The sequence below is a fragment of the Dipodomys merriami genome, unplaced genomic scaffold (genome assembly GCF_024711535.1).
Source record: "Dipodomys merriami isolate MVZ:Mamm:240054 unplaced genomic scaffold, mDipMer1.0.p SCAF_432, whole genome shotgun sequence".
In the NCBI taxonomy this organism is placed as follows: domain Eukaryota; kingdom Metazoa; phylum Chordata; class Mammalia; order Rodentia; family Heteromyidae; genus Dipodomys; species Dipodomys merriami.
In genome coordinates, this window is record NW_027205960.1 from 79859 (window position 1) to 151947 (window position 72089).

Genomic DNA, 72089 nt, shown 5'->3' on the forward strand with positions numbered 1-72089 from the left:
TTTCTTTCTTTTTTTATTGTGAAAATACTGTACAGAGGGGTTACAATTACATGGGCAAGATAAGGAGTACATATCTTATCAAGCATTGTAGCCTCCTCCTTTGTTTCCCCTTCCATCCCTTCCCAGCTTTCCCCTATCCCTTAACCAACCCTTCCCCCCCCCACGAAAATTGTAAATTTCTTTTTTGATATGACAACTTGTACTTATCATTGATGCAAGGGTCAGCCTGTATCCTCACTTAAATGACTTGTTTTTTCCCCTTCCCCTCCACAAATTATACCACAATTAAATACAGTGAAAGCAGGGGTTGTACTGTGGGCAAGGGACATACAAAGCAACAAAGAAATAATCTTATAAATGCATTAGAAACAAATGCTTGAAAGAAAAAAAAACATTTAAATAAAAACCTTAGGGTTCATTTTCCTAACATCACCTTATCTAACCTTTTCTGCTTGACTCATATATATATACTAAATATTGCAAATAAGGGAAACCATGGGACCTAAGTTTCTTTGGGCTTGGCTTACTTCACTTAATATGATTTTTTCCAAGTCTTTCCATTTCCTAACAAATGAGGCAATGTCATTCTTTCTGATGGAGGCGTAGAATTCCATGGTGTATATATACAATATTTTCTTGAACCATTCATCTACTGAGGGGCATCTGGGTTGGTTCCATATCTTAGCTATGGTAAATAATGCTGTAATAAACATAGTTGTGCTGGTAGCTTTAGTGTGGTCTTGTTTGTAAACATTTGGGTAAATGCCCAAAAGTGGGATTCGTGGGTCATAGGGGTGATCTATGTGGAGTCTTTTGAAGAACCTCCATACTACTTTCCAAAGTGGTTGAACAAGTTTACACTCCCACCAACAATGAAGTAAGGTTCCCTTCTGTCCACATCCCCTCCAGCATCTGTTGTTATTAGAGTTCTTGATTTTTGCCATTCTAACGGGTGAGGTAGTATCTTAATGTTGTTTTGATTTGCAACCCTACTACTATCTCTTGCAAGCAAGGAAGGGGTATCTTTCTTTCATGTTTGTTTTTTGTTTTTTATTTTGGTTGAGGGGCTTGAACTCAGGGCTTGGTTACTGTCCCTGATGTCTAATTTTCCTCAAGGCCAGTGCTCTACCATTTGAGCCATAGTGCCACTTCCAGTTAGAGATTGGAGATGAGTTTCTGGAGGGACTTTCCTGCCTGGCTGGGAAATGAGATTCTCTGGATCTCAGCCTCCTGAGTGGCCAGGATGACATGTGTGAGATGACAGGTGTGAGCCACCGGCTCATGGTTTAAGGTGTCTGAAGGACTAGACACCTTAAGCCAAAAATGGCAAAAACTCCTATTCTCTTGGATTGGAAAGATTAACATTGTGAAAATGGCAATACTTCCCAAGGCTATCTACAAATTCAATGTGATACCTATCAAAATTCCAACCTCATTCTTCAAGGAAATAGAAGAGGCAATCCAAAATTTCATATGGAACAATAAAAGACCCCGAATAGCAAAAACGCTCCTCAACGGAAAGAACCCTGCTGGAAGAATATCAATACCAAATTTCAACCTCTACTATTAGGCAATAGTAATCAAAAGAGCATGGTACTGGCACAAGAACAGACCTCAGGACCAATGGAATAGAATTGAAAACCCAGAAATGAACCTAAAGAAGTATAGCTATCTAATCTTTGATAAGGGAGCTAAAAAAATAGAATGGAAGAAAGACAGCCTCTTCAGTAAATGGTGCTGGCAAAATTGGTTAACTACTTGTAGAAAACTAAAGCTAGATCCTTATATATCACCCTGCACCAGAATCAACTCCAAATGGATCAAAGACCTCGGAGTCAAAGCAGACTCTCGGAAAACATTAGAGGATGGAATAGGAGAAACCCTAGGTCTCCTTGGCGCAGGCCAAAATGTTCTTAATAGAGACTCAGAAACACAACAAATCAAAGAAAGGTTGGAGAAATGGGATTGCATGAAGTTGCAGAGCTTTTGCACGGCAAAGGACATAGCTAGCAAGACCAATAGAAAGCCTACGGATTGGGAGAAGATCTTCACTTAGCCATACAATGGACAAGTGTCTCATATCTAAAATATACTTGGAACTCAAAAAATTAGATCCCCCAACAACAAATCCTCAAAGAAACAACTGTCCAATAAATAAGTGGGATAAAGACTTAAAGAGAAACTTTTCTGAAGCAGAAAGAAGTATGGCCAATAGACACATGAAGAAATGCTCAACCTCCCTAACCATAAAAGGAGTACATTTCTTATCAAGCATTGTAGCCTCCTCTGCAGCCAACTTCTTATACCAAGGGAAAACCCAACTCATCAAGACACAAACCAAATGTAACCCTACACTTCAGACTTTGTCACCAGCATCCAAAACCATTCTTCCATGGGTGGAGAGCATATAATTGACACTACCATTCCACCCCAGATCCCATTCACCACTCCCTGCCTGCCATAGCCAAAACCTCTGGAGTTCTTGGTAAGGCACCACCCACCCTGCTTTGGCTTCACACTGGGGTAAATCTGGGGACTTATTAGAAATGTTTGTACTGTGAGGTCAACATCTGGTTCTCACAACCAGAGAAACCCTACTACTTCACCCTCTCTTGCAAGCAAGGAAGGGGTGTCTTTCTTTCTTGTTCGGTTTCTGCATTTTTTGTTTTTTGGTTGAGGGGCTTGAACTCAGGGCTTGGGTACTGTCCCTGATGTCTAATTTTCCTCAAGGCCAGTGCTGTAACACTTGAGCCACAGTGCCACTTCGGGTTGGAGATTGGAGATGAGGCTCTGGAGGGACTTTCCTGCCTGGCTGAGAAATGAGATCCTCTGGATCTCAGCCTCCCGAGTGGGCAGGATGACAGGTGTGAGATGACAGGTATGAGATGACAAGTGTGAGCCACTGGCTCATGGTTTAAGGTGTCTAGTCCTTCAGAATTTCCACCTAGTCCTTCTCTAGACACTACCACCTAGACAGCTCTCTACCTCCTTCAGGGAAAGCAAAGGGAGGCTAGAATCTGGGTGGGGTCATGGGGATTAAAGGGCCCACTCCACATCACTAACCCCCTCGAAGCTCCCATCTGCCTCCTCTGGATCCACCCTCTTCCAGGGTGGATCAGACCCACAAGGAGTTCTGGGGCCTACCCTATGTCCCCCTGCCCCACCCAACCGATACCTGAAGACTTCTTGGGCCAGCTGCTCCATGTCACGGTGGAAGACGTTGGGAGGGTTGCTGATAACCGGGCCCAGGGGTGCGCAGGGCAGAAGGAGTGTCCAGCTCCCCTCTGTCAAAGGAGACACAAAGCACGGATGGATCTACTAAGAGATTCAGTGCATCTACCTCTCACAAAGGTCCCTGGGAAAAGTGTTTTATGTTGACAGCCCTGGGGCCTGACCTCAGGGCCCGGAACTGTCCCTGACTTTCTGTGTCTACAGGGGAGTGCCCTTTCACCTGAGCCATGGTGCCACTTCCAGCTTTTACTGTGTATGCAGGACCTAGGAATCGAACCCATGCTTTCCTGTGTGCTAGGCAGCTCTACCTCTAGGATGCAATCCCAGCCCTGGATAGCTGTTCTTTTGTGATCCCTCGGGCCTGTCTTGGGACAGTCTCGCACATCTATACCAAGTCTCTCACCAGCAGCCCTGGCTGGAAATGAACACGCTCTGCTATGTTGCCCATCATCTGTAGCACCTTTGTACTCTGTGCTTCCTACAGATCCTCCTTGTTAAGCAAGACCCCTTTTCAAGTGCTGGCTCCAAGAAGCCCTTTCTGATCACCTTGGAAAAGCTGGAGCCTCTCCGCTGTGCAGGCTGCCAGCCTTGTCAGACTCTGCCCTCCAGCCAGTGTGGGTTGAGAATGCATGAAGGGGAAGGACTGGATTCCACCACCGGATTTGTGAAGACCCTGATACACCACCCAGGGGCAGGTGTTGTATCACACTCCGTGAGAGGGGCCTCGAGGACTGGGCAATCTGTGGGCAACATGACAGGTCCATTTCTTTTTGTGGGCTTGAACTGAGGATCTGGGAGCTGTTTCTCTGAGTTTTATTGCTCAGGGCTGGTGCTCTACCACTTGAGCCACAGCTCCACTTCTGGCTTTTTGTTGGTTCCATGGAGAGAAGTGTCTCTCTGGCTTTCCAGCTTATGGCTGGCTTTGATCCTTGATCCTCAGATCTCTGCATCCCACGTCGCCAGGATGTCAGGCTTGACCCTGAGCCAGAGGTGACGGGCACCAAAGGCTTTTTGTTTTTTGTTTGCTTCCATTTATCTCCTGTGAACTAGCAAAACCAAGTTAAAATAATCAGTTACAGGGGATCAAATTCCTTCCCAAGTCGGTCAATCCACGGAGATAAAATGTCTTTGGAAAAGGCTAGTCTGAGTTGGCTTAGGGATGTTTGTGTGTGTATGTGTATGGGTGTTGGGGATACCTACCCTCATCTACGTGGTGCCTCCTCCTCCCAGCAGGGAGTGCATCCAGGATCCTGACCCCAAGGGAGGTGGATGAGGGAGGGTACCTAAGGTCACATCCAGGGGGATGATCCGAATTCTGTCCTGCACTGATAAAGCCTGGACAGATAAAGGAGAGAAGGAGAGGGTTATTGGAACATGAAAGTGAGCCCCTACCTTTGGCTACATGTACCAGCAAGAAAACTGAATACATCTTTCTTGGTAGTCAGAAAAAAGATGTACACTATTCATTTATTTTATGTTTGTGTTAGTCCTAGGGCTTGGATTCAGGGCCTGGGTGTTATCCCTTAGCTTCTTTTGTTCAAGGTTGAGGCTCTACCACTTGAGCTACAGCACCACATCTGGCTTTTTTGTGTGTGGGTTTGGGGAGGGAGGTGGTTAATAAGAGATAAGAATCTCCTGGACTTTCCTGCCCGGGCTGCTCTGAGTCACATCCATCAGATCTCAGCCTCCCAAAGAGCCAGGATGATGGGTGGGAGCCATGAGCTCCTGACTGCCACCATCCAATTATAATCCCTTAGGCCCAGGGGCAGGCCACCCACACTATACCTCCTTGCTGGGATTAGGAAGCAGATATGAGTGGGTTTGATACTTCAATAGCCTACCTATCTTTGGGTATTGTTCTGGGTCAGTCTGATGGAGGCTTCGTCCTTATCAACAGCAATGACTTGGCTCTGTCACGAGAACAAATGTCCCCCCGGGAGGAATCAGGTCTGGGGTCTTTCCTCTGTACTCCGCCCGCTAACCGAAACAACACTCCCGAGCAAAGGGTAGTACACTTGGAGTGTTTTTATTGTCTTATAGCCAGGGTCTTGTCAGATAGGTGGGGGTATAGGTCAGAGGCCCGGAATTGTGCTGGCAGGGGGACAAGGCAACACCTTCTCATCCACTTTCCTTCAACAATGTAGCAGAGGGATGTGGGGAAGGACTTATGGGATAGACAATGAATAACCATCACCGTCTAGCCAGGGCACAGAGGGGCTTACCTCAAGGGGCTGGTTCAACAGGCTGGGCAAAACAGCTCCTGACCCACAGCCCACCTCCAGAATGAGAGGGCCACCTTGGGTTCCAGCCACATGGGAATGCTGGGCCACCTCCTCCAGCATTCTACCAATTCCTGCGAGAGAGAAAGAAAGAGGGAGAGAAAAGAGACAGAGAGGGAGAGAGAGAGAGACAGAGGTCCAGAACTACACTTAATTAAGGTGCTGGTGGCTCAGACCTATAATCCTACCTACACAAGAGGCTGAGATGTGAAGATGGTGGTTCATAGCTGGCTCCAGAGGAATGTCTGTGAGACTCTTATCCTCAAAGAACCAACAGAAAACCGGATGTGATGCTGTGGCTCGGGGTAGAGGACTAGCCTTGTTCTGAGGAGCTCAGGGATAGCATCCAGGCCCAGAATTCAATCCCCACAAATGACAAGAAGTGGACTTCCCACCACAAGAAGGGACTGAATAACACACAGGGTCCTATAAGCATGGCAGAGAAATCAGGCCAAGATTCCTGTCAGCTGGGGTCATGAGTAGGTCACCTGGCTTCTCCATGATTCATTTTCCCCAGCTGGAAAAATGAATAGAGTGAAAAATCCCTTCCTCATGGGGACAGGGTAATGATGAAAGCAGCCATGTTTTGTTTCATAATCCCACACCTGTTGCTTGATTAATAACAGACCCCATCTGAGCCCTTTCCCGGCAACTTCCTGTCATATGCTCACAGAATTGTTGAGAACTATATCTGACACCTGCTCCCTCTGTGCCTGGCCCTGCTCCAGAGATCCCTCTGCATTAGTCCCTTATTTACTCACAACTGTCCCATGAGGAGACTGAGGTCCGGTGGTCGACATCCAACCCAGAGCTTCACCTGTGAAGTAAGAGTTTGGGACAATCCGTCTAAAATGATGACTGAGCAGGGCACAAAATGTCTACCGCCACCACTACCTCCCCCCCCCCCACACATACACACAAACACACCTCCACCATCCTTTGCAGGCAAAGATGTTTTACTTTCTTTCTTTTTGTTGTTTCTGGGGCTTGAACTCTGGGCCTGGGTTCTATCCCTGAGCTCTTCAGCTCAAGTCCAGCACTCTACTACTTGAGCCACAGCACCACTTCCGGTTTTCTGGTGCTTTATTGGAGAGAAGAGGCTGAGGGTCTTTCCTGCCCAAGCTGGCTTTTACCCATGATGCTAAGATTCAGCTCGTGAGTACTTAGGATGAGAGCCATGAGCCACTGGCACCCAGCCAAACAGGCTTTTCTATGCGTATCATCCTATCCCCTCAGGAGACTGAGATCTGAGGACTGCACTTGGATGCAACCCTTGGCAGCAAAGTCATTGAAAACTCTTATCTCCAATTAACCACCAAAAAACGTTGCAAGTGGAGCTGTGGCTCAAATGGTAGAGTGCTAGCTTTGAGCATGAAACCAGGGATGGGACCCAGGCCCTAGTTTTAAGCTTTTTCTAGCATAGACCCACCCAAGAAAAGGAAGCAGGTGAGCACACGGGAGCTCAAAGCTCACACATAATACTCAAGACTCACAGAATAGACCCCATCCTGCTCTGAGTCTCTAGATTCTATGTACTAGATCATGGCAGGCTGAGATGGGACTGACCATGCACCAAGTCAGGACATTCAAGTACAATCTCATACTGAGGATCCCGTGACCTCATCAAGGACTCAAGATCTCTCACTGTCCTGCCTTGACATTGGGCAGTCAGGTGAGATCTAGTTATCCAAACAAAGGATATGGGAATGAATGAATTTCTCAGCCAAGGGATGCAGACTGGAGGGCTCTAGGTCCCTCTCTCTCAGGGAGGAGAAAGGGGCTCATCCATCTCAGGAATGTTCCTGGGTTGTGAGTATCCTCAAAGAAACAACCTTGCTCCCACCCCAGTGCCTCCTGATTTCCCACTAGCCTCAACCATCAGTCGGCCCCTCCCTCATCTGCCATCTAGACTAAAGGGTGAGCCAGCAAAGAGACCCACCTCTACCTCTGAGAATGGCAGTCAGGGGGCCCTAGAATCCCCTAGAGGAAGTCTGGGGGCAACACGGGTTTGACTCTCGCCCTCATTCCCTGGGTGTCCTGTTCCAGTGGCATGCTTACCTCTGTCTCTGGTCGAGGAATGAACACTGGGGGTGTCATCTTCAGATTGAGCCAGCAAAAGTGCCAGTGCCCATGGATGTACTGCACAGGCATCCTGCAGTAGACGACAGCCAGGTTTTCAATGGTGAACCCAGAGTGCCAGGACTTTTAATAGCCATGTGGCTGGGTCGAAGATTCTATCACTGATGGTCTAGGTTGTCAGTTGAGGTCATGGCTCCAATGGCCTGATCTGGATCTGGGATTGTCCTCCCTCTTCATCTTCCTGCTAATCACTTGCCACCCCCCTCTGGACACTCCCTCAGCCTATACCTCCCTAGCCCTTGGACAGTTTCTTCTTATCTGACCAGAAAATAAACTCCGTGAGCCAGGGGAAATTGAAACTCTGTGACCCACCCTGAGCCCTAGGGTCTACCCTAGGCTGTTTACCTCTGCAGTCAGCGACCACTCAGATTTGTATGTCATGAAGTTGCTGATGTCATGAATGGGTCAGTGGCTTGGTCCTACACACTAGCTTTAGGCACTGGAACTTTCCCCACAGAGATTGTGAATGGTTGGCTCCCTTGATCTAGGGACTCCATACCAAGGCTTGCATGCTCCCTTCTTCCTTCCTTTCCTCCTTTTCTCCCTCCATCCTTCCCTCCTCTCTTTCTCTTTCCTTTCTTTGTGTCACTCCTGGGCATGAACTCAGAGCCTGGGTGCTGTCCCTGAGCCTTTTTACTCAAGGCCAACAGTCTACAGCTTGAGCTGCTAATCCACTTCTGGCATTTTCTTTTTGGTAGTCAGTTGGAGATAAAGAGTCTCAAGCCTCCTAAGTAGCTAGGATGACAGGTGTGAGGCACCAGCATCCAGCTCAAACCAAGATTTCTTCATGTGCTGTTGAACCAGCACTGGAACCTTTCATCTTGTATGACTCCAACTCTCTCCCCCCCAGGAAATGGCACACACTGTAACGTTTTGTTAGATAAATAGATGAGCATCTGTCTATGACAATACTACAGAAAAGTCCCATCCAACTCAGGTAAGCATCCTGGGTGGGGGTAAAGCCTGATGTAGCCCTCCCACTGTTCTCCCTCCTCCCTCTTCCCACCCTCCTGGTGCCACCGCACTTAACTCTTTTGGTTCCAAGGACGTGAGCCATGTACTCACTGTATTCTGGGGCCTCTAGGATGCCTATCTTCTCAAAGATCTCTGTCCAGCCACTGACCAGCTGTATTGCACTCTATTCCCCACTCAGCTGTGAACAAGGTTGTCCTGAGTTGAAAGCTTGGCTCAAGGGGCCTCCTCTTCACTCCCTAGTGCCAGACTGGATGGTCCACCATATCCGGCCCCCAATTTTCATGGTGCAGAAAAGGATCCCTGAGGCATCCTGGGTCTCTAAGTCTCCCAGAGTCCAGTACAGGTCCTGGGAATTGTCTCTGCTCACAGCAATCAGGCTTCAGATGGCAAGGTCACAATCTCTGCTCCCCACAACATTCTCGAATGTAGTGATCACCCTAGAGAGAGCCGGAGGAGAATCGGCAGCTGCCAGAGAAAGCCAGTCAAGGCACGGCGTTCATATCAGGAGACCATTTGGCTCCGCAACTCTGCTTGTACTGCTTGAATATCATTGTTTGGTGGCTGAAATGGTCTTTCTCATTTGACCCATTATCCCAAGCATTAGTAGAAATTGCCAGCTTCAAGGAAAAAACCCTGGAAAAGCTGGCATTTCAACTTGTCCCAATCAAACTTAAAGGGTTCCAAAGTCAGTGGTCCTCTTTTCCTTCCAGACAGCATACAACAGGTTACAGAAAATGGCAATCAGAGAGCCCTAGCTAACTGCCATGTTCTGATACCAAGCAGGCTCCAGCAGGGGCAAACACTTGCCTACCATTGTCCAGCTGGAAACAGCCCAGGAGGGACACAGATTGGAGTCTGCAGGACTCCAGGGAGGACTACCCACCAGTGCACTGCCCCTAGAGTGAATCCACGCCACCACTGGGGGCCCGGATCCCCCTCCCCAGATGCCCACTTACATGGTCAATACCCTGGGTAAGATTTTCCTCTCATCCTCAGTCGTGGTGAACCATCTGCTATGTCACACCGTTCATCACTTCCCAGACCCTCCTAGATTCAAAGCCCCTGCCCTACTATCTCCCATCTCATTCCCTATTTATGTTTGGCAGACTCATTCCCAACCTTGAATTAGCTCCAACTATACACACCAGAGCAGACTGTCTGGCTGGAAGAGTGCAGCTGTGATCACAGTAGCCTCATGATCCTTCTGGCTAAAGACAGAAGGGCAGGTGTCCACTCTGGTCTGCGGTTCACACAGGCCTCCTAGAAGAGACCCACGCAGGTCCAGCAGCTACTGTGGGCTGCAGAAAAGGGGAAGAAAGAGGTGGAAAGGAACATCTACTGAGACCTTCTCTAAAGGAGCCATGAAACGGTGAAAGAGAAAACAAAAATTATGGCTGGGCTCATACTGGACATTAATTGAAAAAGAATAACAAATACACACATACACACAAATAAAATGCTTTTGCTCTTTTTAGACAAGGTGACTGTACAATGAGAAAGATGATATCTCTCTCTCTCTCTCTCTCTCGCACACACACACACACACACACACACACACACACACACACACACACACACACACATATACACAGATTCAGAGCAGTGTCTCTCCTGAGTTTGTTGGTTTCTCACCTGGGCAATGTACTAGCTGGAGCACAGGGGTTCCCTTGTCAGAACCAAGGGATCTCACCCAAGGGGAACAATGCTCTCATAATGCAGACGGGCCAGACCCTTCCCATTGGTAACAACAAGCCTTGACTCACCATTCACCAAAACCCTGGACCAGGATGCTGGGTGAAGGAGTTCCGAGACATGTGGCTTCTCAGAGCCTGGACAGAAAACAAAGCAGGTGCCTCCAGAAAGGTGTCTGACCTGGGGTGGGGGCGTTGTTGGGGACTTTGATGGGGTCCTAAAGGCTATATACATGGATGGACTCCCTACTTCCCTCCTACATACTTCTGGGCAACTTGGCAAATTCTTGGTGAGGACTACGAGACTAGATGGACTGGTAGCACTAGCAGAAGCTGGCAGAACTGGGAAATGTGATCACCCAGTCAGAACTGTTGACAGCTGGGGTTGGGGGTACAGGCCGTTTATATGTGTGTCAGAGGGGGTGTGTTTTTCTCCCAAATACCCACCTTCTATCTGACCCCAGTGCCCTCATCTCTGTAGTGGGCTCTTCTGGGAATGACCTCAGGTGAAAGGGTGACTGAGCGCAGAAGACAAGGGCTCACACAACAACGGGTTCTATCTTCTGCATCCAACAACTCCTGCCCAGCAAAAGGGAAAAGAACCGAGAAGGTAGGTGTGGAGGTGCAGCTCCCCACTTCTGACTAAAGCCACCAGGTTCCCACCAGGGAGAGGAAGGGTGCAGATGCACAGCTGTGTGGTTCCCACTGCTCCAGGCCAGGGGTTCTGTGGTGCCCCCTCCTCCCCATCCCTGCAGCTCCCCTTTTCCTGGAACACTGTCCACTAGGGATGAGGGTGGGATCTCCAGGTGGACACCCACCTCCACCCCCCACCTCTGGGATGCATTTGTGGCAGAGCCAGGACAGACTGTGGGGCACGGGGGAGGCGCAGGCAGGGCAGGATGGGGAGGCAAGAGGCAAGGGTCCGGGTCCTCGAGGGTGGGGAGGAAGGGTAGAGTGGGGGACGGGGTTTACAGGGGGTTTGTGGAGTGCGGGAGCTCAGGTCGGCCACTCACGTGTGCTGCTGGAAGAAGCTGTAGGCTGCGACTCCGCGTGGCGCCAGGAGTCTGAGAACCGAGGGCTGGAACCACGTCAGGGCCACCAGCAGGCCAGGGGCGCAACATCTCCGCCAGGTGACTGCTAGAGGCTCCACGGGTCCCAGCCAGCAGCGCCATGTTTGAAACCCAGCGCGGGCGCGTGGTGTAGCTGTGCGCAGCCTCTGCTCCTCCTCAGCCACCACCGCAGCCTCAGCGGCCTCCTAATCTGTGGCGGCCGCCGCCTCAGCAGCCACTGCCTCTGCCGTGCTCCCCACACTGGGACCTCAGACTCTGGGCCACCATGGCTGGGCGCCTCCGAGGGGCTGGGTGTGGCGATGTGCCTGCCATGCAGCTCCACATGCTCTGCACTCCCGGCCAGGACCCACACTATGAGCGGAGCAACCGCCAGCCACTGAAGCCGTTTCCACGCGTGCTAGTGCTCATGCTCGCTCTTCTCCCAGCTCTCTCTCTGCCCCACACTCCTTTCCTTGGCCACCCACCCCTGCTGCACACACACCGCTGCCCCTGGAGCTCCTGGCCATTGCTGCCACCAAAGTGTGCTCCTGGGCCCCGCCCCCTCCTCCCCTGGGCTCCACCCCCCACCCCTGGCCACAATTGCAGCCCTGACTGGGCCCTGAGGCTTCTAGACCATGGCAATTGCAGCCTTACCTCAGCTCAAAACTACCCCCACCCCCAGTACCGGCCCAGGGGATCGAATCTCCCCTCAGCCCCACCGCCGGAGGAGACTCTCCTCCATCCCCCTCCACTCCACACACCAAGCAGTTGCATGGTGACACTCCTGTGTGTATGTGTGTTTGTGTTTGTGTCTGTGTGATTGTTGGGGATAACCACCTCTCAAGGCCTCAGAACATAGCACCCTTTGGGATGACTCAGCACACAGCACACTTCCAAAATCAGCACAAACCACCCTGTGTAAATGACTCAGCACACAGCTCCCCTTGAAGGACTCAGCATGTAGTATGCTGAGTACTCTACCCAGCACCCTTTGAAGGAGGGAGTCTATAGCCCACAGTGTAAAGGACTCAGTGAATGGCATGCTTTGAAACACTCAGCACATAGCACTCTTTACCAGGGACTCATCACAATCTGTGTTGAAGCACGCTGTGTAAAACACGCAGTGCACAGCTTCCTTAGGTAAACTCAGCACACAGAACAATTTTGAAGGACTCAGCACATACCACACTGTGGAAGCTCTCAGCACACAGCACCATTTGAAGGACAGTACAGAGCACCCTATGGAAAGGACTTGGCACACAGCACTCAAAATAAACTTCATCCCTCTCTTCTCAAAGGCTCACACATAGCAGGACTCTTTAGGATGCATTAGCACACCACAACTTTTGAAGGACTCAGAGTACAATACTTTTTGTAATGGACTCAGCAAAAAGCCCCCTTTAAAAAAAACCAGGATGGCCCACTCTTCTCAGGGATTCAGCACATAGCACCCTTTGGTATGACTCAGCAAACAGCATCTTTTTAAGGACTCAGCATATAATTCTCATGAGGGAAGGACCCAGTAAATAACGCCCTGTGAAGGACTCAGCACATAGCTGTATGTCACAAGTTCAGCTGTCATTAGAATTAGGGTGCTTTCTTCAGTATCACCATTCTTCAGAAACATTTCACAAATCCTACCAGTTCACATTTAGACAAGCTGTGTTTTATGAGGGAAGTCAACTGGGGGTCTTGAACTCAAAGCTTGGGGGCCCTGTCCCTGAGCTCTTTGATTCAATGCTAGAGCTCTACCACTTTGAGGCACAGATCCAATTTTGTTTTTTGGGGTTGTTCTTTGACAGGTCTTATGGTGATAAGTAAGGCCAAGTTAGGGTATCTGTGGGCAAAGGCTCTTAGCTCAGCCTGGAGCTGACCTCTCCCTTCCCTGTGTCCCTGGAAAGCTGGGCCTCCTGTAGCTCTCTTGGCCTAGGGTGGAACAGACCTGCTCTGGCATCAGCAATCTGGGTAAGCAAAAGTCAGCTTGGCCCTAGTAACTTGCCCAAATTGAACTCTAGAGGATAATGGCATGAGACCGCATGTTCCATGTGTGGCCACTAGGGGGCAGGAGTGGCCCACAATAGGGATTGTACTTGCGACTTGTGTTTACTCTTGCTTCCCTGGGGCCCCCAATCATGATTCAAAGCCACCCTGGACAGAAAAGTCCTTGAGACTCTTACCTACAATTAACCATCGAAAAGGAAGTGGGGCTGCATACACACACACACACACACACACACACACACACACACACACACACCACATGAATGCAAAATCAGAGATTTCTACACTGCAGTCTTTGGGTATTCTCTACTTTTTCCCCCACTAAGCCTGGTGGCTGCTGGGCCAGGTGTTTGGTGCATACAACATCACCTGGCATCTTCAATTTTGGAGGAACAGAATGGCTAGAAGGTCAACCTTCCCCCATCCCGGCTCCTTGGTTGGGTCATCGTCTATCCAGGCCCTTTGGGGCTCCTTTACAGACTCGCCAAGATGCCTTCAAAAGGCATCACATACTGGGCACTGGTGGCTCATGCCTGTCATTCTAGCTACGCAGGAAGCTGAGATCTGGAGGATCATGGTGCCAAGCCAGTCTGGGCAGGACAGTGTATGAGACTCTTATCGATGAACCATCAGAAAACAAAAATGGCATTGTGGCTCAAGTGGTAGAGTGCCAGCCTTGAGAAAAAGAGCTCAGGGACAGCCTTCACGACCAACAACACGGAGAGGCATTGCATGATGTCTTTGGGATTGGCATGGGCCAAATATAATTGGAATTAATTATAATTGGAATTAATCAAGTCCTCCAAGACAAAGCAGTACCTCCTTTAGTCCTGTGCTCCTCCATCTCGTCTCACCCCCTGGCCTTGTCCGTGCTTTGGGTCAGCATGGGTCTGGCTGGATGGGAGGGCTCCAAGGAAGATCCCAGAGCAATCACCCCACCTCCTTCTGCCCTGCTCACCCTGATGCTTCTGCTCTTTGCCATAGACCTTCTTCCTGGAATCTATCCATGAGGTTATCACCACCATCATAGTGGTGAGTGGTGGGTGTGGCCTAACTAGGGGCAGTCAGAGGTGGAAGTAGGTCTGGGACTAGGAGCTTCCACTTTGCCTGTGGGCTGAGGCCTGGGCTGACTTTTATTTCATCCTGAGCCTTGCAGTGGTAGGGAGACAGTTTAGACTTTACATTGAGTCAGGTAAGATCAGAATCTGGAGGACCACTTGTGTGGGGAAGGATGTGGGACTCAGGGGGCCACTGTTGTTGGTATTTTCTTGGGACTCCCCTCTCCCTCTCTCATCCCTCAATGTTAGAAGAGAAGCTTCAACTCAGGGTGTGGGAAGAGGAGGCATGGGAATATTTTGGGGTGAACCAGACTTGTGCTTCATATTCATCCTAGCCCCTACTTCCTATTTATCTGAGGAATGGCCATATGGGTTTGGGAGGGGGAAAAATCATCCTAGCTGAGAATGTGGCTCAGTGGTAGAGTGTTTGCCTAGCATGCCAGAAGTCACCAATGGGCCACCAATAGGCAATTAGATGTCCCTTCAGTTTGGGCCCACTCCCTTCAGCCTCTGCCCTACCCTACCCCCAGTTTAACCTTCCCGTTGCCCGGCAGATGGAGGCCTGAGAGAAAGCCATTTAGTCACCTACTTCTGGTGGCTGCCAACGCTTTTGAGAGTCAGTATGTCACATAGAGAGTCATCATCCGCATCAGCCTACCGGAGAAAGTGAGAAAGCACTCCTCCCCTGAGCCTGGAAGCTGTGGGCAGATCTGGATGTGGGGCATCTGGGGCAGGACCTGCTCCTTGGGGGAGTCCACTATGGGGTCGGGAACCCTGACCTCTCCTCTGGCAGTTTCCATGCTGTCTTCAAGTTGCTTCTGAAGCAGTGTTGGGGAGGGGGATGGGAGGCTCAGCCTGTGCTGGCATCTGGAAACTGCTGTCTGTGCTTTCCCTTTCTAGGAGTGACAGCAGCTCCACAACACTCTCCTCTTCTCGATCTTCTCCTGAGACAGCCAGTGCATGCACTGGGCTTTTTCACAACATAGCTCATTCAGGACCAACATCTGCTCTTTACACACCATGAGGGACTCCTTGATAGTTTGGATGTGTGCCAACAGCTGGCTGCATCAATGGTGGAGCTCACCTGCTGGACTCTGGAAGTCCACCTCATCAGGCAGGTCATGGATGAGGGTCTGTGGCTCCAGCTCAGTCTGGCCCTGAGCTGCTGGGTTGGCCATGGGGTGCCTGAAGCTAGCCCACCATTCTTGGGTCAGGAGTTTCCCCCTGTGGATCTCATCCTCCAAGAGCACTCTCAGAGCCATATCACTCTTGGTCTGGGGAACATCTCCATCCTGTGTGATGGTCACATGGGGTGGGGGGGGATTCACCTCCTTAACTTTTGCTTCTCCAGGGCTCATGCCTTCCCCTTCCCCAGGGAAAGCCAGGAAGCTCAGCTGGGCTTGCAGGCATTCCTCCTGTGATCTGGTGGCTTCCAGGCACTTGAGAGTGTCCTGCCACTTCGGGGACACCACCTGGTCCTTCCAGTTTGTTGAGCCCTTCACTTGCTTCAGCTGCTCCAGCAGCTGGATCTGCCTCTCTAAGTGCTGCTGCAGGGCCTCCTTCTCAGACCACAGTCGCTCATTCGAGACAATGTGCCATTCACAGGAGGTTCTGAACTCCTGCACTGGCCCAGGGACTGCTCCTGCTGCTCCTGAGCTGCTTGGCTCTCTCTCGCTCAGCCACCACTATCCATTTCTCTATCTTCTTCTCTGAACAGTCCTACTGCTCCCACAGATGTTTCTTCATCTGCTGCTCTGAGTCCAGGATGCTGGCGAGCTCCTCCTTCTCAGTGCTCACCCTGTGGAGAGCGTTCCACAGCAGGGCCAGCTTTTCCTCCGGTTGTCTATCCCACACACATGCACATCGTGGGGTCTCAGGGGTCTCCTGCTGATCCTAGGCTTTCTCCTCCAGTCTCTGCAGTTGCTCCTGCTGCTCCACGTTCTGAAGACGGAGACCGGTTTTCCTGGACCTGGATGTGAAGTTGTTCCTCCAGGTTATTCAACTCCATCTTCAGTACCTAATGCCCTCCAGCGCTTGTTGGAACTTGCATATTCTCTTCTTCATGTTGCTCCTCTGTATCTACAGCACGTCCACCTTCTCCTGCAACTCTGTGTTCACTTGCTCCAGGTCATCAGAGTTTCTGGTATTTTCCTCGAGCTGAAGGATCACATCATTCAGCTGTGTGAGGAACATTTTGGTCTTCTCCTTTGCAGCAGTGACCAGAGAAGCCACTATCTCCAGCTCTGCCAAACGCCACTCTGTAGCTTGTAGGCAGCTGGTGAGAGCTTCATGCTCCCTTTCTCTGTCATCAGTGGTCTGCTGCACTTGGGCCAGTACACATTGTAAATCGCTTTCTGCTGAAACCAACCGCTGTATGGGTACCTTTTGGATCTATACCTCCATTTTTGTTGCTGCATGTATCTGGGCTATCTTCTCCCTCTCTTACTCCCATTGACCCTGCGGGTCTGTCTTTCCCAGCTTCAGTGGTAGGATCTTGGCAAAGAGTGCCTGGTTTCTTCTTTTCTGTTGTCCAGGGTGGGCACCACATGCAGGTAGCACCTCTGTGGATCCTTGGTGGTATTGGGACCCTTGACACTCTGGACCCTGGTGGCTGTGACTGTGTCCAAAGGCAGGGTAGGCCCATGGTCGACATCACCTTTGGCCGGACTCTCCATTCAATCTGGGTCCCCAGTGGTGTTTATCTTGGGGATCCCTCCCTTTTTCGTGTTCTTTGTTTTCTTGAATGTTTCAGGTCTGTCGGGAGGATACTGCTGGTGTTCTTGTGGCAGTTTCTTGCCCACAGTTCTCTCATTGATTCTTATTGTTTCAGACATCTGAGCAATGGGATGGGAAAGTTGGGCTGGCCACATTCCCAGGCTCTAGGAAATCCTCTATTCTCCCACTCACCGACTAGGACATCATTTCCTACTCTACCTCAAAGTCACCTGGAGTCTCTTGCTCACCACTCAGCCACCTCTACCTTCCTCAACTGCTGGTGTCAACCAACAGAGGGAATCCAGGTGTAACTGGGAAGCATGGAATGTGGGCGTGGCCACTATTCTTGTATCCCATTGGGCAAAAAGAACCATGAAAGAATGGGGGTGTGCCTGGAATCCTGTGATGCAGACAGAATGGACAGAGTCAAGATGACAGCAGCCCCTTCACCAGGAAACTCTGTACAATCCAGTTGGGGACAAGAGGGAGACCTGCTTTAGCCAGATGGCTGCACAGATTGTTGTGTATGTCTGTTTGTTGCCAAACCTGGACCTTGAACTCAGGATCTGAGCACAGTCCATGAGCTGTTCTTGCTCAAGATTAGCCCTCTACCACTGGAGCCACACAGCTCTACTTTTGCATTGTTGGCATTGAGGTTGGACAGGGGTCTTAAGGATTTTACTTCCTAGGGTGACTTTGACCCTGATCCTCCTATCACAGCCTTTTAAGTATCAAGGAGGACTGCTGAGAGCCACTGGTGCCTGGCTAATCATTGGTCGGGATTATGGCTTCTTCAGTAGCCTGCAAGCCTTCATCAATGCAAGGTGAAGTATCCTTTGGAGTCAGATCACTCAGACCCAGATGGCCATAGTGCAAAGGAAGAAAATGTAAAAACGCCATCACACCACTTTTTTTCTGTGCATTTCCCCCCCCCCCTGCACAAGGCCTGAAGTTCTAGGATCCCAGGATAGGCTGTGTTTTCAGCGGCTGCACCCCAGCCTATGGTGATGAAAGCTGAGGCACTGTTGCCATGACCTGAGTTCAAGACCGTGCTTGGCAAAAAAAAAAAAAAAAAAAAATAGGGTCCCTGGCTTGCAATTCACGCCTTTTCTCCTACCTTTGAATTTGAACTTAAGGCCTGGGTAACTGAAGCACGGTGGATGAAGGGGAAGCTCACCATGCTTGAAGTCAAGAAAATAAGGCTGGTCCCTAGGCCTGAATTCAAGTCCCAGCCCTGGAAACCTTCTATTTATATACATTGTAAAGGTATGATTTGTACTTACGTATAAATGTTGAGTCCATGTCCTCTTTGTTGTAGTTATTTATTGCATTTTTGTTTTATTCATATATTTTCCCTTTTTTTTTTTTTTTTGGTCGGTCGTGGGGCTTGAACTTTGGGCCTGGGAGCTTTCCCTCAGCTCTTCAGCTCAACGAGAGCGCTCTACCACTTGAGCTACAGCGCCACTTCCGGTTTTCTGGTGGTTTATTGGAGATAGGAGTGTCACGGTCTCTCCTGCCCGGGTTGGCTTTGAACCGAGATCCTCAGATCTCAGTCTCCTGAGTAGCTAGGATTACACGCATGAGCCACCAGTGCACGGCTTGTTTTCCTTTTTTTATTGTGAATATATTGTACAGAGGGGTTACAATTACATGGGCAAGATAATGAGTACATTTCTTATCAAGCATTGTAGCCTCCTCCTTTGTTTCCCCTTCCCATCCCTTCCCATCCTCCCCTCCGCCCCCACCCAATCCTCCCCACTCACCCCTGCCACCCTGCACCAAAGTTGTGAAGTTCGTTATTGACAAAATGACTTGTACACCTCATTGTTGCAATGGGTCCACATGTATCCCTATTTAAATGAATTGTTTTTCCCCTTCCCCTCCACAAATTATACTGACATCAAATACAGTGAAAGCATGGGTTATACTGTGGGGGAGGGTCATTCAAAGCAACAAAGAAATAGTCTTATAAATGTGTTAGAAACAATCACAAGAAAGAAAAAAACATTTGAGCACATATCTTAAGGTTCATTTCGCTAACTTCACCTTAACTGACCTTTTCTGCTTGACTCAGACATATACTAGATATTGCAAATAAGGGAAACCATGGGACCTATGTTTCTTTGGACCTGGCTTACTTCACATAATATAAGTTTTTCCAAGACTTTCCACTTCGAATAAATGTGGCAATGTCATTCATTCTGATGGAGGCATAGAATTCCATTGTGTATATATACCACATTTTCTTGAACCATTCATCTACTGAGGGGCATCTGGGTTGGTTCCATATCTTAGCTATAGTAAATAGTGCTACAATAAACATAGTCGTGCTGGTAGCTTTAGTGTGGTCTTGTTTGTAAACATTTGGGTAAATGCCCAAAAATGGGATTGCTGAGTTATAGGGGGGCTCTATGTGGAGTCTTTTGAGGAACCTCCATATTACTTTCCAAAGTGGTTGAACAAATTTACACTCCCACCAACAATGCAGTAAGGTTCCCTTCTGTCCACATCCCCTCCAGCATCTGTTGTTATTACAGTTCTTGATTATAGCCATTCTAACTGGGTGAGGTGGTATCTCAATGTTGTTTTGATTTGCATTTCTTTTATGGGTAGGGAGGTTGAGCATCTCTTCATGTGTCTATTGGCCATCCTTCTTTACTCTTCAGAGAAGATTCTCTTTAAGTCTTTTGCCCACTTATTTGTTGGGGAATTGTTTCTTTCAGGATTTGTTGTTGGGGGATTTAACTTCTTGAGTTCCAAGTATATTTAAGATGATGTGCTGGCACAAACACACAAACACACAAACACACACACACACACACACACACACACACACACACACACACACACACACACACCAAGCCAGAGCATTTGCCAGCCCCCTGCACAAGTTCCATCTCTAGCAAATCAATATTAAAAATAAAGAGAGAGAAGGGAAGGAAAGATTTGCTCCTGGAGGTGATATAACCAGTGCCAAAATTCCAGTGGAGTTCTAAGATGTGGAACAAGATAGAGAGCCACAGGCAGAAGGTACAACAATGCACAAAGTTCCCTGATGTGTGGTGTAGAATCGGTGGTGTGGGTGGAATGAAAGTTCTGTGGCTTCTGACATATCTGGCAGGACATACAAGGCTGGGTCAAGGTTTGTACTTGAGTCACAGGGAAGGCAGAGGCTAGAGGTCCCAGAATGGTGCCCAGGGGAATATGAGCTTGGCTTTTCATCATGGACCCCAGCCATTTCCTGTGGCTGGAAGACTATTTTTCACAGCTCCTGACCCTCAGGCCTCCTTTACATGGAGGAGTCAGGGCAAATGCAGGGAAGAACACTTGCTTAAGTAAAGCTTCTAGCCCAATGCCAGTGGTGGCTCGACACCTGCAAATCCTAGCTACTCAAATGAATGACTGAGATCAGAAGTCTTGGGTCAAAGCCAGCTCAGGTCAGGAAAGTTAGTGAGACTCTTCTTGCCGATGGACTACCAAAAGCCAGAAATGGAACTGTGGCTCAAGTGGTAGAGTGTCAGCCTTGAGGCAAAAATTAGAGAACAGAGCCCAGACCCTAATTTCCAGCCCCAGTACTGGCACATAAAAAATAAAGAAAAGCTTTCAGGAGTTCCTAGTCCACTGTGGTGAAAGTCCAAATTAGTTGGGTGCTGCTGGCTCATGCTTATCCTCCTAGCTCCTCAGGAGACTGAGATCTGAGGATCATGGTTCAAAGCCAGCCTGGGCAGGAAAGTCCAAGAGACTCTGATATCCAATGAACCACAGGAAAACTGGAAGTGGTACTGTGGCTCAAGTGGTAAGCTGAAGAGCTGAAGGGACAGTTCCCAGTCCCAGAGTTCAAGGCCCACCAGACCTGCTTGAACCTCACTCTGTGGCTCTAGGTAGAGTAATTTCCAGTGGACCACTAAGGGTCTCCCAATATCTAGGTGTCCTACAAGTCTTGAAAGCAGCCTCTTTGGGAGCCTTTGCCTACAGAGTGGGCCAAAGTATCAGAGAAGGTTCTAGCCTTGGGGCCTGGAAGTCATCAGCCAGGTCATCAGAATGCCATCTGTCATGGGTGCAGTGTGGATCTGAGCAGTAATTCAATATTTTAGACCAAGTTTCTGAGTCAGGAGGGGCAAGAGCTGCAAGATGGCACAGCAGGTAATGCCTACTCATGGGGGCAAATTTGTCAGGCACACCTTGGGTGAGTGTTGAGTTGGGCTCATGAAAGACTTGTAGGCTCAGGAATCCACAGCTGACTACCTGCTGCTTGTAGTAGTGGCTATCCCGAGTCCCAGGGCTCAGATCCCTGCTTTGGTCACCACTGTTAAGTGGCAGATGAAGGTCTGCAATCATGTACTGAGTATAAACCAGCATCTATCGTGTTCTTCCCTTGGTCCTGTACCCTATGCATGGATGGAGGTGCAGGTTCCATGGGACTTACAGTCATGGCCCAGACACCTCAGCCCAAGAAGGAGTTGGGGAGAAATAACTTATGTGTCAAGAGTTTACTATGACTATGCCTCTGGACTGCCCCCAGTTCTAGCTCAGCTCATCATTGCTACCTTCCTCTGTGTGTGTGTGTGTGTGTGTGTGTGTGAGTGTGTGTGTGTGTGTGTCCATGGGCACATCTTGGTACTAGGGCTTGAACTCAGGACCTGAGCTCTGTCCCTCACTTTTTTCATTCAAGGCTAGCAACTCTACCACTTGAGCCACAGCTTTTCTTCCAGCTTTCAGGTGGTTATTGGGAAAGGAGAGTCTCACACACTTTAGAAAATTTAGCTGGTGATAAGAAATTTACTCATTATCTTGCCCATGTAATTGTAAGCCCTCTGTACAGAATTTTCACACAGAAAAAAAGATCCCACTGATACTAAAAAAAATAGAAAAAAAAGAAAAGAAAATGTGAGCTAGGCTGCCTCTGAATGCCAATCCTTAGATCTCAGCCTCCTGAGGAGCTAGGAATATGAGAGCATGAGATATTAACATCTAGCCACACTTTCCTTCTTGGCTAAGACAGTGTACCGCTCTCCCAGCCTAGCACCCAGCTACAGCTAACCTTTCTTCCCCTCCCCCTACTCCTCCAGGCTTCAGAGGAATCCTACCCTCCCCTGAGGACATAGAAATTGGATGCTTGACAGGTTTGAGCTTTATGTTCTCCACACAGTCAAGGGCTGCTGGGAGCTGATGTGGAGATCAGAGATCTAGGCCAGAGCAAGGAGACAGCTGTTAGAACAGAAGACAGTATGAAGAGACATCCTTGCAGCTGGATGCCAGTGGCTCATGCCTATAATCCTAGCTACTCAAGGCTGACACATGAGGATCAAGCAAGATTCAAAGCTAGCCTGGGTGGGCAGACTCTTATCTCCAATGAATCACCAAAAAGCTGGGAAGCAGAGCTACTGTAGTTCAAGTGGTAGAGCATGAGCCTTGTGCAAACAAGCTAAAGGATACCACCTAGGCTGTGAGTACAAGCCATGGTACACACACACAAACACACACACACACACACACATACACACACACACACACACACACACACACACACACACTAACATCATTAACAGGTGCCAGTGGCTCATACCAGCAATCCTAGCTACTCAAGAGGCTGAGCTATTAAGATGGCAGCTTGAAGACAGCTCAGGCAGGAAAGTTCGTGAGACTTTTATCTCCATGAAACTACTAAAAAAGATGAAAGGTGAGCTGTGGTTCAAGTGGTAGAGTGTTAGATTTGAGCAAAGGAAGCTCGGTGCCTAGGGCCTGAGTTCCAGCTCTAAGAGTTGTTTTTAAAGAGACCTTTTGCCCTCCCATCCCTCCTCACGCCATAAATCCAGATGTTGATGATCCTAGATCTCACTTCCACTCCTGCCACTTCCACAGCACCACCACAAGTGGCCTGTTTCTGGCCAGCTCTGGGTTAAGACGTGAACGTACACAAGGGGAGCATACCCAGGTCAAGGCTAATGCCCCAGAACATTGAAGTATTGGCCATACCAGTCTCTCCTCCCCCAATTCCCTGGCTCTGGAATCTAAAGTCTGTGCCTCTGTATTCTGGGCATCTAGAATTCTCTAGAAGGATTTTAGAGGGCCAGCTGGGGCTGGAAAATAGACTTGCCTGAGATAAACTATGTTGACATTTCCTAGACACCAACAGACACTTCCAAGCCACCTTGGCGTCACCTCCAAAGTAGCCCGGAATCCTCCTTGCTTGGGCGGCCTTCAGTCCATTATCAAGCTGGAGTTGGTGAGAGTCATCGGCAACCTCCTTCCCCCACTCACTGCCAGCCTTCTGAGAGGGACATGCAGCCAGAGGTCTAGCTGAGGAAACGGGAAGGACATCCCATGTCTGAGTTCCCCACCCAGAGACAGGCAAGACTTTATTGCAGCTGCCCCGGCTGACCCAGAATCCCCTGCAGGCGGCCAAAGATTTGGACAGCTGGACTTGGGCCCCGCCCCAAAGAAAAGCTTGAACTCAGGGCTCTGGTAATTTAGGACTCATTGTAGACCCTGATAGGAGGCTAAAGGCAAGGTCGGTGTGGAGGAGGGGCACCATCTGAGGTCAGAAAGAGGCAGACAGGCACCCAGGAAGGGGACAGAGAGATGAGGAAAACACACACACACAAATATGGCACTGGTGTCTCACACCTGTCATCCTAGCTACTCAGGAGGCTGAGGTCAAAGCCAGCCAGCACAGAAATGTCTGTGAGGCTCTTATCTCCAATGAACCACCAAATAGCTAGTAATGGAGCTGCAGCTCAAGTGTTAGAGCTCTAGCTTTGAGCACAGAAGCATAGGAACTTCACCTAGGCCCTGAGTTCAAGGCCCGGGTCTTCTACATCCAAACACAGAGACACAGATACACACAGACAAAAGATACACAAACAAACAGACATATACAGTGGTAGCCCAAAGCCTCAGCAGTCCCTGAGAACCCTGAATATTCCACTCCAGATATGATGGCACTACCATCATCAGAGCCAATGTAGACAAAACTCAGAGCCTCTCACATGTCTGCAATGGTTCACAACACATCATGGCATTTCTACTGTACACACTGTTATGCAGAAAATTCAGCTATCTTTTGTTTGGTTGTAGGTTATGGGGTTTGAACTTTGGGTCAGCAAGCAGACCCTCAGCTCTTCAGATGAAAGTGTGCACACTACTACTGGAGCCACAGCACCACATCCAATTTTCTGGTGGTTCATTGGAGATAAAGTCTCACAGACTTTCCTGCCCAACCTGGCTTTGAACGGTGATCCTCAGATCTCAGACTCCTGAGTAGCTAGGATGACAGTTATGAACCACTGGCAGCGCCCGGATACACCCGTCTTTTTTTTTTCTTCAGCTCTTTTCTTTCTTTCTTTTTTTATTGTGAAAATACTGTACTGAAGGGTTACACTTACATGGGCAAGATAAGGAGTACATTTCTTATCAAGCATTGTCGCCTCCTCTGCAGCCACCTTCTTTTTTTTTTTTTTTAATTGTATTTTATTTTATTTGAGAACATACTGTACAGGGGGGCTACAATTACATGGGCAGGATAATGCATACATTTCTTACCAAGCATTGCAGCCTCCTTGCAGCCACCTTCTTATACCAAGGGAAAACCCAACTCATCAAAACAGAAAACACATTTAACCCTGCACTTCAGACTTGGTCACCAGCATCCAAAACCATTCTTCCACAGATTGAGAGCATATAATTGACACTACCATTCCACCCCTGCTCCCATTCACCCACTCCCTGCCTACCACAGGCCATGACCTCTGGAGTTCTTGGTAAGGCACCACCCACCCTATGGCTTCACACTGGGGTAAATCTGGGGACTTATTAGAAATGTCTGTACTGTGAGGTCAGCATCTGGTCTCACAACCACAGCAACCCTACTACTTCACCATCTCTTGCAAGCAAGGAAGGAGTGTGTTTCTTTCTTGTTAGGTTTTTTTGTTTTTGTTTTGGTTTTGGTTTTTTGGTTGAGGGGCTTGAATGCAGGGCTTGGGTACTGTCCCTGATGTCTAATTTTCCTCAAGGCCAGTGCTCTACCACTTGAGCCACAGTGCCACTTCCGCTTGGAGATTGGACATGAGGCTCTGGAAGAAATTTCCTGCCTAGGCTGGAAATGAGATCCTGTGGATCTCAACCTCCCGAGTGGCCAGGATGACAGGTGTGGTATGACAAGTGTGAGCCACTGGCTCATGGCTTAAGGTATTTAGTCCTGCAGAATTTCCACCTAGTCCTTCTCTAGACACTACCACCTAGACACGCCTCTACCTCCCTCAGGGACAGAAAAGGGATGCTAGAATATGGGTGGAGCCATGGGGATTAAAGGGCCCCCTCCACATCACTAACCCCCTCTATGCTCCCATCTGCCTCCTCCAGATTTGCTGGTCTTCCTGGGCAGATCGGACCCACAAGGAGTTCTGGGGCATGCCCTATGTCTCCGTGCCCCACCCAACCGATACCTGAGGACTTCTGGGGCCAGCTGCTTCATGTCCTGGTGGAAGACATTGGGAGGGTTGCTGACAAGCGGGCCCAGGGGTGCCCAGGTAAGAAGGACTGTGCAGCTTCCCTCTGTCAGAGGAGACACAAAGCATGGGTGGATCTACTAAGAGCTTCACGGCATAGCCATCCACCTGCCACAAAGGTCACTGTGAGCACTGGGAGAACTGTTTTATGGTGACAGCCCTGGGGCCTGACCTCATGGCCCGGCTCTGTCCCTGACTTGTTTTGTCTCCAGCGGAGTGCTCTTTCACCTGAGCCACCGTGCCACTTCCAGATTTTTCTGTGTATGCAGGACCTAGGAATCGAACCCATGCTTTCCTATGTGCTAGGTGATCCCTCCACCTCTAAGACAAAATCCCAGCCCTAGAGAGCTGTTCTTCTGTGACCCTTCAGGCCTGTTTGGGACAGTCTCGCGCATCTATACCAAGTCTCTCACCAGCAGCCCTGGCTGGAAATGAACATGCTCTGCTATGTTGCCCATCATCTGTAGCACCTTTGCTCTCTGCGCTTCTTTCAGATCCTCCTTGTTAAGCAAGACCCCCTTTTCAAGTGCTGTCTCCAAGAAGCCCTTTCTGATCACCTTGGAAAAGCTGGAGCCTCTCCGCTGTGCAGGCTGCCAGTCTTATCAGGCTCTGACTTCCAGCCAGTGTGGGTTGAGAATGCACGAAGGGGAAGGCATGGATTCCACCACCGGATTTGTGAAGGTCCTGATACACCACCCAGGGGCAGGTGTTGTATCACACTCCGTGAGATGGGGCTCAAGGCCTATGCAATCTGTGGGCAACATGACAGGGCCATTTCTTTGTGTGGGCTTGAACTGAGGATCTGGGAGCCGTCTTTCTGAGTTTTATTGCTCAGGGCTGGTGCTCTACCACTTGAGCCACAGCTCCACTTCTGGCATTTTGGTTGTTCTATGGAGAGTAGAGTTTCATGGGCTTTCCAGCTTATGGCTGGCTTCAAACTATGATCCTCAGATCTCAGCCTCTTGAGTAGCCAGGATGACAGGCATGAGCCCCAGGTGATGGGCACCAAAGGCTTTTTGGATTTTTTTGCTTCTGTTTATCTCCTGTCAACTAGCAAGCCCAAGTTAAAATAATCATTACAGGGGATCAAATTCCTCTCCTAGGTCAGTTAATCCAAGGAGATAAAGTGTCTTTGGAAAAGGCTAGTCTGATTTGGATTAGGGGTGTTTGTGTGTGTGTATGTGGGTGAGTGTTGAGGATACCTACCCTCATCTCTGTGGTGCCTCATCCTCCCAGCAGGGAATGCATCCAGGATCCTGACCCCAAGGGAGGTGGATGGGGGAGGGTACCTAAGGTCACATCCAGGGGGATGATCTGAATTCTGTCCTGCAATAGATAAAGCCTGGACAGATAAAGGAGAGAAGGAGACGGTTAGGGGAACATCAAAGGGAGCCCCTTAACTTTGGCTACATGTACCAGCGAGAAAACTGAATACATCTTTCTTGGAAGTCAGATAAAAGTTGGACACTGTTCATTTATTTCATTGTTGTGTTAGTCCTAGGGCTGGGATTCAGGGCCTGGGTGTTATCCCTTAGCTTCTTTTGTTCAAGGCTGAGGCTCTACCACTTGAGTCTCAGCACTACATCTGGCTTTTTTGTGTGTGGTTTTGGGGAGCTAGGTGGTTTATGGGAGATAAGATTCTCACGCACTTTCCTGCCCGGGTTACTCTGAGCCACAACCATCAGACCTCAGCCTCCCAAAGAGCCAGGATGATGGGTGGGAGCCATGAGCTCCTGACTGCCACCATCCAATTATAATCCCTTAGGCCCAGGGGCAGGCCACCCACACTATACCTCCTTGCTGGGATTAGGAAGCAGATATGAGTGGGTTTGATACTTCAATAGCCTACCTATCTTTGGGCATTGTTCTGGGTCAGTCTGATGGAGGCTTCGTCCTTATCAACAGCAATGACTTGGCTCTGTCATGAGAACAAATGTCCCCCCGGGAGGAATCAGGTCTGGGGTCTTTCCTCTGTACTCCGCCCGCTAACCGAAACAACACTCCCGAGCAAAGGGTAGTACACTTGGAGTGTTTTTATTGTCTTATAGCCAGGGTCTTGTCAGATAGGTGGGGGTATAGGTCAGAGGCCCTGGATTGTGCTGGGCAGGGGGACAAGGTGACACCTTTTCATCCACTTTCCTTCAACGGTGTAGCTGAGGGATGTGGGGAAGGACTCATGAGATGTACAATGAATAACCGTCATGGTCTAGCCAGGGTACAGAGGGGCTTACCTCATGAAGCTGCTTCAACAGGCTGAGCAAAACAGCTCCTGACCCACAGCCAACCTCCAGAATGAGAGGGCCACCTTGGGTTCCAGCCACATGGGGATGCTGGGCCACCTCCTCCAACACTCATTCTACCAATTCCTGAGAGACAGAGACAGAGAGAGAGAGAGAGAGAGAGAGAGAGAGAGAGAGAGAGAGAGAGAGAGAGAGAGAGACAGAGACAGAGACAGAGACAGAGACAGAGACAGAGACAGAGACAGAGACAGAGACAGAGACAGAGAGACAGAGACAGAGACAGAGACAGAGACAGAGACACAGAGAGACAGAGAGACAGAGAAAGAGAGAGAGAGAGACAGAGACAGAGACAGAGACAGAGACAGAGACAGAGGGCCAGAATTACACTTAAGGCAGATGCTGATGGCTCATACCTATAATCCTACCTACACAGGAGGCTGAGATGTGAAGATCTTGGTTCATCGCTGGCTCAGGAGGAATATCTGTGAGACTCTTATCCTCAAAGAACTAACAGAAAATGGTAAGTGATTCTGTGGCTCATGTGGTAGAGTGCTAGCCCTGATCTGATGAGCTCAGGGACAGCATCCAGATCCAGAATTCAAGCCCCACAAAAGACAAGAAGTGGACTTCCCACCACAAGAAGTGGACTGAATAACAACCACTGTCATAGGAAGCATGGCAGAGAAATCAGGCCAAGATTCCTGTCAGCTGGCGATCATGAATAGGTTACCTGGCTGGAAAAATGAATAGAGTGAAGGATCCCTTCTTCATGGTGATAGGGTAATGATGAAAGACAGCAACATTTTGTTTCATGATCCCATACCTGTTGCAGGATTTATAACAGACCCCATCTGAGCCCTTTCCCGGCAACTTCCTGTCATATGCTCACAGAATTGTTGAGAACTGTATCTGACACCTGCTCCCTCTGTTCCTGGCCCTGCTCCAGAGATCCCTCTGTATTAGTCCCTTATTTACTCACAACTGTCCTATGAGGAGACTGAGGTCCGATGGTTGACATCCAACCCAGAGCTCCACCTGTGGTCAAGAATTGGCTGCCATGAACTAAGAGTTTGGGACAATCCATCTAATATGATGACTGAGCTGCGCGATAAATGTCTACCCACCCCCACACCTCCCACACACATACACACAAACACATCTCCACCGTCCTTCGCAGACAAAGATGTTTTAGTTTCTTTTTTTTTGTTGTTTGTGGGGCTTGAACTCTGGGCCTGGGTTCTATCCCTGAGCTCTTCAGCTCAAGTCCAGTGCTCTACTACTTGAGCCACAGCACCACTTCTGCTTTTCTGGTGCTTTATTGGAGAGAAGAGTCTGAGGGTCTTTCCTGCCCAAGCTGGATTTCACCAGTGATCCTAAGATTCAGCTCCTGAGTACTTAGGATGACAGCCATGAGCTACTGGCACCCAGCCAAAGATGCTTTTCTATGCCTGTCATCCTATCCCTTCAGGAGACTGAGATCTGAGGACTGCAGTTGAATGCCACCCTCTTATCTCCAATTAAACACCCAAAAACGTTGCAAGTGGAGCTGTGGCTCAAATGGTAGAGTGCTAGCTTTGAGCATAAAACAAGGAATGGGACCCAGGCCCTAGTTTTAAACTTTTTCTAGCATAAATCCACCCAAGAAAGGGAAGCAGGTGAGCACATCGGAGCTCAAAGCTCACACATAATACTCAAGACTCACAGAATAGACCCCATTGTGCTCTGAGTCTCTAAATTCTATGTCCTAGGTCATGGCAGTCTTAGATGGGACTGACCATGCACCAAGTCAGGACATTCAAGTACAATCTAATACTGAGAAACCCGTGACCTCATCAAGGACTCAAGATCTCTCACTGTCCTGCCTTGACACTGGGCAGTCAGGTGAGATCTAGTTATCAAACCAAAGGATATTGGAATGAATGAATTCTCAGCCAAGGGATGCAGACTGGCGGGCTCTAGGTGCCTCTATCTCAGGAGGAGAAAAGGGCTGATCCACCTCAGGAATGATCCTGGGTTGTGAGTATCCTCAAAGAAACAATGCAGCTCAGAGCCCAGTGCCTCTGGTGTTTTCACCAGCCTCGACCTTCAGTCCGCCCTCTCTAAATCCCACATCTTCCATCTAGACTAAAGGCTGAGCCAGCAAGGAGACCCAACTCTAACTCTGAGAATGGCATTCACGGGGCCCTAGAGTCCACTAGAGGAAGTCTTAGAGCAACATGTGTCTGATTCTTTCCCTCATTCCCTGGCTGTCCTGTGCCAGTGGCCTGGTTTCCTCTGTCTGTGGTTGAGGAATGAACACTGGGGGTGTCATCTTCAGATTGAGCCAGCAAAAGTCCCAGTCCCCAAGGATGTACTGCACAGGCATCCTGCAGTGGGCGACAGCGAGGTCGTCAAGGGTGAACCCAGAGTGCTAGGACTTTTAATAGGGATGTGGCTGGGTTGAAGGCTCTATCACTGATGGTCTAGGTTGTCAGGTGAGGTCATGGCTTCAATGGCCTGGCACACCTGATCTGGGATCATCCTCCCTCTTCATCTTCCTGGTTATCTCTTGCCACCCCCCTCTGGACACTCCCTCTCCCTATCCTCCCTAGCTTTTAGACACTTTCTTCTTATCTGACCAAAAAAAAACTCAGTGAGCTAGGGGAGATTGTAACTGGGTGACACACCCTGAGCCCTAGGGTCTACACCAGGCTGTTTCCCTCTGCAGTAAGCAAACAACTCAGATCTTGGATGTCGTGAAGTTGCCAAGGGGACTGTGGCTTGCTCCTACATACTGGCTTCAGGCTCTGAAACTGTCCCCGCAGAGATTGTGAATGGTTGGCTCCCTTGATCCCGGAACTCCAAACCAAGGCCTGCATGATTCCTTCTTCCTTCCTTTCCTTCTTTTCACCCTCCATCCTTCCCTCCTGTCTTTCTCTGTCCTCTCTTTGTGTCACTCCTGGGCCTTAAAATCAGAGACTGGGTGCTGTCCCTGAGCCTTTTTACTCAAGGCCAACAGTCTATGGCTTGAGCCACTCATCCACTTCTGGCATTTTCTTTTTGGTAGTTAGTTGGAGATAAGAGTGTTATACGCTTTCTTTAGCTAGGATGACAGGTATGAAGCAATGGTATCCAACTCAAACCAAGATTTCTTCATGTGCTGTGGAACCAGCACTGGAACCTTTCATCGTGTATGACCCGCCCCCGTCCCCCTGGGCTTGACACACACTGTAATGGTTTGTTGGATAAATAAATGAGCATCTGTCTATGACAATACTACAGAAAAGTCCCATCTAATTCAGGTAAGCATCCTGGGTGGGGGCAAAGCCTGATGTACCTCTCCAACAGTTCTCCCTCCTCCTCTTCCCACCCTCCTGGTGCCACTGGACTTAACTGTTTTGGTTTCAAGGACGAGAGCCATGAGGTCTTCACTGGACTCCAGGGCCTCTGGGATGTCTATCTTCTCAAAGATCTCTGTCCAGCCACTTACCAGTTCTGTGGCACTCCATTCCCCACTCAGGTGTGAACATAGTTGCTGTGAGGTGAATGCCAGGCTCAAGGGGCCTCCTCTCCACTCCCTGGGGCAGACAGGATGGTCCACTATATCTGGCCCCCAAGTTTCATGTTGCAGAGACAGGATCCTTGAGGCATCCCAGGTCTCTGAATCTCCCAGATTCCAGTGCAAGTGCTGGGAATTGTCTCTGCTCACAGCTGACAGGTTGCAGATGGCGAGGTCACAATCTCTGCTCCCCAAGACATCCTCAACTGTGGTGGTCAGCCTAGAGAGAGCCGGTGGAGAATCAGCAGCTGCTGGAGAAAGGCAGTCAAGGCACGACATTCGTAGCAGGAAACCTTCTGGTTTGGGAACTCTGCCTGTGCCGGTTTGAAAGTCATTATTTTCGCCAGGCAATGGTGGCTCACGCCTGTAATCCTAGCTACTCAGAAGGCTGAGATCTGAGGATCGCGGTTCAAAGCCAGCCCGGGCAGGAGAGACTGTGAGACTCCTATCTCCAATAAACCACCAGAAAAGCAGAAGTGGGGCTGTAGCTCAAGTGGTAGAGAGCTCGCCTTGAGCTGAAGAGCTAAGGGACAGCGTCCAGGCCCAGAGTTCAAGCCCCATGACCGACAAAAAAAAAAAAAAAACTCATCTTTTGGTGGCTGAAATGGTCCACTAATTTGACCCAGAATCCCAGGCGTTAGTAGAAATGCCACCTTCAAAAAAATAACCCTGGAAAAGCTGGCATTTCACTTTTCCCTATTAAACTTAATGGGTTCCAAAATCAGTAGTCCCCTTTTCCTTCCAGACAGCCTTCAGCAGGTTACAGAAATGGCATTCAGAGAGCCTTAGCTAACTGCCATGTCCTGATCCCAAGCAGGCTCCAGCAGGGGGAACACACTTGCCTACCATTGCCTAGCTGGAAACAGCCCAGGAGGGACACAGATTGGAGTCTGCAGGACTCCAGGGAGGACTGCCCACCAGTGCACTGCCCTGGGAGGAAATCCATGGCAACATTGGGGACCTGGAGCCCTCTGCCAAGATGCCCTTGGACACCATCAATGCCCTGGGTAAGATTCCCCTCTCATCCTCTGTCGTGGTGAACCATCTGCCATTTCACACCATTCATCACTTCCCAGACCCTCCTAGATTCACAGCCCCTGCCCTACACCCCCTATCTCGTTCCCTAATTATGTTTAGCAGACATATTCCCAACTTTGAATTAGCTCCAACTATACACGTGAGAGCAGACTGTCTGGCTGGAAGAATGCAGCTGTGGTCACAGTAGCCTCATGAGCCTTCTGGCTAAAGACAGAAGGGCAGGTGTCCACTCTGGTCTGTGTTTCACACAGGCCTCCTAGGATAGACCCACGCAGGCCCAGCAGTTACTGTGGGCTGCAGGAAAGGGGACGAATGTGGTGGGAAGGAACATCTAATGAAACCTTCTCTAAAGAAGACATGAAATGGTGAAAGAGAAAACAAAAATTGTGGCTGTGCTCATACTGGGCATTAATGAAAAAAGAACAACAAATACACACATGCACAAAAATAAAATGCTTTTGCTCAGGCTAGGAAGGTGGCTCAGTGTTAGAGCGCATTCCTTTCATGCACAAGGCCCTGGGTTCCATTCCTCAGCACCACATAAGATAAAAGATAAAAGCCGGAAGTGGTGCTGTGGCTCAAGTGGTAGAGTGCTAGCCTTAAGCTGAAGAGCTGAGGGACAGCACACAGGCCCAGAGTTCAAACCCCACAACTGGACCCCCCCCAAAAAAATGCTTGTGCTCTTTTTAGAAATGCTGACTGTACAATGAGAAAGATGGTCTCTCTCTCTCTCTCTCTCTCTCTCTCTCTCTCTCTCTCTCTCTCTCTCTCTCTCTCTCTCTCTCTCTCTCTCTCTCTCTCTCTCTCTCTCACTCTCATACACACCTAAACACACAGACTCAGTGCAGTGCCTCTCCTGAATTTGTTGGTTTCTCATCTAGGCAATGTACCAGCTCAAGCACGGGGGTTCCCTTGTCAGAACCAGGGGCAACCACCCAAGGGGAACAATGCTCTAATAATGTAGAACTACCCTGCCTCCCCCTTTCTCCAGGGCCAGACCCTTGGGAACAACCAGCCTTGACTCCCCATTCACCAAAACCTAGCCTAGGACTCTGGGTGAACGAGTCCCAAGACATGTGGCTCCTCAGAGCCTGGACAGAAAACAAAGCACGGGGTCATGATGCCTCCAGAGAGGTGTCTGACCTGGGGTGGGGGCGTTGTTGGGGACTTTGATGAGGTCCTAAAGGCTATATACATGGATGGACTCCCTACTTCCAGCCTACGTACTTCTGGGCGACTTGGCAGATTCTTGGGGAGGACAAGGAGACCAGATGGACTGGGAGCACTAGTAGAAGCTGGCAGAACTAGGAAATGTGATCACCCAGTCAGAACTGTTGACAGCTGGAGTTGGGGGTACAGGCTGGTTTTATATGTGTCAGAGGGGGTGTATTTTTCTTCCAAATACCCACCTTCTATCTGACCCCAATTCCCTCACCTCTCTAGTGGGCTCTTCTGGGAATGTCCTCAGGTGAAAGGGTGACTGAGCACAGAAGAAAAGAGCTCACACAGCAAGGGGGGGGGCTATCTTCTTTATCCAACACCTCCCTCCCCAGCAAAAAGGAAAAGACCTAAGAAGGCAGGTGGTGGGTGCTGCTCGCCACCTCTGACTAAAGCCACCAGGTTCCCACCAGGGAGAGAAAGGATGCAGATGCAAGGCTGTATGGCTCCCACTGCTCCAGGCTAGGGGCTATGTGGTGCCCCCTCCTCACCTAACTCTGAAGCTCCCTTTTCCTGGAACACTGGCCACTAGCGATGAGGATGGGATCCCCGGGTGGACACCCACCTCCACCTCCCACCCCTGGGGTGCATTTGTGGCAGAGCCAGGGCAGACTGTGGCGCATGGGGGAGGTGTATGCATGATGGGTAAGGGGAAGCAAGAGGTGGTGTTCTGGTTCGGCTGGGATGGGGGGAGGGTAGAGTGGGGAGTTGGTAGGGGGTGGGGTCATGGGCTGCTAGCCCTCAGGGCAGCCACTCACGTGTGCTGCTGGAAGAAGCTGTAGGCTGCGATCAGTTGCGCAACCGGCATCTGAGGACCCGGGGCTGGGACCAAGTCAAGGCCACAAGCATGCCAGGGGCGCGCCATCTCCGCCAGGTGACTGCAAGAGGCTCTGTGGTTCAGAGACGGCAGCACCATATTTGAAAAGCAGTGCTGCTGAGAGGGGGCAGGGGCGTCTGCGGGTGCATTTCGGGGCTGTGCGCAGCCTCTGCTCCTTCTCAGCTCCTCCTCCCCTGTGTAGGCAGCTGCTGCTGCCTCCACCTCAGTAGCAATAGCTGCCTCATCGCCACATGCTCTGCACTTCTGGCCAGGACTCACACTATGGACAGAGCAGCCGACAGCCACTGAAGCCGTTTCCACTGTGTTAGGTTTTTTAAAAAGAGGTAGCCGAGTAAGAACTGCACCACGCATGTGGTATTCAGGATAGGGGTAGGTTTATTCAGTAGACCTGCTGGGACCAGGCAAGGTTGGCACTCCACGCAGCTGGCAAAAGAAAAAGAGGGATGTTTGGCCCCAGATTAGGCCTTATATAGGGTAGGGATACGGGGAAGGGTGTGTCCAGGTAAAGGGAAGTGGGATCAGGTGGGAGAAAGGTGTGGCCACATCAGGTTAAGATGTGACCTCAGCAGATGTGGATGTGACCTCTTCCAGGTGTCCCAGTTGCCTAGATAACACAGGTACTGTGTGAGGTCTGTTCACAGTCCAGGAATGGACCTTACACACTGGTGCTTGTGTAGTAAGAAGACCCCCTACTCAGGCAGGCAAGCCCAACTAGCCGTCCGGAGTGACAGAGCCCACCGCAACAAAGTTATTATTAAAGAAGCAACTTTATTGAGAAGGTTCCTACACTGACAGGCCAGGGCCGCAGCACAGGCTTGGAGATGATACTGCAACCCCGAGCAGCCCACTTGCTTAGGTTTTTAAACGCAAAAATCACAAGGTGAAGCCTGGTCAAGTAGGCAACCAATGAGATTTTCACACACCCAAAAGATTGCACAGTCATACCAGACCACATGCAGGTGGCCAGTGAGGTTACACTTTGTCACATAATGGCTGTTTAAACCAGCCTGTCACTTTTGGTTTAAATGACTCATGAATTCAAGGTAAAGCAGAGCTTAAGGTAAACATACACAAAGGAGTTTAGTGGAGTTTAACATAAACATGTGAAAAAGGTGGAGTTTATAGTAAACTTGGGATGTCCCCAGCATGCCAGCATGAGCCTGATTTCTGGCTACCTGTTTAGTCCCTGAGTCTTTAACAGAACAATGGAGGTGGGTTAAGTTGTTATGGGGAGGGGGACCTAGAGGCATTTTCATTCCAAGAACTGGGCTGGTTGGAGCCAAGGTTTTTTTTTTTTTTTTTCTAAAATCCCTAAAACAAAAACAAAACCTGTAAAGAAGCTGTCCCAGCTCGAGTCTCCTCTCAGGGCCTACTTCACTTGTGCTCCTGCTCGCTCTTCTCTCTGCTCTCTCTCAGCCCCTCTCCTGGGCCTTGCCACCCTGATGCACAAGCCCCTGCTTCCTTGGGCCCCTAGTCATTGCTGCCACCAAAGTGTGCCCCTGAGCCCTGCCCCCTCCTCCCCTGGGCCCCGCTCCCCACCGCTGGCCACAATTGCAGCCCTGACTAGATCCTAAGGCCTCCAGACCATGGCAATTGCAGCCTTACCTCAGCTCAGCATTCTCCACCCCCCCCCCAGTACCTGCCCAGGGGATTGAATCTCCCCTCAGCCCCACCACTGGAAGAGACTCTCCTCCATTCCCCTTCACTCCACACACCAAGCAGGTGCATGGTGACATGTGTGTATCTGTGTTTGTGTTTGTGTCTGTGTGATTGTTGGGGATAACTACCTCTAAAGGACTCAGAATATAGCACCCTTTGGGATGACTCAGCACACAGTGCACTTCCAAAAACAGCACAAAGCACTCTGTGTAAAGGACTCAGCACACAGCTCCCTTTGAAGGACTCAGCATGTAGTATACTGGGTAGAATACTCCGCACACAGCACCCTTTGAAGGAGGGAGTCCATAGCCTGCAGTATAAAGGACTCAGTGCATGGCATGCTTTGAAAAACTCAGCAGATAGCAATTTTTCCTAGGGACTCATTACATAGCACCCTATAAGACTCCAGACAGCACCTTTGAAGGGCTGAGTATGAAGCACCCTGTAAAAAACACCCAGTGCACAACACCTTTTGAAAAACTCAGCACATAGAACAATTTTGAAGGACTCAGCACATACCACACTGTGGAAGCACTCAGCACACAGCACCATTTGAAGGACAGTACAGAGCACCCTGTGTAAAGGACTCAGCACACAGCACTCAAAAAACTCACCTCATACCTCTCTTCGCAAGAGCTCAGCACATAGCAGGACCCATTGGGATGCATTAGATCACCACACCTTTTGAAGGACTCAGAATACAGTACGTTGTGTAATGGACTCAGCACACAGCACCCTTTGAAAAACCCAGGACGGTCTACTTTTCTCAGGGACTCAGCACATAGCATCCTTTGTGATGACTCAGCAAACAACACCTTTTTGAGGACTTAGCACAAAACCCCCATATAGGAAGGACCCAGCAAATAGCTCCCTGTGAAGGACTCAGCACATAGCTGTATGTCACAAGTTCACCTGTCATTAAAATTAAGGTGCTTTCTTCAGTATCACCATTCTTCAGAAACACTTCACAAACCCTACTACTTCACATTTAGAAAACCTGTGTTTTATGGGGGAAGGTGACTGGGGGTCTTGAACTCAAAGCTTGGGGGCCCTGTCCCTGAGCTCTTTGGTTCAATGCTAGAGCTCTAACACTTGGAGGCACAGTTCCAATTTTGTTTTTTTGGGGTTGTTCTTTCACAGGTCTTATGGTGATAAGTAAGGACAAGTTGGGTATCTGTGGGCAAAGGCTCTTAGCTCAGCCTGGAGCTGACCACTCTCTTCCTTGTGTCTCTGGAAAGTTGGGTATCCCCTGGAGCTCTCTTGGCCTAGGGTGGAACAGACCTGCTCTGGCATCAGCAATCAGAGTGAGCAAAAGTCATTTTGGCTCTGGTCACTTCCCCAAATTGAACTCTAGAGGATGATGGCACCGGGCCACATGTCCCGCGTGTGGCCACCAGGGGGCAGGAGTGGCCCACCATAGGGATTGTACCTGAGAGTTGTGTTTACTCTTGCTTCCCTAGGGCCCCCATCATGCTTCAAAGCCACACTGGAGAGGAAAGTCCTTGAGACTCTTACCTACAACTAACAATCGAAAAGCAAGTGGGGCTGTGGCTCAAGTGGCACAGCACTAGCCTTGAGCAAGAAAACTCAGGGAAAGAGCCTAGGCCCTGAGTTCACACACACACACACACACACACACACACACACACACACACACACACACACACACATACACCACATGCATGCAAAATCAAAGATTTCTACACTGCAATCTTTGGGTATTCTCTACTTTCCCCCCACTAAGCCTGGTGGCTGCTGGCCTAGGTTTTTGATGCATACAACATCACATGGCATCTTTGATTTTGGGGGAACAGAATGGCTAGAAGGTCAGCCTTCCCCCATCCCGGCTCCTTGATTGGGTCATGGTCTATCCAGGCCCTTTGGGCTCCTTACAGACTTGCCAAGATGCGTTCAAAAGGCATCACATACTTTGCACTGGTGGCACATGCCTGTCATCCTAGCTACTCAGGAAGCTGAGATCTGGAGGATCATGGTGCCAAGCCAGTCTGGACAGGACAGTGAGACTCTGAGCCTCCATGAAACATCCGAAAAAAAAGTGCCATTGTGGCTCAAGTGGTAGAGTGCCAGCCTTGAGAAAAAGAGCTCAGGGACAGAGCTCATGGCCAACAACAACAAGGGGAGGCATTGCATGTTGTCTTTGGGATTGGCATGGGCCAAATATAATTGGAATTAATTGTAATTGGAATTGATCAAGTGCACCAAGACAAAGCAGTACCTCCTTTAGTCCCAAGCTCCTCCATCTCTTCTCACCCCCTGGCCTTGTCCGTGCTTTGGGTCAGCATGTGTCTGGCTGGATAGGAGGGCTCCAAGGAAGATCCCAGAGCAATCACCCCAACTCCTTCTGCTCTGCTGCTTCTGCTCTTTGCCATAGACCTTCTTCCTGGAATCCATCCATGAGGTCATCACCACCAACATAGTGGTGAGTGGTGGGTCTGGCCTAACTAGGGGCAGTCAGAGGTGGAAGTAGGTCTGGGACTAGGAGCCTCCACCTTGGGTGTGGGCTGAGGACAGAGTTGACCTTTATTTCATCCTGAGCCTTGCAGTGGTGGGGAGAAAGTTAGTCTTCACATTGAGTCAGGTAAGATCAGAATCTGGAGGAAAACTTGTGTGTGGGAGGATGTGGGACTCAGGGGGCCACTGTTGTTGGTACTCTCTTGGGACTCCCCTCTCCCTCTCATCCCTCAATGGTAGAATAGAAACTTCAACTAAGGGTATGGGAAGAAGGGGCGGGGGATTATTTTGGTGTGAACCAGACTTGTGTTTCATATTCATACTAGCCCCTACTTCCTATTTATCTGAGGAATGGTCATATGGGTTTGGGAGGGGGGACAATCATCCTAGCTGAGAATGTGGCTCAGTGATAGAGTGGTCACCTAGAATGCCTGAAGCCCTTGGTTCTATTGCACACAGAAAAAGCTGGAAAGGAGGTGGGGCTCAACTGGTAGAGTGCCAGTCTTGATCAAAAAGAGCTCAGGGACAGTGGCCAGGCCCTGATTTCAAGCCCCCAAGACTGGAAGAAAAAATCTTTGTTGGAGGCTTTTTTTTTGCTTTGAAAACAATTTATTCTTTGTGATAAGCATAACATGTGCCTCTTTCCTGGCCACCAATGGGCCATTATATGCCCCTTGAGTTTGGGACAACTCCCTGAAGCCTTTGTCCTCCCTGACCCTCAGTTTAACTTTCCCATCACCCAGCAGATGGAGGCCTGAGAGAAAGCCACCTGGCCACCTACTTCTGGTGGCTGCCAAGGCTTATGAGAGTCAGTATGTCACATAGAGAGTCATCATCTACATCAGTTTACAGGAGAAAGTGGGCGAGCACTCCTCCCCTGAGCCTGGGAGCTGTGGACGGATCTGAATGTGGGGCATCTGGAGCAGGACTTGCTCCTTGGGGGAGTCCTCTATGGGGATGGGAACCCTGACCTCTCCTCTGGCAGTTTCCATGCTCTCTTCAAGTTGCAATTCGTCAAAACCTTTCTGCTCCTCCCTCATTTCACCCACCACAGGCCATGAGGCGTCTGAAGCAGTGCTGGTGGTGGGTGGCATCTGAAGACTGCTGTATGTGCCTTCCCCTGTGAGGAGCAACAGCAGCTCTTGCAGCACTCTCCTCCTTTCCATCTTCTCCTGGGACAGCCAGTGTATGCACTTGGCTTTCTCCCAACACAGCTCATAGGATCTCAGGATAGGCTGTGTTTCCAGCAGCTGCACCCCAGCCTATGGTGATGAAAGCTGAGGCACAGGTGCCATGACCTGAGTTCAAGACCATTCTTGGCAAAAAAAAAAAAAACCAAAAAGGAGAAAAAACAATAGCTCCCTTGCTTGCAATTCACGCCGTTTCTCCGACCTTTGAATTTGAACTTAAGGCCATGGTAACTCTGAAGCACTGTAGACGAAGGGGAAGCTCACCATGCTTGAAGACAAGAAAGTAAGGCCTGGTCCCTAGGCCTGAATTCAAGTCCCAGCCTTGGAAACATTCTATTTATATACATTGTAAAGGTAGGATTTGTACTTACGTATAGATGATCAGTCCGTATCCTGTTTGTTGTGGTTATTTATTGTATTTCTATTTTTTTCATTTATTTTCTATTTTTTATTGTGAAAATACTGTACAGAGGGGTTACAATCACATGGGCAAGATAATAAGTATATTTCTTATCAAGCATTGTAGCCTCCTCCTTTGTTTCCCCTTCCCATCTCCTCCCAGCCCCCCCATCCTCCCCACTCCTCCCCCCCCATGGACACCCACCCCCCACCCCACCCCCCCCGGCACCAAAGTTGTAATGTTAGTTTTTGACATAACGACTTGTACATCTCATTGTTGCAATGAGTCCACATGTATCCCTATTAAACAATTTGTTTTTCTCCTTCCTATCCACAAATTATACTACATCAAATACAGTAAAAGCAGGGGTTATCCTGAGGGGGATGGACATACAAAGAAACAAAGAAACAATCTTATAAATGTGTTAGAAACAATTGCAAGAAAGAAAAAAAAACATTTGAGTACATATCTTAGGGTTCATTTCTATAACATCACCTTATCTGACCTTTTCTGCTTGACTCAGACATATACTAGATATTGCAAATAACGGAAACCATGGGACCTATGTTTCTTTGGGCCGGGTTTACTTCACTTAATATAATTTTTTCCAAATCTTTCCATTTCCTAATAAGTGGGGCAATGTCATTCTTTCTGATGGAGGCATAGAATTCCATTGTGTATATATACCACATTTTCTTGATCCATTCATCTTCTGAGGGACATCTGGGTTGGTTCCATATCTTAGCTATAGTAAATAGTGCTGCAATAAACATAGTCATGCTGGTAGCTTTAGTGTGGTCTTGTTTGTAAACATTTGGGTAAATGCCCAAAAGTGCAATTGCTGAGTCATAGGGGAGCTCTATGAGGAGTCTTTTGAGAATTCTCCAGACTACTTTCCAAAGTGGTTGAACAAGCTTACACTCCCACCAACAATTGGGTAAGGTTCCCTTCTGTCTACATCCCCTCCAGCATCTGTTGTTATTAGAGTTCTTGATTATAGGCATTCTAACTGGGGTGAGGTGGTATCTCAATGTTGTTTTGATTTGCATTTCTTTTATGGTTAGGGAGGTTGAGCATTTCTTCATGTGTCTATTGGCTATCCTTCTTTCCTCTTCAGAGAAGTTTCTCTTTAAGTCTTTAGCCCAATTATTTATTGGTCAGTTGTTTCTTTCAGGATTTGTTGTTGGGGGATTTAATTTGTTGGGTTCCAAGTAGATTTTACATATGAGATTTTTTATTGACTATGATGACACACATTCTATTTATGATATTGATGATAACCCATCACATAGTGTCTAGATTTGTAGATATGTTCTCCATCATGTCTGACACCCGGGACTCTCAGAGAAAAGGAAAACAGGTATCACACTCAGCTTCGTACTCCATGATACAATTGTTGGCAGTGCTGGGATCTGAACTCAGGGCCTGGCAGACCCAAATCAGACCCTGAATGGGTGTGTCAACACGGCAACCTCTAGCCAATGAAACTGCCAGGGAATTTTCAAGACCCTGAGGTTGAGCTACAGGGGTGGACAAAATAGCCATACATGGATAGACAGGTGATAGAACACCAATAAACATTTATTTGTACAGAGTGCCAGAGACATCTACCTAAGATTCAATGACATCAACTACATTCCTACTACCTCTTAGGTATTTATTATGCCACCATTGAAGGAATAGTATTCTTTTCATGCTTAATAAACCATTCGTTAAGATGAATCATCGTCCTAGGATCATTGCAACTAATTTTGGACTAGACGAATGCACGCAGAAACTTCTCATTCAATCATGAGTTTGCTAACATTTCATTGTTATTCCCATGCATAGGAACAAGTATCTTGGGATCTCACCCACTGGTAGGTGTCAGGACCAGGATTCAAGCTCAGGGCCTATGTTGCTGCATGGGCCTATGTCTTCCCTGATAGTCCGTTAGCCTTCTCCAATGCAAGGTGAAGTACCATTTGCAGCCGTGTAATTCAGACCCAGGATGGTCACCATGCAAAAGAAGAAAATATAAAAAAATCCATCCTGCGACATTTTTTCCATCATTTTTCTGTCATTTGTTCCTGTAAACTTCAGAGCCTAGGATCCCAGGATTGCCTATGGGACATGGGAGCCCGCCAGCCTAAGGTGATCAAAGCTGAGGTAGAGTTGTCATGAACTGAGTTCAAGTCCCATGCTTGGCAATACTACTACTACTACTAATAATAATAATAATACACCCTGACTCAGAATTCTCACCATTTTTCTGCCACCTCTGAGATTCCAACTCAGGTCTGGGTAACTTTGTTGCACTGTGGGGGAAGGTGAAGCTCACCATCCTTGAAGACTACAAAGTCAGGCCTAGTCCCAAGGCCTGAACTGAAGCCCCAGCACTGGCAAAAATCATATGCTCACCTATTTTACACATAGGATCTCTCTTTACATAGAGATTTGGAAGGTATCATGCATTCAGTGTAGTTATTCTTTTTATTGTGTCTTAGTCATGGATGCATTTTGTATTTTATTGCATATGATGGCAGCTATAACTGTGCTGACATGGATGGCAACTGATTCCCATGAATATAGAGTTGCCTGTATAGCATACTGCATCCTAGCTGAGACCCAGGACTTTCACAAGACAGAAATACAGGTGCAACGATTGGCTTCTCACATCAGGATTCATCTTTTGGCAGTGCTGGGATCTGACCTCGGGAACTAGCAGGCCAAATAGGCGAATGAGTCCAGGTAAGCAAACCAGCCTGTGAGCCACTAAGGAGCTCTGGCCGTTCCCAGGACCTGAGATTGAGCCCCATGGGCGGGGGGGGGGGTAGGGAGAGAAGGGGAAGAACAATAGTCATCTATTCATAATCCGAAGGTAGTATGTAAGTAAGTACATATTTGTATAGAGTAGGATGGCGACCAATGATGGAATCCAATCTACCTTGTTACTAACGATTCTTGGATCTTCCCCAATGCCTCCATTTCATGACTGTGATGATTATGGTCATGTTTCATCAACTCTTCATTAAAAATAATCAATACCCCATGAGTCTTGCCTGTCATTTCCTACTCACATCAAGCAGGAAGTACTCATTCAAGGATAAGATTGATTGCATTCCACGACTCTTCCTCGGTCCAGAAATGAGTGTCCCAATATCTCCCACCATTCCCTCATCGTAACAGGGCTGACTGGGATTCGTCCTCAGGGCCTTCATTGTCTGGTTAGCCTGTGGCTCCCCCAAAAACCAGCAGGCCTTCAGCCATGCCAGGTCACCTTCACTCTGCAGGTAGCCATGTTCGGTTCCAGAATGGTCACCATGCAAAGGAAAATAAACATAAAAGAGCCAGGTGGAATTTACCGCTGCTTATTTTCCCCTCAAGGGTTTTTTTTTCCAGCAAGCCCCAGAGTCCGAGGGTTTGAGGATGGGCTGTGGGTCCAGAGGCTGCAGCCTAGGATGATCAGAGCTGAGGCAGAGTTGCCACGACTTGAGTTCAGGCCCCGGGGCTGGTAAAACAAAATGAAAAAACTGTGAATGAAGAACCCTAGCTCAGAATTTGTGCCATTTTAATGCTAGAGCTGGGATTTGAACTCAAGTTTGGGTAACTGTTGCACTGTGGGGGAAGGTGTAGCTCACAGTCCTTGAAAATTAAAATGTCAGGCCTGGTACTGGGCCTGATTTGAAGCCCCAGCACTGGACAAGCCCACCCCTTTTAAACATAGGATCTCTATTTACATACAGGTGTGGTATGCACCTTGTTTTCAGTATAGTTAATCTTTTTATTTTGTGTCTTATTCATCTATGTATTGTGTATTTTATTGAGTATAGGATGACATATATAAATGTGCTCACATGGATGACAACATATTCCCATGGGTATAGAGTTGCCTATGCTTTCTAGATCCTAGCTGTGACCCAGTTCTTGCCTAAGATAGGAAAACATCTGCAAGGTTTGGCATCTCACATCAGGATGAACCTTTTGGCAGTGCTGGAAGTTGAACTCAGGGCCTAGCAGAACCAACTGCCAAATGTCCACATGAGCACACCAGCTTGTGAGCCAATAAAGAGCTAGACCATACCCAGGATCTGAGATCTAGCCCTGGGGTGGGGGTGGAGCACCATATTCATCCATTCATAAGCTGAAATTAGTATGCTAATAAAGGCCTATTTGTATAGAGTAGGAGATGTGGTGAGCTGTGTTGGAATCCTATCTTCCATGTGACTACCGATTCTTGGATCTTTCCCAATGACTCGATTTCCTGAATGTAATTATTATTGTCACACTTCATGCAGTCTTAATTAATATCTTGCCTATCATTTCCTATGCAAATCATGCATGAACTTCTCAACTCTTCTCTCGGCCTGAATTCAAGCACCAGTACTGAAAAACATAACATTTATAGACATTTTAAAAATTTAAGTTATATCTTTATATTCATTTTAAATCATGTTTGTTGGAGTGATTCATTATATTTTATTATTATTAATTGATTGATTGATTTAGCATTAATTTTATCAACTGTGAGTACAACTATAACATTTATTACATTTGTTCCAATCTATTCCATAGCATGTAGCTTTGCAGACATAATATATACATCATACGTGACACCGAGCATTGCACAGAAAAGGAAATCAGGTGTCACACATGGAATGTTACACCAGGAAGAAACTTTTGGCAAAGATGGGACCTTAACTGAGGGACTAGGAGGCCCAATTCATGAAGGGATGAGTGTCAGCACGGCAGCATCTAGCCCATGCAGGTGCCAAGTGGATCCCAAGACTTGGGATCGAGTTCCAGGTTGGGCCAAAATAGCAAACATCTTCTATGCAGATGATGGTATACAAATAAATATAAATTTAGATATTTACATAGTGCCAGAAATGTCTATTTAGTATTCAATGACACATAATTTGCTCCTCCAGATTCTCAGGTCTTTAGTGAGGACTCCATTTAATCAATAGTATTATTTTAGTGCATAATAAACTATGAATTAAAATCAGTCCGTGTCCTGTGATTATTGGGTGTAATATTCTGCTAGACTAATTGATGAACTACTCATCCAATAATGACATTGTTCACATTCCTCTGGTGCTCCTATGGACTAGCAATAGTTTCTTAGGCTCCCCATCCCTTTGTGGCATGACCGCGATTCAAACTCAGGACCAAGGATTCCAGGTTGGCCTATGGCTTCACTGACAGCTTGTCAGCCTTCAGGAGTGCCAGGTGACCTACAGGCTGCAGCTGTGTCATTTGGACCCGGGATGGTCACCATGCAAGGAAGGAAAACCAAGAAACCGCCAACCATCCAAAGATCGCGGTATTTTTAGGTGCTGTTTTCATTTTGTGTTCCTGTCAGTCCACGAGGCCTACCATCCCATGATCGGCTGTGGGTCCAGAGGCTGCACCATCCCAGCCTAGGGTGATGGAAGCTGAGTCAGTGTTGCCACAACCTCAGTTCAAGTCCCGTGATTGGCAATCAATCAATCAATCAATAAATAAAATATTAAAATATTAAAAATAGCCAGGCACCCGTGGCTCACACCTGTAATCCTAGCTACTCAAGAGGCTGAGGATTGTGGTTCAATCCAACCCAAGTTGTAAAACCCATGAGACTCTTATCTCCAATAAAGCACTAGAAAACCAGAAGTGGTGCTGTGGCTCAAGAGGTAGTGCACTCACTAGGGACAGCGCCCAAGGCCAGAGCTCAAGCCCCATGAAAAAAAAAATTGTAAAAATACTAATGAAGCTCCCCAGCTTGGCATTCGTGCATTTTTTTTCCTGTCAGGCCTGGGATTTGAACTCAGAGTCTGGGTAACTCTAATGCACTGTGGGGGATGGGGAAACTCACCATCTTTGAAGACAAGCAATTCAGGCCTGTTCCCTAGGCCTGAATTCAATCCCCAGCCCTGTTAAATTAATATTCATCCACATTTGAAATAATGATTAATATCCACATACTTATTTTTACCACATATTATTTTACTGTGTATTTATTTTTTGCACTATTCATTCATTATTTATATTGACTATTATTACACTTATAACATGTATTAAATTGATTACATCTTATGAGAACTATACAGATTAGCATATGTATTATATATCTTACTTCAGACACAGGATATTCACAGAAATTCTATAGTAGATGATCCCATGCTTAGAAAAACAGAAAGAATACACCCACCAAAGTTGAATTCATACCTAGGCACCCCAGTGGCTCACATCTGTAATCCCAGCTACTCAAGAGGTGAAAACTGGAAGATGAAGTTTCAAAGCCAATCCAGGCAGAAAAGCCTGACTGACGACATCTCCAATTAACAAGGAAAAATCCAGGCTACAGGTATGGCTGAAGTGGTAGAAAATCAGCTATGAACAATTAAGCCTAGAAAGAGCAAGCTGAATTCAAGTGCGGAGAGAGGGGGTAAGGGAAGAAAGATAAGATTGAACTTCCAGACAGGTGTTCAGTCTATATCATGTTTGGTGTGGTTATTCGTTGTATTTTTGTTTTATTCATTTATTTACCGTTTATTTTATTGACTGTGATGACACCTACCCATGTATTACATTGTTTACACGCTATCACATAGCATTTAGATTTGTACACTTGTTCTCCATCATGCCTGACACCCCACACTCTCACAGAAAAGGAAAACAGGTGTCACACTTGGCTTCTTACTCCAGGAGGAAATTTTTGGCTTGCTCTGAGATCAAGCCCCAGGAGTGGCCAAAATAGCCATACATGGATAGGCAGGTGGTAGTACACCAGTAACTATGTATTTGTAAAGAGTTCCAGAGCCGTGTATCTAGTATTCAATGACATCTGCTACATTCCTACCAAGTCTTAGGTAGTTATTATGCCTCCATTGAAGGAATATTATTCTTTTCATGCCTAATTAACCATTCATTAAGTACAATCAGCATCCTAGGATTATTGCGTCTAATTTGAGTCTAGACCGCTGCACAAACTATTCAATCATGAGTTGGATACCATTCCATCGGAATTTCTATGCACAGGCAGGAGTCTCTTGGATCTCCTGCCATTGGTAGGTGTCAGGACCAGGATTTAACTCAGGGACTGTGTTGCCGTGTTGGCCTATAGCTTTCCTGACAGTCCACCAGTCTTCAACAATGACAGGTCACCTGTGCGTGGCATCCATGTCATTCAGACCTAGGATGGTCACTGTGCAAGGAACCAAAGCCAATAAACCGCCTACCATGGGCAGCTGGCGGCTTGTTTTAGTGTCATTTTCATTTTGTTTTCCTGTCAGACATCAGGTCTTAGGATTCCAGGATCAGCTTTGGTTCTGGAAGCTGCACCCCAGGCTAGTGTGATGGAAGCTGAGACAGAGCTGTCATGATCTGAGTTCAAGCCACGTGTATGGCCAAAAACAAACAAAAAAAATTAAATTAAAAAATAAAAACAATTAAAAAATTAAACAATTAAAAAATTTAAAAAATATTTATTTATCTCCCTGTTTTGCAATTCATGCCATTTTTTCTGCGAGGCCTTGGATTTGAACTCAAGGTCAGTGTAAATAGGCAGCACTGTCAGGCTAGGGGAATCACACCATACATGAAGCCAAGAAAGTCAGGCCTGTTCCCTAGGCCTGAATTCAACCTCAGTCCTGCAAAACATACTCCTCATATACATTTTATTTACATTTTAAAGACAGAATTTATACTTCCATATAGTCAGACAATATCATGTTTGGTATGGTTATTCATTCCATTTCTCATTTTATTCATTTATTTACCAATTATTTTATTGACTCTGATGACACCTATACCGTTTCTTACATTGTTTACTTCCTATCACATAGCATCTAGATTTGTAGATGTGTTCACTATCATACCTGACACTCAGGACTCTCCCAGAAAAGGAAAACCTGTGTAACACTCAGCTTCTTACTCCAAGATTAAATTTTGGCAGTGCTGGGATCCGAACTCGGGGCCTATCAGGCCCAATTCATGAATGGGTAAGGGTGTGCATGGCAGCCTCTAGCCAATAAAGCTGTGAGGTGGTTCCCAGGTGCTGAGATGGAGCCCAGGTTTGGCCAAAACAGTGATACATGGATTGGCAGATGGTGTATACATTTGATATACAATTGATACATATTGGTAAAGAGTGCCAGAGCCATCTATCTGACTGAATGACGCCTACTACATTCCTACCATCTCTTAGGTATTTATTATACTGCCTTTGAAGTAATATTATTCTTTTTAAGATTAATAAACTATCAATTAAAATCAGTCAGCATCCTAGGATTATTACATCCCCTTTTATACTTGAGTGATGCACGAACTACTCTTTCAATCAGTATTCCTATGCATAGGAATGAGTCTCTTGTGCTGTCCTGCCATTGGTAGGTGTCAGGACTTAGATTTTTAACCCAGGGCCTATGTTGACAGGTTGGCCTATGGCTTCCCTGATGGCCCACAAGCCTTCAGGAATAGCATTTCAACTCCACTTTGCAGCTGTGTCATTCAGACTCAGGATGGTCACCCTGCAAAGAAAAAAATAATGTAAAACCCCCAGTCCTCTGCAGCTCGCTACTTTTTGTGCTGTCGCACATTTTTTTTCTTCCTGCAAGCCCTCTGGGCCTAGGATCCCAGCATCGACTATGGGTGAGAGGCTGCAGCCCAGTCTAAGGCAATCAAAGCTGAGGTAGAATTGCCACGACCTGAGTTCAAGCTCCATGGTTGGCAAAAAAAAAAAAAGAATGAATAAAAAAATTAATTAATTATTTAAGTAAATTGAAAAAAGTCCCCATGGTTTGGAATTTCTTCTAGTTTTCTTTCCTAGCCTGCGATTTGAACTCAAGATCTTGGTAAATCTGTAGAAATGTGAGGGAAGGTACAGAGATTCTTCTACTTGAGTTCAAATCCTGTGCCAAGCCAAAAACAAAAAATTAAGTCACTGACCTCAGCTGGGGGTTGGGGGGATAGCTGTGGATGTGGGAGGGAAGGGATGGCAAGGGGAAAACAACGGAGGAGGCAACAATGCTCAATAGTAAATGTACTCATTACTTTGCTCATGTAACTGCATCCCCTCTATACAGCATTTTTACAACAAAAAATGTACAAAAATGAAACTATTTAGACCTCGGGGAAGCACCTTGCAGGTAAGGGAAGGATGTCTGAATAGATATACAAAATTATACACTGCTGTTTTTAAAATGTTCAGTATGGAACTGAATAAACATAACTGCTTGCATTAAAACTAATAAAGTCACTGTCTTGGAACTGGAGCTAGTATTTCTGCCACTGCTGGGATTTGATCTCACCATCCGGGTAACTCTTTTGCATCGTAGGTGAAGGGGAAGCTCACTGTCCTTGAGGAAAAGAAATTCAGGGTAGAGTTCCCAGGGCCTGAATGAAATCCCTATAATGGAAAATAATATTTATGTACATGTGTAATATATGTGATGTATTACATGTGTATGTTTATTACAAACTATGATTTTTTATTATTCATTTTGTATTTCTGTATTTATATAATTTATTCATTTACTCATTATTTATTGTATTAGTATTGTTATACACATAAAATTTATTACATTTTACACATCTCTTATAAAATTTTACATAATAATTTAGGACATTGACTCATTTTTCATTAATAATTTATTATGTGTTGAAACATGATACATAATTAAATGGAGGCATTTGTCACAGTCTTCACATGTTTAGAGTCTCTCCCAAAAATGAACTTTGTCTTGTTGATCTTTAACACCTTCCTATAGGAATTTCTTTAGATGATTTATATTCAGGAGCCTTTCCTTGAGGATAGGCAAGTTGAGGGATAAATTTATAAGGATGGGACTGGGAATGTGGCTTAGGGGTAGAGAGCTCTCTCAGCATGCATGAATGCCAGGAATTGAATTCTCAGTGCCACATACTCAGAAAAAAAAACACAAGCTGTGGAGTGCTCAAGTGGTAGAGCACTAGCCTTGAGAAAAAGAAGCACACAGACAGTAACCAGGCCATAAGTTCAAGTCCCAACACTGGCAAAAACAATAGGCCAGATGCCAGTGGCTCACACCTGGAACCCTATCTTCTCAGGAGGCTGAGATCCGAAGACTACAGTTCAAAGCAGCATAGGCAAGGAAAGCCTGCTAGACATTTATCTCCAATGAACCACCAAAAGACCCCATGTGGTGCTGTCGTTCAAGTGGTAGAGTGTTCACCTTGAGATGAAGGGCTCAGGAACAGTGCCCAGGCTTGAGTTCGAGACACACAATGAGCAAAAAGTGAGGGTTAATCAAAGTACTTTTCCTATTTGCTAATTAGGAGAACATTCTCTGGAAAATGAACGCTGATGTACACCAGAACTGGAGTCAGAGCTCAAGGTTCAAGTTTAGCAAATCCATATGCCCAGCCTCTCAGACCCTAGCATTATAACCTTGTGTCCTACAGAGTTCTGAAAGGTCCATTGTTGAAAGGCTTAATATGCTCCCCAAGCCCTTTGTGATAAGCAGTTGACTTATATTGTCAATGTCATTACAATTCTGACCTAGCAGAGCACCAGTAGTAAGGCCCATCACCCTAGCTCAGGAGGCTGAGGTCTGAGGATCACAGGGTGAAGCCAGCCAGGTCAGGAAAGTCTATGACACTCTGAATTCCACTTCTGAAAGGGCAGATGTTCAAGAGCTTCCTGGGTTTCCCTTGGTGATGAGAAGTTACTTGTACTTGAGTTGAACTCAAGGTCTGGGCACTGTCTCTAGCACTCTACTACTTGAGCCACAGCACCAATTCTGGCTTTTTCTCTGCATGTGCTATAGAGTGATCAAATGCCGTGCTTCTTGCATATTAGGCAAGCACTCTCACACAAATCCACATTCCCAGCCCTCTCATCTTTTTCATAATGGTATTTTCTACATAAGTATGCTACCATTTTCCATTCCCCAAGTTTAATTTTCTGAATACTCGTTATTTTTAAAAAAAAAACAAACCTGATCTTCTGTTCCCCTGCCTGATTTGTGACTGTTCCTGCCTTGGCCTCATAATAAAATGTAAATAAAGGCTGCTGAGACCTTAAGTGTGCATCATATAAGGACACAGGTCTGGAACTATGGAAGAGAAAAGCCATGGGCCTGAAAAGAAGAGAACGATGCAGTATGCGCATCAAGTCTATCTGAAAAATAAATCTTACATAAAAGGAGAAGCATTGCATACAATCTGTTTGCACTCAGGGAGGTAATATACACACATAAGTAGATAGGACACTGATACATAAACTTGGCCTTCTCTTTTTGAATTTTTTTGGTGGCCATATCAGGGCTTAAACTCAGGGCCCTATGTGTTCCTCAGCTGTTTTGCTCAAGGCTGAGACTCTACCACTGCCACAGCTCCACTTCTACCCATCTGGGTTAATTGGACATACGTGCCTGCCAGGTTTTCCTGCCTGGTCTTGCTTGTATCTCCTGCTCGGCTTTCTTTCTCAAGGCTGGAGCTCTACCCTCTGGGCCACTGATCCACTTCTGGTTTTCTGGTGGTTTATTGGAAATAAGAGTCTTGCAGACTTTCCTGCTGGGGCTGGCTTTGAACAGAGATCTCCTGAGGAGACTTCAAGTGGCTTTTCTCAGTGATTCGCCGAGGATCTGCTCCACACAAACTCTTAGTCTAAATCTTGAGAGGTACTAGAGAAAAAAGGAAACATGAAGATGCTTCTAGTATGTTCTAGGTACTTCAGGTTGGAGACACAAAACACTGAAAATTATTAGATGATTTAATAGGCAGAGAGTATGAGGATGGCTCCAGGTTTTGGTCCTCTGGTGCTGAGACAGTAAATTCACTGCAGCTCAATGCTAAGTGACTGAACTGGCATGTCCTGTGGACATTTACTGCCAAAATCATGTGACACTCATTTCTCACTTTTGGCTTCAAACCTGTGACCAGAGAAGAGGAGGAAAAAAAATCCTTCTCAGAGAAAGCACCTATAAAGAACATTGGGTAGTTTACTTATAAATTCAAGGCATTGGAATGATGCTGTTAAGTAGTCAGATTGTCCAGATTAAGAAATGAAGAAGAAAAGAAAGGCAGGTGACAGTGGCTGCTGACTAGAATCCTCGATCCTCAGGAGGCTGAGATGTAGAGAATCTGAGTTTGAATCCAGCCAGCATAGGAAAGTCCATGACATTGTTATTTCTAAGAAGTCACAGAAAACCCAAAAGTGGGTCTGTGGCTCAAGGTTAATGCACTACTCTTGAGCAAAAGTAACTCAGGGACAATGCCTATGCTCATAGTTCAACCCCAGGAACTACTTCCATGTCTTTGTGTATGTGTGGATATATTTCTATAGGTGAAGCTCCAGAGTAGCTATGATAAAAGGCATAAAGCTAGAAATTTTGTTTTGAATACAATGATTTCATAACACAGAGACTGCTTTCATGACAGTGCATGTTCCTGGGCTCCCCTCACAGTTCCCAGTGCAGCCTGAGGGTTTCTCTGCCTCCCAGGCCTGTTGGAAGAAGTCTCTCTCATTGTCTGGACAGGCAGACAAAAGGCCTCAGTCCTGTACAGCTGTGTAACAAACAACTGCATCTGGGCCAATTAGTGAGGGTTGAGTGTGGATGGGCTCTGAAGGTCAGTATAAAAATGCCTCTTTATACCCCAAGCTATCTCTCTCCCCAGTGCTCCCTGTTCACTGGCAGCCTTCATTGATGCCACCTCCTTTGGCAGGCCAAGTTCCCAGCACTTATCCTGCCTTTGTGAAACTATATTCTGCTGTTCAGATACAGTGCTCAATATAATTCAGGAGTCCTTCTGGCAGACAACTAGGGCACTTAACCTCAAGAAATGTTTCAATGAGGATGATGATGGGCCTATGATGCCTCTGCTATGTTTCCGGAAGCTTTGGAAATCCAAGCACATGTCTGATCTCACCATGCTTCTTGTCATCTAGGACTGTTGAAGCACATTAAGCTTTGAAACCTTTGACCTCTCCAAGGTGAGCTCTGGGTGGCAAGGTTTTGGGGATGAACACAGGACCTGGGTGCTGACAACGAGCTCAGTGCAGGAGCCCAGTGCTTTACCATTTTGTGTCACAGCTTTTACTTCTAGTCTGTGTGTGTGTGTGTGTGTGTGTGTGTGTGTGTGTGTGCATGCGCGCGTGCACACATACACCAGTCCTGGAGCTTGAAGTCAGAAACTGAGCACTGTACCTAATTTCTCTTGTACAAGAATAGCCCTCTCTCACTTGAGCAACAGAACCACATCAGGCTTTTTTTTTCTAGTGATGTGTTCCTGAGAAATCAAGTCCAGAGTTTCATAGATGAAAAGCACTGTACCACTAAGGCACATTCCCAGCCCTCTACTTCAGGTTTGTTATTTTGTTTCTTTTCTGTTGTTGTTGCTTGTAGGAGTTGAAGTCTGAGCCTGGGTGCTGTCCCTCAAGTCTTGTGCTCTACCACTTAAGCCAAAGTACCATTTCAGGTTTTCTCATGGTTTATTGGAGCTAAATGTCTTGAGGACTTTCCTGCCCAGGCTAGCTTTGAACCATGATCCTCAGATCTCATCCTCCTGAGGCACTAGAATGACAAGCATGAGTGACAAGCATCCAGCTTCCACTTCAGGTTTCTTAGTGGTGAATTGGAGATAGTATTCTCATGGGACCTTTTGTGTCTGGAATAGTTTGGAAGCCAGATCCTCAGATCTCAGCTTCCTGAGAAGGCAGGCTGACAGACCTCAGCTATACATCCCTATGCTGTGACACTGTACTGCAAGGGGGTACTTGGCTGCACATGGTGGAGTAATAGCCATGTGCCCAAGAGGTAAGGGTCAGTACCAATGCCACGAGTGCAAGGTTCATCACTGAGAAAAAACAAAACAAAACAATTGTCTGCAGTAGACAACTCACCCACTCTTCAGTAATACATAATTTTGTCTCTGCCATGGAGACATACCTGTATCTCCATATTCTTGTCTGCATAATCATCTCAGTTGTGTAGCTTTAAAAGGACCATATGAAAGAATGCACTCTGTGAAGGACACAGCAGATGGCACTCTTTGAAGGACTCAGCACACAACATCCTGTGAAGACTTAGCACCAAGCACGCAATGCAGGACTCAGCACACTGCACCCTGTGAAGAACTCAGCACACAGAACCCTGTGCCACACTCAGCACAGAGCACCCTATGAAGGATTCAGCACTTAGCTCTATTCCACAAGCTGTCATTAAAATAAGGATGCTGTCATCAGTATCATCATTCTTTGAGGAATATTTCACAAATCACACAAGTTCACATCTAATGGTTTAGTGGGGTGTTTTTTTTTGGGGGGGGCAGGATACCCATAGGGCTTGAACTCAACGCATGGGGATACTGTTCTAATAACATTTGCTCAAGGCTAAGGCTCTGCTACTTAGAGCCACATCTCCAAGAATCTCATATACTTCCTACCAGAGCTTTGTTTTAAAGCTCCCAAGCAGCCAGGATGATGGGGGTAAGCCAGCAGCATCTGCTTCTGTGGAGCTCAGTTGCAGCTGTTTACATCTGCTTGAGTCAGGTTAGGTCCAACTGTCAGTGCCAGACTCCTGGCTTGTCCGTGATGTGGTATTTGAAGTCCTGTCCTTCTATAATTGCAGTTAGAACATTCTACCATTTTTTGGTGGCAGTGGTGGGGCTTGAGTAAGGGCTTAGACACTCTCCCTAAGCATTTGTGCTCAAGGCTAGCACTCAATTGATTGAAAGACAGCAGAACTTCCAGGTTTTCTGCTTAAGTGACACTGAGGAATCAAACCAAGGGCTTCATGTTTACTAGGGGAGCACTCAATCACTGAGCCCCAGGCGTAAAGGAGGTATAAATAGATAGATTGTTGTATATAAATATTATATAGACAAAAGAGAGATGTCTATATTATTACATTATAGATAATATTGTTATCAATTATTAGGTATTAAATTATATCTCCATTTATTGATGTGTCCCAGCTAACAATTAATAAAGCATTAATTAATACTCAATATCCTGTTATTGTTTATCATATATGTACATACATCCATACATATAATTAAATATTTTAGAGAATGAGACAGGTGTCTATATGTTATTAAATTATGCATCATGTACTACTACCAATTATTAGGTATTTATGTCTCCATGCAATTTTTATTCTGTTAATACTTAATAAAATATTAATTAAACTTAATCCACATCCTATAATTACCGCATCTAATTTTATCCTAGAATGATTCATTACTAATTCAATCTGTTTATCATTTGTTGTAGTGACAAATCTTACCACCTATGACTTTTTTTACCTTTGTGACATTCTACTTACATAGCTTATTGATTTGCATCCAAATTATACATCCTACCTGACACTGAGCATTTTCAAAGAAAAGAAAATCATGTATTACTTTCGGCTTCCCACTCTATGATTACATTATTGTCAGTGTTGTTATCTAAACTCAGGGCCTAGAAAGCTCAATTCATTTATTTGTGGCTCCCAGCACAGCAGCCTCTAGCCAATTCAGCTGCCAGGTTGTTCCCAGGCCCTGAGATCGAGCCCCAAATATTGACTCTATATTGTGCTTAGTGTAGCTATTTATTTTTTAATTCACTTATTTACCATTTATTTTATTGACTGTTCTTACACATGGACTATTTATTTCATTTATTACATAGGATAGATTTGCCTATGTATGACACTTCACACCTGACATCCAGGACATTCACAGCGAAGGAAAACCTGTGTCACCAAGAGTTTCTTACTCTATGAAACAATTTTTGTAAGTGCTGGCATCTGAACTCACAACCTACAAGGCCCAATTCATAAATTGGCGAGTGTCAGTATGCCAGCCTGGGGCATATGGAGTTGACAAGCAGTTTCCAACACCTGAGATCGAGCCCCAGGGGTTGACAAAATAAGAACAGATTGACATACAGATGGTAGTACACAAAAAAATATAGATCCGTAAAGAGTTCCAGAGATGTCTATACATTATTCAGCTAACTAGGCTAAATTCCTACCAATATTTGGGTATTTTAATGCCTCCATGTAATTTATATTATTGTTTTCATCCTTAATGAATTGTTAATTAAATCAACCACTGTCCCAAAACTATTGAGTCCATGTAATTAATAGTATTCTTTTAATGTTTCAAAAATATTCATGAAAATCCATCGGCCTCATAAAATCACTCTAATTTTATGGTAGCATCATTCAGGAACAACTAATTACACCTTGACATTCATAACCTTCCATCGGTATTCCTATGAATAGGAATGAGACTATTAGGATCTCCCGCTGTTTGTAGAGGTCAGGACCAAGTTTGAACCCAGGGCCTATGTTGCCGTGTTGGCCTATGGCTTCCCTGGTAGCCCTCCAGCCTTCAGCAATGCCAGGTTTCCAACACTTTTCAGCCATGTCATTCAGACCCAGGAAGGTAACCTTGCAAAGAAAACAAATGGAAAAACCGGCAGCCATCTGCAAGTTGCAGGTTTTTCTTCTTTGTTTCTGTGTTGTTTTATGTATTTATTATTCCTGTCAGCATTTGGGCCCCGGGAACTCAGGTTTGGCTGTGGGTCCTTTGGCTGCACCCCAGCCTGGAATGATCAAGCTGAGGCACAGTTGCCAGGCCCTGAGTTCAAGCTCTGTGCTTGAGAAAATGAAAATAAAAAAAAGTAAACACATTAAAATATTTTAAAAATTATGAGGCTGCTTGGCTTGGAATTCATGCCATTTTTTCTGCCAGTCCTGGGATTTGAACTCAGGGCCTAGGTACATCTAAAGCACTGTGTCAGAAGGGGAAGCTCACTATGCTGGTAGACAAGAAAGTCAGGCTTTTTCGCAGGGCCTGAATTCAAGTCCTAGCTCTTGCAAAAATAATATTCATATGCATTTTAAATACAGGATTCATATTTACATACACATGTTTACTGCATATTGCAGTTAGTGTGGTTATTCATTTTATTTTGTGTTTTATTTATTTCTTATGTATTTTAGTGAGTATGATTACACACATAACCTTTTTTACATCTTATTACATAGACCATAGATTTGCCAATGTACTATACCTCATTCCTGAGACCCAGGACTTTCACCGATAAGGAAGACAAATGGGACATTTGGCTTCTTCCACCAGGATTACTTAAGTTTTTGGCAGTTCTGTGATTTGAACTCAGGGCATAGAAAGCCCACTTCATGAATGGGACGTGGGTCAATGTTAGCACACCAGTCTGATGCAAATGGAGTTTTCGGTCAAATTTGGTCCTAGGAGTGGCCAATATATGAACACATAGATGTGTAAAATGAAGTATGTGTGTATTTACATATGTATATGCATCTATAAACATATACAGAGAGAGACAGATAGACATTTATGTAGATTCTAGTGTATAACTCTATATGAAGAGTGATGTCTATATCTTAATTTTATATATTCTATTGCTACTAATTATTTGGTCTAAAATTATTCCTCCATTAATTAATCTCGGTAGAAGACTTAATAAAGCATTAATTAAATTAATCAATGACCTATATTTAATGTATACAATCTTATATTAGAAAGACTAGTTAAATAGTAATTCAATTAGCACATTTCAAACATTCTATTAGTGTTCCTAGAGATAGGAACCAGTTTCCTAGGATCTTCAACCATGTGTATGTGGGAGTCCCAGGCTTGAACTCAGTTCGCCGGTGTCTGGGTTAACCTCCCGCTACACTGACCGCCCACCAGCCTCAGCCATGCAAAGTCATGTACAATTTTCAAGCCAAGTCAGTGAGACCCAGGATGGTCACTGTGCAAAAGAAACAAAGTAAAAACTGTTGTGTAAAACTTTCTGGTTTTTCTTCTTCCATTTTGATTTGTTTGTTTGCTGGCCAGTGCTGGGAGTTGAAATTGGGTCCTAGGATCCTTGGATCATCTGTGGGTGTAAAAGCTGCACCCCAGCCTAGGGTAATCAAGGCTGAGGCAGAGATGTGACGAACTGAGTTCAAGACCCGTGCCTGGCCCCCCCCCCAAAGTTAAGGTCCTGGCTTGGAATTTGGGACATTTTATCTGCCATACCTGGGATTTGAAATCAGGGCCTGGGTAACTCTATTTTGCTGTGGGTGAAGTGGAAGTTCACCCTCCTTGAATAAAAGAAAGTCAAGAGCATTTCCCAGGGCATGAATTCTAGCCCCAGGACTGGCAAAATAATATTTATATACATTTATAATGTACATCATATATGTATTTGTGTAGGTATTACATATTGTACCTAGAAAACAATATTTTCACAGACAGCAGAACAAGTCAACATTGGCTTCTTACTCCATCTATTGTCTTTGGAGCTGCTAGGATTTGAACTCAGGGCCTCGAAAGCCAATTCATCAAGGGATCAATGTAAGCACAGCAGCATCAAACAAATTCACTGCCAGGGAGTTCCCAGGACCTAAGTTTAACCTCCAGGAGTGGCCAATATATAAATAGATAGATGCATAAATTACTGCAAATACATATATATGCATAGAGAGTGAGAGAGATGTATATGTATATTCCATTGTATATTTAAATATATAAATATATTTATAGAATGTGAGAAGTCTATATATCATTAAATTACAGGTAATATATTACTAATCATTATTAAGTATTAAATTATGCCTTCATTTAATGATGTATCATGGTTTAAGGCACAATAAATTGCTTCCTTTTGAAAAATTAGCTCAGGGACAATGCCTAAGCTCACAGTTCAAGCCTCAGGGCCTGCACCAAAAAAAAAATATATATATAGCCAGTAACTCCATGTGTCTATGGATGTGTGAATGTATTTCTATTAGTGAACATGCAGAGTCACTATGAAGAAAGGCACCCAGTTAGGAAATTTGCTTTGAATAGAATGATTTCATAGCACAGAGGGTGCTTTCAAGACAGTGCATGTTCCAGTGCCCCCCTCCCTGTTCCCAGAATAGCCTGAGGGTTTCTCCACAGCCCAGGTTGCTGGAGGACGTCTGTCTCTTTGTTGGAACAGGCAGACAAAAGGCCTCACTCCCTACAGCTCTCTAACAAACAACTATATCTGGGCCAACTAGTGATGATGATTGTGGGCAGGCCCTGAAGACTAGGAGAAAAGGGCCTCTTTGTACCCCAAGATATCTCTCTCCCCAGTGCTCTGTTTTGACAGGAAGCCTTCATTTGTGCCACCTCCCGGGGCAGGCCAAGTTCCCTGCACTTATCCTGTCTTTGTTAGAATATGTTCTAGTGTTGAAACAAACTGCTACAATTAGTTCAAGATTCCTTCTGGCAGACAACAACCAGGGAGCTGAACCTAATGCAATGATTCATTATTGGCAACATTGCCTCCCTAGGTTTTTGGAAGCTTGCTACATCTAAGCACATTTGCAAAATCACAATGTTCCCTGTTATGTAGGTCTGGTGGAGCTCATCAGGTTTTGAAACATTTGACCTCTCCTAGTTGGGCCTTGGGTGGCTAGGTTTGAACACAGTGCCTGAGTACTGACCATGAGCTCAGAACAGAAGCACAATGTGTGATAGGAAGACCCCTACTCAGGCAGGCAAACCCACCTAGTCGTCTGGAGTGACAGAGCCCACCTCAGCAAAGTTGGTAACAAAGAAGCAACTTTATTGAGAAGGTTTCTACACTGACCAGCCAGGGCCACAGCACAGGCTAAGGAGCTGATACTGCCACCCTGAGCATCCCCCATTCTTTGGTTTTTAAAGGCAAAATCCATGAGATCGAGCCAGGACATGCACAGGTGACCAATGAAATCATACCATACAAAAGGATTGCATGGTCATACCAGACCACACACAGGTGGCTAATAGGCAGAGTTTACTGTAAGCATGTGTGAAAGGTAGGGTTTACCACCATAAGCAGATGGTGTCCGGTAGTTGCAGCCAGATTACATTCTATCTGTTTTATGTGTCAGTCTTTAACTCAACAATCAAGGTAAGTTAGGTTGTTAAGGGGAGGGGAAACTAGAGGCATTCTTTCCATTCTAGAGGCATTCTTTCCATTCCAGGAGCAGGGCTGCTTGGAGCCAAGGTCTAGTTATCCTTGTTTAAAGTTTTTTTTTTTTTCTAAAATCTCTAAAACAAAGGCAAATCCTGGAAAGAAGCTGTACCAGCTCAAGTCTCCTCTCAGTGCCTACTTCCCAGTGCTTTACCCTTTGATGTCACAGTTTCACTTCTGGTATCTGTGTGTGTGTGTGGGGGGGGGGTAATTTGTGTGCATATAACAGTCCTGGAGCTTAAATTCAGGAACTGCGCACGGTACCTGAGTTTCTCCTGTACAAGGATAGCACTCTACCACTTAAGCCACAGAGCCACTACAGGCTTTTTCTAGTGATGTGCCACTGAGGATTCAAAGCCAGGTTTTCAAACATGCAAAGCACTCTACCGCTAAGACCCATTCCCAGCACTGCACTTCAGGTTTCTTTCTTTCTTTTCTTGTAAGTTGGAGGAGTTGAAGTCTGGGCCTGGGTGCTGTCACTCAGCTCTTCAGCTTAAGTGGAGAGCTCTACCACTTGAGCTACAGAACCCATTCAGGTTTTCTGTTGGTTCACTGTAGATAACCATCTCTAGGAATCTCCTGCTCAGGCTGGCTTTGGACCATGATCCTGTGCTCTCAGCCTGCTGAGTAAGTAGCTAGGATGATAAGCATGAGTCACGGACACCCAGCTTCTACTTCAAGTTTCTAAGTGGTGAATAGGAGATGATAATGTCATGGGACCTTTTGTGTGTGGGATAGTATTGAACCCAGATCCTCAGCTTCCTGAGCAGGCAGGATGATAGACCTCAGCTAAAGACACCTAAGCTGTGACACTTTGCTGCAAGGGGTTCCTTGGCTCGGCACGGTAGAGTGTTAGCCATGAGCATAAGAGGAAAATCTGTGTCTAGGCTCTGAGTTCAAGGTTCATGATGGAGAAAAATAAACCAAAACAATTGTCTGCAGAGACACCTCAATAGAGTTCAGTACATACATAAATTTGGCCTTGCCTTGGGAAATATCTGTGCCTCAAGTTTCTCACCTGCACAATCATCTTACTTGTGGAGCTCTAACCAGGATCAGATGAAAGAATACACCCCGTGAAGGACTCAGCACCCAGCACCCCAGGAAGGACTCTTCATATATATGAAGGACTCTTCATATCCCTCAAGCTGTCATTAGAATTAGGATGTTTTCATCAGTATTTCCATTCCTTCAGAAACATGTCACGAACCACACAAGTTCACATCTAACGGTTTAGACAGGTGGTTAGTCGGGGTTGGGGGGAGAGAAAGGGTCATCAGACTCAGGGTTTGCACTCATAGGGTTGTGGGTACTGTCCTAAGATCTTTTCCTCAAGGGTAGAGCTCTACCACTTTGTGCCTCAGCTCAGAGTCTCACAGACTTCTTGCCAGGACTGAGTTTTCAACCCACCACCTGAGCAGCTAGGGTGAGTAAGCAGCATCTGGTTCGATGGAATTGGTTTGCAGCTGTTAACCTCTGGCTGTCAGGATAGATGGCAGCTGTTATCTTCAGATTCCCAGCTTGCTCTGTCATGAAGTATTTAATGCCCTTGCCTTGTATACTTGCAGTTAGAACCTTCTAACTTTTCTTTGGTGCTTGAGTGACAGCACCACTTCCGGCTTTTCTGTGCATGTGATAGTGTGGAGACAAACCCAGGGTTTCATACCTACTAGGCAAGCACTATACCACTGAGAACCAGGAGTGACAAGTGTAGAAATATATATATATATATATATATATATATATATATATATATATATATATATGTATAAAATAAGAAAAATATCTGTATATTATTAAATTACATATCCTATATTACTATCAATTATACATAATTAAATTATTCCTTCATTTCTCCTTGTTGAAAATATAATAAAATATTAATTGAAAATTAGTCAATGTACTATGATTATTGTTTTTAAGTTTAAAATATAATCATACACTAATTACTAATGTAATTGTTACTTTTACAACATTCCATTCATATGGATGTATGTCAGAATACGTTTCTTAGGATCTCCCGCCATTCGTAGGTGGCGGTCCCAGATTTTGAACACTGGGCCTAGGTTGCTGGTTTTGGCTATGGCTTGCCTGATAGCCCACCAAACTTCAGCAGTATAAGGTCACATACTCTTTCTGGGCCCTTTCATTTAGACCCAGTATGGTCACAATACAAAGGAAAAAAACAAAGTAAAACCGCCTTCTGGAACTTCCCAATTTTAGGCTTATTCTCACCCCCCCTTTTTCTTTTTTTCTTTTTTGTTGTTTGTGGCGCCAGAAATCTGGGTCTGGACACTGTTCCTCAACTATTCATCTCAAGATTAGTGTTCTACCACTTGAGCCATAGCACCAATTCCAGCTTTTTTCTGCATATGTGGTGCTGAGGAATCAAGCCCAGGGCCTTATGCATGCAAAGCAAGGAATCTACTACTGAGCGAACTTCCCTGCCCCACTCCTTTTTTTTTTTTTTTATCAGTCCCGAGATTTGAACTTGGGTCATAGGATCTCAGAATGGGCTGTGGGTTCATTGGCTGCACCCCAGCCTAGGGTGATCGAACCTGAGGCAGAATTGCCACAAGATGAGTTCAAGCCCCGGCCCTGAAAAAAATAAATTAAGGCCATGGCTTAGAATTTACTCCATTTTTCTGGCAGGCCTGGATTTGAACTCAGGGTCTGGGAAACTCTGTGACACTGTGGGGGAAGGGAAGTTCACTGTTGTTGAAGACAAGAATTTCAGACCAGTTTCCAGGCCTGAATTTAAGCACCAACACTGGAAAAATTAATATTCATATATGTGATCTTTTTACATACATGGGCTTACTCCATTTGACATTCATTACCCTTATTTATTCATTATTTATTTTATTTAGTATTACTACATACATAACATTTATTTCATTCATTACACCTTATCACATGCATATATTTGAATATGGATTATACTTCATACTGAGACCCAGGATTTTTACAGAGAAGGAAAAAAAATGTGTCAAAGTAGGCAGGATGACAGATATCAGCCACAGATGCCTAGACTGTAACACTTTTGTAAGGGTTTCCTTGGGTCCCCTTGGTAGGGTGCTAACCATGAGCCCAACAGGGAAGGGTCAGTAGCTAGGCCCTGAGTTTAAGGTTCATGAGCGAGAAAAATAAACCAAAACAATTGTCTGCAGGAGAAAACTCACTAGAGTTCAGTACATACATCATTTTGGCCCTGACATGGGGACATATCTGAGCCTCAAGGTTCTCATCAGTACAATAATCTTTGGAGCTCTTACAAGGACCAGATGAAAGAATGTACTCAGTACACCATTCCTCATATAAGACTCATGACAGAGCTGTATCCCACACACTGTCATTAGAATTAGGGTGCTTTCATCAATGTTACCAAACTACACAAAGTTCACATCAAATGATTTAGAGGGGTGGGTTTTTTGTAGGGGAGTGGTGAGTCAGCCACGGGGATTACACTGAAAGTTTGGGGGCACAGTCCTAAGATCATTTGCTCAAGGCTAGAGATCTACCACTTTGAGCCACAGCTCAGAGTTTTGCAGACTTCCTGTCAGGACTGGATTTTAAAACCACCAGTGTCTGATCTCAGCCCTCCAGTATCTTGGATGACAGGGCTGAGCGAGTCAGAAGCATCTGGTTCTAATAAAAGACCCCGAATAGCAAAAACGCGCCTCAACAGAAAGAACACTGCTGGAGGAATATCAATACCAAATTTCAAACTCTACTATAAAGCCATAGTAATCAAAACAGCTTGGTATTGGCATAAGAACAGACCTTAGGACCAATGGAATAGAATTGAAAACCCAGAAATGAACCTACAGACCTATAGCCATCTAATCTTCGATAAGGAAGCTAAAACAATAGAATGGAAGAAAGACAGCCTCTTCAGTAAATGGTGCTGGCAAAATTGGTTAACTACATGTAGAAAACTAAAGCTAGATCCTTATATATCACCCTGCACCAGAATCAACTCCAAATGGATCAAAGACCTTGAACTCAAAGCAGACACTCTGAAAACATTACAGGATGGAATAGGAGAAACATTAGGTCTCCTTGGCTCAGGCCGAAATTTTCTGAATAGAGACCCGGAAGCACAACAAATCAAAGAAAGGTTGGACAAATGGGATTGCATACGGTTGCAGAGCTTCTGCAGGGCAAATGACATAGCTAGCAAGATCAATAGAAAGCCCACCGATTGGGAGAGGATCTTTACTAGCCATACAACGGACAAGGGTCTCATATCTAAAATATACTTGGAACTCAAAAAATTAAACCACCCAACAACAAATCCTCAAAGAAACAACTGCCCAATAAATAAGTGGGCGAAAGACTTAAAGAGAAGCTTCTCTGAAGAAGAAAGAAGGATGGCCAATAGACACATGAAGAAATGTTCAACATCCCTAGCCATAAAAGAAATGCAAATCAAAACAACATTGAGATATCACCTCACTCCAGTTAGAACAGCAAAAATCAAGAACTCTAACAACAACAGATGCTGGAGGGGATGTGGACAGAAAGGAACCTTACTTCATTGTTGGTGGGAATGTAAACTTGTTCAACCACTTTGGAAAGCAGTATGGAGGTTCCTCAAAATACTTCACATAGATCTCCCCTATGATCCAGCAATCCCACTTTTGGGCATTTACCCAAATGTTTACAAACAAGACCACACTAAAGCTACCAGCACAACTATGTTTATTGCAGCATTATTTACCATAGCTAAGATATGGAACCAACCCAGATGCCCTTCAGTAGATGAATGGATCAAGAAAATGTGGTATATATACACAATGGAATTCTATGCCTCCATCAGAAAGAATGACATTTCCCCATTTGTTAGGAAATGGAAAGGCTTGGAAAAAATTATATTAAGTGAAGTAAGCCAGGCCCAAAGAAGCATAGGTCCCATGGTTTCCCTTATTTGCAATATCTAGTATAGGTATGAGTCAAGCGGAAAAGGTCAGATAATGTGATGTTAGGAAAATGAACCCTTAAATATGTATTTTAATGTTTTCGTTTCTTTCATGCATATGTTTCTAACGCATTTATAAGATTATTTCTTTGTTGCTTTGTATGTCCCTCCCCCACAGTGTAACCCCCGCTTTCACTATATTTGATGTCAGTATAAAATGTGGAGGAGATGGGGGCAAAAAAGTCGTTTAAGGATTCAGGTGGACCTGTTGCAACAATGAGAAGTACAAAATGTCATGTCAAAACCAGCTTTACAATGTCGGTGGGGGGGGGAGGGGGGTATAATTAGGTGGGGGGAGGGGGGAGGCTGGGAAGGGAGGTGAAGGGTAAACAAAGGAGGAGGCTGCAATGCTTGGTAAGAAATGTATGCATTATCCTGCCCATGTAATTGTAGCCCCTCTGTACAGTATGTTCTCAAATAAAATAAAATAATATTAAAAAAAAAGAAAGATATTAAAAAAAAAAAAAGAAGCATCTGGTTCTGTGTACCTGGGTTGCAGCAGTTTACCTTTGGCTAAGTCAGGTTACATGGCAGCTCACATCACCAGACTCCTAGCTTGCTCTACAATGATGTATTTGCAGTCCTATTCTTATATCTTTGCAGTCAGAACATTCTATTGTTTTGTTTTGGTGCCAGACCTGCATCTTGAGTAAGTGTCTAGAAACAGTCCCTAATCTTTTAAGCTCAAAGCTAGTACTCGACTGTTTGAGCAACAGCATGACTTCTGGATTTTTCTGTGCAAGTGGTAGTGAGGAATGGAACCTAGGACTTTGTACATACTCAGTGAGCACTCTAACACTGACCCCCAGGAGTGACAATTGTATAAACAGATAAATTTGTAGATTGGTAGATAGAGATAGATGGCTCAGTGGTAGAACGCTTGCCTTGCAGGCCTGAGGTCCTGGGTTCGATTCCTCAGCACCACATAAGTAAAAAGAAAAAAGCCAGAAGTGGTGTTGTGGCCCAAGTGGTAGAGTGCTAGCCTTGAGCTGAAGAGCTGAGGGACAGTACCCAGGCCCAGAGGTCAGGCCCTATGACCGGACCCATAAAAAAAGAAAATTAGTCAATGTAGAGTAATTGTTGTGTATAGTTTTAGAATATAATCATATACCAACTACTAATTTAAATGTTACTTTTATAACATTCTATTTGTACGGATGTATATCAGAATGAATTTCTTAGAACTTCCCACCATTCATTAGTGGCAGTTCCAAGACTGGACCTCCAGGTCTAAGTTGCTTGTTTCAGCTTTGGCTTCCCTAATAGCCCACCAAACATTAGCAATGCAATGTCACGTACACATTCTGGGGCTTGTCATTTAGACCCAGATGGTCACAATACAAAGGAAAAAAAAATAAAACAACCTTCTTGAACTTCTCAGTTTCATCCTTGTCCTTTTTATTGTTTTTTTTTTTTTTTCTGTCAGCTCCAAAATTTGAAGTAGGGTCGTAGGATCCAGTGAGCAGCTGTGGCAGAGATGCAAAGACCTGAGTTCAAGCCCTGTGCTAGGCCATAAAAAAAGTAATAACAATAAGACACTGGCTAGGAAATTGCATCATTTTTCTAGCAGGCCTGGGATTTGAACTCAGGGTCTGGGTAACTCTGTGACACTATGTGTGAAGAGGAAAACTCACCATCATTAAAGACAAGAAATTCATGGGGCTGGGAAGGTGGCTCAGTGGTAGAGTGCTTGCCTTGCATGCATGAGGCCACTGGTTCAATAACTTAGCACCACATAAGCAGAAAAAGCTAGAAGTGGCACTGTAGCTCAAGTGGTAGAGTGCTCGCTCACCTTGAACTGAAGAGCTGAGGGACAGTGCCCACGCCCAGATTTCAGACACCATGACTGGCAAAAAAAAGAAAAGGAAAGAAAAAAGAAATTCAGACCAGTTCCCAGGGCATGAATTGAAGCCCCAGCACAGGAAAAGATAATATTCATATATATGAGATCTATTTACATACATAGGTTCTACTGCACATGACATTTATTACCCTTATTTAGTATTGTTACACATATAACATTTCCTTTATTATATCATATCCCATAGGATATATTTGCATATGGATTATACATCCTATTGAGACCCAGGACTTTCACAGAGAAGAAAAAAAATGTGTCAAATTGGCTTCTTACTCCACAAATAAATTTTTGGCCAGCTGGAATTTCAACTCATCCTACATTGCCCAATCCATAAATGGGGTACAGTCTTAGCACAACAGCCTCCGGCAAACTGAGCATCCAGGAAATTCTGATGAACTGTGATCAAAATGTGCTCAAAAATGTGTAGATTGATATTATATATATATATATATATATATATATATATATATATATATATACCTGCACCTATATGTGTATATATATATATATATATATATATATATATATATACAAACACTTACAAAGAGGGAATGTGAAGATGTTATTAAATTATATATATGTTAGAACCAATTATTAGTTACTAAATTATGACTCCATTTAATGAGGTATCATGGTTGAATACTTACAACAGAATTAAAAATTAGTCAATATCCTTAATCATACCTTGGTGCTAGAATGAAGATTTAAATCCAATAATTTTTGTGTGGCATTCTAAAATAGAATCATGAATTAACTGCAAATTTAATTATTACTTTTATAACATTCAATTAGCATTCATCAGGATCTCCCTCCATTTGTGGGTGATAGACATAGCATTCGAATTCCAGGCCTGGCTAGGTTACTTTGAATGCAAAACATTGGAATGACACCATGAAGATTTCAGATTGTCATGATTAAAAAAGAGAACAACAAGAAGAAAAGAAAGCCAGGTGTCAGTGGCTCCTGCCTATAAACCTAACTAATCCTGAGGCTGAGATGTAGAGAATGCCAATTTGAATTCATCCGGGGCAGGAAAGTCCACAACACTCTTCTTTTTCAAACAGATCACAGGGGAAAAAAAATATGAGTGGGGCTGTGGTTCAAGGGCAGAGTGCTATCCTTGAGCAAAAGGAGCTCAGGGACAGGGCCTAGGCTCAAAGTACAAACCTGGACCTGCCTAAACCCCCACCCCCAAAAAAGGAGGCAATAACTCCATGTCTCTGTGTATGGATGGATGATGTATGGATGATGGGCATTCAGCAGGTTGCCCATGCTCATGTCCTTCCCTCAACCTGGGCAAGTCCTCAGAGAGTCCTAAGTCTGAGCCAGCAGCTTGAACAAAGCATCCTTCTCTGCCATTTAATAACTGAAGCCCCGCCAGCTTTGCCTGGGCTGTGCAACAAGTGCCTTATGTTCTGGTTGAGATGTCCCATCGGGACACCGAGCAGCCAGCCACTGCCTCCAGGGAGACCACAGGTCCTAGGCTGTAGGAGTTGTCAAAGGTTCTGGCTCCATATTCTCTATCCCTCTGTTAAATGTGAGCCTACTCCTCTGGGGCCTGGTGGCTATTCCTCATTCACCATTCTCATTGCCGAGTCACAGGTTGTTCCCAAATCTTGGCAAAGATATGAAGTAGCAAGCGATTTCTGCACCAAAAGGGATAAGCCAATAAAGCCCACCCTCATAGTTCCTGTCAGAAGTGAGCCTTGAGCTGCGAATGTGGCTTAGTGGTAGAGTACTTACCTAGCACACAGAAAGGCTTGGGTTTGATTCCGCAGGATCACAGAAACAGAAAAAGCCAAAAGTGGCACTGTGGCTTAAGTGATAAGAGTGCTAGCCTTGACCAAAAGAAACTCAGGAACATGCCCAGAGTCTGAGTTCAAGCCCCAAGACTGGCAAAAAAGTGAGCCTGGTGAGACATATTCTTCTGGTACTCATAGGAGGGCCAAGGTTAGAGGTAAGAGATAGGGTAGAGGACAGTTGCTGGTGGCTCACACCTGTAATCTTAGCTACTCAGGAGGCTGAGATCTGAGGATCACAATAGCAAGCAGGAAAGTCTATATGAGACACTTTTCTCCTATTAAACACCCCAAAAGTCAGAAGTAGAGCTGTGGTTCAAGTAATAGAGTGCTAACCTTGAGCACAAAACCTCAGGGATAGCATCCAGGTCATGAATTCAAACCCTAGGACTGGCATGAACACACACACACACACACACACACACAAACCAAGCTAGAGCATTTGCCAGTCAGCCTGCACAAGTTCCATCTCTAGCAACTCAATATTTAAAAAAAAGAGGGAGAAGGGAATGAAAAACTTGCTCCTGGAGGTGGTATAACCAGTGCCAAAATTCCAGTGGAGTTCTAAGATGTGGAACAAGATAGAGAGCCTCAGGCAGAAGGTACAAACTGCACAAAGTTTCTTGAGTTGTGGTGTAGAATAGGTGGTGTGGGTGGAATGAAGGTTCTGAGGCTTCACACAAGTCCGGTAATACATTCAAGGCTGGGTCAAGGCTTGTATTTGATCCACAGGGAGGGCAGAGGGTGGAAGTCCCAGAATGGGGCCCAGGGGGAAGATTAGCTTGGCTTTTCAAGATGGACCCCAGCCATTTCCTGTGGCTGGTAGCCTTTTTTTCACAGCTCCTGACCCTCAGGCCTCCTTTCCATGGAGGAGTCAGGGCAAATGCACGGAAGAACACTTGCTTAAGACAAGGTTCTATTTTAATGTTTTCGTTTCTTTCATGCATGTGTTTCTAACGCATTTATAAGATTATTTCTTTGTTGCTTTGTATGTCCCTCCCCCACAGTGTAACCCCCGCTTTCACTATATTTGATGTCAGTATAACATGTGGAGGAGATGGGGACAAACAAGTCGTTTAAGGATTCAGGTGGACCTGTTGCAACAATGAGAAGTACAAAATGTCATGTCAAAACCAGCTTTACAATGTCGGTGTGGGGGGGGAGGGGGGTATAATTGGGTGGGGGGAGGGGGGTAAAATTGGGTGGGGGGAGGGGGGAGGCAGGGAAGGGTAAGTGAAGGGTAAACAAAGGAGGAGGCTGCAATGCTTGGTAAGAAATGTATGCATTATCCTGCCCATGTAATTGTAGCCCCTCTGTACAGTATGTTCTCAAATAAAATAAAATACAATTAAAAAAAAAAAAAGAAAAGGTTCTAGGGGGCTGGGAAGGTGGCTCAGTGGTAGAGCGCTTGCCTTGCATGCATGAGGCCCTGGGTTCGATTCCTCAGCACCACATAAGCAAAAAAGAAAAAAGCCGGAAGTGGCGCTGTGGCTCAAGTGTTAGAGCGCTAGCCTTGAGCTGAAGAGCTGAGGGACATCGGCCAGGCCCAGAGTTCAGGCCCCACGACTGGATCCAAAAAAAAAAAGAAAAGTTTCTAGCCCAATGCTACTAGTGGCTCAACCCATATAAATCCTAGCTACTGAAAAGACTGAGATCAGAAGTTGTGGGTCAAAGTCAGCTCAGGGGAGGAAAGTTAGTGAGACTTTTCTTGCCGATGTACTACCAGAAATGGAGCTGTGGATCAAGTGCTAGAGTGCCAACCTTGAGGCAAAAGTTAAAGAGACCGGAGCCTAGAACCTAAGTTCAAGCCCCAGTACTGGCACATAAAAAATAAAGCTTTCAGGAGTTCCGAGTCCACTGTGGTGAAAGTCTAAATCAGTTGGGTGCTGGTGGCTCATGCCTATCCTCCTAGCTCATCAGGAGGCTTAGATCTGAGGATCGTCGTTCAAAGCCATCCTGAGCAGCAAAGTAGAGGAGACTCTGATCTCCAATGAACCACAGGAAAACTGGAAGTGGTACTGTGGCTCAATTGGTCAGTTGAAGAGCTGAAGGGACACTGCCCAGGCCCAGAGTTCAAGCCCCACCTGGCCTGCATGAACCTCACTCTGTGGCTCTAGGCAGAGTAATTTCCAGTGGACTGCTAAGGGTCTCCCAATATCTAGGTGTCCTACAAGTCTTGAAAGCAGCCTCTTTGGGAGCCTTTTTCTATAGAGCGGGCCAAAGTATCAGACAACGGTCTAGCCTTGGGGCACTGAGGTCATCAGCCAGGTCATCAGAATGGCATCTGTCATGGGTGCAGTGTGGATCTGAGCAGTAAATCAACATTTCAGACCAGGTTTCTGGGCCAGGAGGGGCAAGAGTTGCAAGATGGCACAGCAGGTAATGCCTACTCACGGGGGCAAATTTGTCAGGCACACCTTAGGTGGGTGTTGAGTTGGGCTCATGAAAGGCTTGTTGGCTCAGGAATCCACAGCTGGCCGTCTGCTGATTGTAGCAGTGGGTATCCCAGGAGTCCCAGGGCTCAGAGGCCTGCTTTCCTCACCAATGTTCAGCGGCAGATGAAGGTCTGCAATCATGCATTGAGTATAAACGAGCATCCATCGTGTTCTTCCCTTGGTCCTGTACCCTATGCATGGATGGAAGTGCAGGTTCCATAGAACTTATTGCCATGGCCCAGAACCCTCAGCCCAAGAAGGAGTTGGGGAGAAATAAATTACATGTCGAGAGTTTACTATGACTATGCCTCTGGACTGCCCCCAGTTCTAGCTCAGCTCATCATTACCACCTTCTTGTGTGTATGTCTGTGTGTGTGTGTGTGTGTGTGTGTGTGTGTGTGTGTGTGTGCATGGGCACATCTTAGTACTTGGGCTTGAACTCAGAACCCGGGCTCTTTTTTCATTCAAAGCTAGCAATTCTACCACTTGAGTCACAACTTTTCTTCCAGCTTTCAGGTGGTTATTTGAAGAGGAGAGTCTCACACACTTTAGAAAAGTGAGCTGGTGATAAGAAATGTACTCATAATCTTGCCCATGTAATTGTAACCCCTCTGTACAGTATTTTCACAATAAAAGATGCTATTGATACAAAAAAAAAAAAGAAAAAACAAAGTGACGTGGGCTGCCTCTGAATGCCAATCCTTAGATCTCAGCCTCCTGAGGAGCTAGGAATGTGAGAGCATGAGCTATTAACATCTGGCCACATTTTCCTTCTTGGCTAAGACAGTGTACCTCTCTCCCAGCCTAGCACCCATTTATACCTAACC

At 46.1% G+C, this 72089-nt stretch overlaps 1 pseudogene; it reads right to left on the reverse strand.

Moving 5' to 3' along the window:
- Nucleotides 1-16142: 16142 nt before the first annotated feature.
- Nucleotides 16143-32419, reverse strand: LOC138807767 (MTRF1L release factor glutamine methyltransferase-like; annotated as a pseudogene).
- Nucleotides 32420-72089: the final 39670 nt, after the last annotated feature.